Source organism: Palaemon carinicauda, chromosome 5 (assembly GCF_036898095.1).
Source record: "Palaemon carinicauda isolate YSFRI2023 chromosome 5, ASM3689809v2, whole genome shotgun sequence".
NCBI classification, from domain to species: domain Eukaryota; kingdom Metazoa; phylum Arthropoda; class Malacostraca; order Decapoda; family Palaemonidae; genus Palaemon; species Palaemon carinicauda.
Genome location: NC_090729.1, coordinates 187,386,968 through 187,458,475, shown reverse-complemented (window position 1 = coordinate 187,458,475; position 71,508 = coordinate 187,386,968). Strand labels below are relative to the sequence as shown.

The window sequence follows — 71,508 nt, the reverse complement described above, 5'->3', positions numbered from 1 at the left end:
CTTTCCCAGTTACATAAGGAGACAAATAAGGAGAATCAAAAAAGAAATCAGGTGTTGTGATGTTTATTACAAAAGCGTCATACAACGTTGACAGTACCACTCAAGGAGAAGGAGAAATGAATGATATCAGTATTTTTCGAAGTATGTTATTTTCATTAGTAAAATGCCCCCTGTGGCCGCGGGGGCATAAAACAATTAGAATAGCGCCAACGTTATCCCTGCGTGTCGTAAGAGGCGACTAAAAGGGACGGGACGAGGGGGCTGGGAACCCCCTCTCCTGTATAAAACTTCCTGTGAGACAGCAACAAAGAGATGGAGCTGGGGGGAGAGTGACTGCTCCCCGCACTCTAGTTTTGGGGTGTTTGAATGTGCGTGGATGTAGTACGATAGAGAGTAAAAGATGTGAGATTGGAAGTATGTTTAGAAGTAGAAGGATGGACGTATTGGCCTTGTGTGAGACAAAGATGAAAGGAAAGGGTGAAGTGATGTTTGGTGAAATGTCTGGTAGAGTGTCTGGGATTGAAAGGGGAAGAGCGAGAGAGGGTGTGGCTTTATTGCTGAGTGAATGGATGACAGGTAAAGTAGTGGAATGGAAGGAGATATCATCTAGGTTAATGTGGGTAAGGGTTAGGTTGGGTAGGGAATGTTGGGCGTTTGTCAGTGCGTATGGGCCAGGTAGTGAGAAAAGTGAAGAAGAGCGGAATGAGTTCTGGAGTGAATTAACTGGGTGTGTAGAAGGACTGGGTAGAAGGAATTATGTAGTTGTTATGGGTGACTTAAATGCTAGAGTGGGCGCTGGAGAGGTAGAAGGTGTCATTGGAAAGTATGGCGTACCAGGTGAAAATGAGAGTGGTGAGAGACTGGTAGATATGTGTGTTGAACAAGAGATGGTAATAAGTGCTAGCTTTTTTAAAAAGAAAGATAAAAATAAGTATACATGGGTGAGAGTGGCAAATGGAAGAGTAGTAGAAAGGGCATTAATGGATTATGTGTTGATATCTAAAAGAATGTTTGGAAGATTGAAAGACGTGCACGTGTTTAGGGGTATGGCTAATGGCATGTCTGATCATTTTTTGGTGGAAGGAAAATTAGTTGTAGCAAAAGAGTGGGGGAATAGAGTAGGTGGATGTAAAAGGGAGCTAGTGAGGGTTGAAGAGCTAATAAAACCGGGGGTAAAAAGTAAATATCAGGAAAGGTTGAAAATGGCATATGACGAGGTGAGAGTAAGAGAAACTGGTAATTTAGAGGAGGAGTGGAAGTTAGCAAAAGAAAATTTTGTTGGGATTGCAAGTGATGTATGTGGCAAGAAGGTTGTTGGAGGCAGCATGAGGAAGGGCAGTGAATGGTGGAATGAAGGAGTGAAGGTAAAAGTGGAAGAGAAAAAGAGGGCTTTTGAAGAATGGCTGCAGAGTAATAGTATAGAGAAGTATGAAAAATATAGAGAGCAAAAGGTGGAAGTAAAGCGCAAGGTACGTGAGGCAAAGAGGGCAGCTGACCTGAGGTGGGGTCAGGGACTGGGTCAGTCATATGAAGAGAATAAGAAGAAGTTTTGGAAAGAAGTGAAGAGAGTAAGGAAGGCCGGCGCAAGAATTGAAGAGACAGTGAAAGATGGAAATGGAAGGTTGTTAAAAGGAGAGGAGGCAAGGAAAAGGTGGGCGGAATATTTTGAAAGTTTGCTGAATGTTGAGGATGATAGGGAGGCAGATATAATTGCTGTTCCAGGTGTTGAGGTGCCAGTGATGGGAGATGAGAATGAGAGAGAGATTACAATAGAGGAAGTGAGGAGAGCACTAGATGAAACGAGAGTAGGAAAAGCATCTGGTATGGATGGTGTGAAAGCTGAGATGTTGAAGGAAGGGGGTGTGACTGTACTTGAATGGTTGGTGAGATTGTTTAATGTGTGTTTTGTGTTGTCAATGGTACCAGTAGATTGGGTCTGTGCATGTATTGTACCACTATATAAGGGTAAGGGAGATGTGCATGAGTGTTGTAACTCAAGAGGTATTAGTTTGTTGAGTGTAGTTGGAAAAGTGTATGGTAGAGTACTGATTAATAGGATTAAGGATAAAACAGAGAATGCAATCTTGGAAGTACAGGGTGGTTTTAGAAGAGGTAGGGGTTGTATGAATCAGATTTTTACAGTTAGGCAGATATGCGAGAAATATTTAGCAAAAGGTAAGGAGGTGTATGTTGCGTTTATGGATCTGGAGAAAGCATATGATAGAGTTGATAGGGAAGCAATGTGGAATGTGATGAGGTTATATGGAGTTGGTGGAAGGTTGTTGCAAGCAGTGAAAAGTTTCTACAAAGGTAGTAAAGCATGTGTTAGAATAGGAAATGAAGTGAGCGATTGGTTTCCGGTGAGAGTGGGGCTGAGACAGGGATGTGTGATGTCGCCGTGGTTGTTTAACTTGTATGTTGATGGAGTGGTGAGAGAGGTGAATGCTCGAGTGCTTGGACGAGGATTAAAACTGGTAGGCGAGAATGATCATGAATGGGAGGTAAATCAGTTGTTGTTTGCGGATGATACTGTACTGGTAGCAGACACAGAAGAGAAGCTTGACCGACTAGTGACAGAATTTGGAAGGGTGTGTGAGAGAAGGAAGTTGAGAGTTAATGTGGGTAAGAGTAAGGTTATGAGATGTACGAGAAGGGAAGGTGGTGCAAGGTTGAATGTCATGTTGAATGGAGAGTTACTTGAGGAGGTGGATCAGTTTAAGTACTTGGGGTCTGTTGTTGCAGCAAATGGTGGAGTGGAAGCAGATGTACGTCAGAGAGTGAATGAAGGTTGCAAAGTGTTGGGGGCAGTTAAGGGAGTAGTAAAAAATAGAGGGTTGGGCATGAATGTAAAGAGAGTTCTATATGAGAAAGTGATTGTACCAACTGTGATGTATGGATCGGAGTTGTGGGGAATGAAAGTGATGGAGAGACAGAAATTGAATGTGTTTGAGATGAAGTGTCTGAGGAGTATGGCTGGTGTATCTCGAGTAGATAGGGTTAGGAACGAAGTGGTGAGGGTGAGAACGGGTGTAAGAAATGAGTTAGCGGCTAGAGTGGATATGAATGTGTTGAGGTGGTTTGGCCATGTTGAGAGAATGGAAAATGGCTGTCTGCTAAAGAAGGTGATGAATGCAAGAGTTGATGGGAGAAGTACAAGAGGAAGGCCAAGGTTTGGGTGGATGGATGGTGTGAAGAAAGCTCTGGGTGATAGGAGGATAGATGTGAGAGAGGCAAGAGAGCGTGCTAGAAATAGGAATGAATGGCGAGCGATTGTGACGCAGTTCCGGTAGGCCCTGCTGCTTCCTCCGGTGCCTTAGATGACCGCGGAGGTAGCAGCAGTAGGGGACTCAGCAGTATGAAGCTTCATCTGTGGTGGAAATGTGGGAGGTTGGGCTGTGGCACCCTAGCAGTACCAGCTGAACTCGGCTGAGTTCCTGGTTAGGCTGGAGGAACGTAGAGAGTAGAGGTCCCCTTTTTTGTTTTGTTTCTTGTTGTTGTCGGCTACCCCCCAAAATTGGGGGAAGTGCCTTTGGTATATGTATGATTAGTAAAATAAATTTTTGAATATACTTACCCGATAATCATGTAGCTGTCAACTCCGTTGCCCGACAGAATTCTACGGACGGGATACGCCAGCGATCGCTATACAAGAGGGGGGTGTACTCACCAGCGCCACCTGTGGCCAGGTACTGCAGTACTTCTTGTTGACACCACCTCAATTTTTCCTCGGTCCACTGGTTCTCTATGGGGAGGAAGGGTGGGTCAATTAAATCATGATTATCGGGTAAGTATATTCAAAAATTTATTTTACTAATGAAAATAACATTTTTCAATATTAATCTTACCCGATAATCATGTAGCTGATTCACACCCAGGGAGGTGGGTGAAAACCAGTGTACATGTATATCAAGAAGCTAAGTATCCCGTATTTCATATTATCAGTTATTCAAAATAACAATGAAATTATAAGTACCTGGTAAGGAAGTCGACTTGAACCATTACTCTGCCTTTAATAAGTTCGTCTTCCTTACTGAGCGCAGCGTTCCTCTTAGGAGGCTGAACAACTCTAAGGTGCTGAAGTATAAAGGGCTGCAACCCATACTAAAGGACCTCTACACAACCTCTAACCTAGGCGCTTCTCAAGAACGAATTGACCACCCGCCAAATCAACTAGGATGCGGAAGGCTTCTTAGCCTACCGTAACAACCCAAAAACAACAATAAAAGCATTCAAGAGAAAGGTTAAAAAAGGTTATGGGATTAAGGGAATGTAGTGGCTAAGCCCTCACCTACTACTGCACTCGCTGCTACGAATGGTCCCAGGGTGTAGCAGTTCTCGTAAAGAGACTGGACATCTTTGAGATAAAATGATGCAAACACTGACTTGCTCCTCCAATAGGTTGCATCCATAATACTCTGCAGAGAACGGTTCTGTTTGAAGGCCATCGAAGTAGCTACAGCTCTCACTTCGTGGGTCCTTACCTTCAGCAAAGCAAGGTCTTCATCCTTCATGTGAGAATGAGCTTCTCTAATCAGAAGCCTTATGTAATACGAAACTGCGTTTTTGGACATAGGCATCGAAGGTTTCTTGATGGCACACCATAAGGCTTCTGATTGTCCTCGTATAGGTTTTGACCTTTTAAGATAATACTTTAGAGCTCTGACAGGGCAAAGAACTCTCTCTAGCTCGTTACCCACCATGTTGGAGAGGCTAGGAATTTCGAACGATCTAGGCCAAGGACGTGAAGGAAGTTCATTTTTTGCCAAAAACCCGAGCTGTAAGGAACATGTTGCTGTTTCGGATGTGAATCCTATGTTCCTGCTGAAGGCGTGAACCTCACTAACTCTTTTGGCTGTTGCAAGGCAGACGAGGAAAAGAGTTTTGAGAGTAAGATCTTTGAAAGAGGCTGACTGGAGAGGTTCAAATCTAGGAGACATCAGGAACCTTAAGACTACGTCTAGATTCCAGCCTGGAGTGGACAAGCGACGTTCTTTAGAGGTCTCGAAAGACTTAAGGATGTCCTGTAGATCCTTGTTGGAAGAAAGATCCAAGCCTCTGTGGCGGAAAACTAATGCCAACATACTTCTGTACCCTTTGATCGTAGGAGCCGAAAGAGATCTAACATTCCTAAGATGTAACAGGAAGTCAGCAACTTGGGTTACAGAGGTATTGGTAGAGGAAACTGCATTGGCTCTGCACCAGCTTCGGAAGACTTCCCACTTGGATTGATAGACTCTACGAGTGGAAATCCTCCTTGCTCTGGCAATCGCTCTGGCTGCCTCCTTCGAAAAGCCTCTAGCTCTAGAGAGTCTTTCGATAGTCTGAAGGCAGTCAGACGAAGAGCGTGGAGGCTTGGGTGTACCTTCTTTACGTGAGGTTGACGTAGAAGGTCCACTCTTAGAGGGAGAGCCCTGGGAACGTCGACCAGCCATTGCAGTACCTCTGTGAACCATTCTCTTGCAGGCCAAAGGGGAGCAACCAACGTCAGCCGTGTCCCTTCGTGGGAGACGAACTTCTGGATAACTCTGTTGATGATCTTGAACGGCGGGAATGCATAAAGATCGAGATGGGACCAATCCAGCAGAAAAGCATCCACGTGAACTGCTGCCGGGTCTGGAATTGGGGAACAGTACAATGGGAGCCTCTTGGTCATGGAGGTGGCGAACAGATCTATCGTTGGCTGACCCCACAAGGTCCAAAGTCTGTTGCACACGTCCTTGTGAAGGGTCCATTCTGTGGGGATGACCTGACCCTTCCTGCTGAGGCGATCTGCCGAGACATTCATATTGCCCTGAATGAATCTCGTTACCAGCTTGAGATTTAGACTTCTTGACCAAATGAGGAGGTCCCTTGCGATCTCGTATAGCTTCTTCGAATGAGTCCCTCCCTGCTTGGAGATGTATGCCAAGGCTGTGGTGTTGTCGGAGTTCACCTCCACCACCTTGTTTAGCAGGAGGGACTTGAAGTTCATTAAGGCCAGATGTACTGCCAACAACTCCTTGCAATTGATGTGAAGCGTTTCCTGTTCCTTGTTCCATGTCCCCGAGCATTCCTGTCCGTCCAAGGTCGCGCCCCAGCCCGAGTCTGATGCGTCCGAATAGAGATGAAGATTGGGGGTCTGAACAGCTAACGAGAGACCCTCCTTGAGAAGGATGTTGCTCTTCCACCACATGAGAGTAGTCTTCATCTCTTTGGTAACAGGAATAGAGACCGCTTCGAGCGTCAAATTCTTGTCCCAGTGAGCTGCTAGATGGAATTGAAGGGGGCGGAGGTGGAGTCTCCCTAACTCGGTGAACAGGGCTAACGATGACAGGGTCCCTGTTAGACTCATCCACTGTCTCACCGAGCATCTGTTCCTCTTCAGCATGCTCAGAATGCACTCTAGGGCTTGGTTGATTCTTGGGGCCGACGGAAAAGCCCGAAAAGCTTGACTCCGAATCTCCATTCCCAGGTAAACGATGGTTTGGGAAGGAATAAGCTGGGACTTTTCTAAGTTGACCAAAAGACCCAGTTCCTTGGTCAAGTCCAAAGTCCAATTGAGACTCTCCAGACAGCGACGACTTGTGGGGGCTCTTAACAGCCAGTCGTCTAGATAAAGGGAGGCTCTGATGTCCGCCAAGTGGAGGAATTTCGCAAGATTCCTCATCAGTCGCGTAAACACCATAGGTGCCGTGCTTAGGCCAAAACACAGGGCTTGGAATTGGTACACAACCTTTCCAAAAACGAATCTCAGAAAAGGTTGGGAGTCTGGATGAATGGGGACGTGAAAGTAAGCGTCTATCAGATCCAACGAGACCATCCAGTCCTCCTGCCTGACCGCTGCTAGGACCGACTTTGTCGTCTCCATAGTGAACGTCTGCTTGGTGACATAAGCATTGAGCGCACTGACGTCCAGCACCGGTCTCCAACCTCCTGTCTTCTTGGCCACCAGAAAGAGACGGTTGTAGAAGCCCGGGGATTGATGATCCCGGACTATCACCACTGCCTCCTTATGTAACAGAAGCGACACCTCTTGATGTAACGCTAGCCTCTTGTCCTTTTCCTTGTAGTTGGGAGAGAGGTTGATGGGAGAAGTGGTCAGAGGGGGATTGCGGCAGAATGGTATCTTGTAACCCTCCCTTAGCCACTTGACAGACTGGGCGTCTGCACCTCTTCTTTCCCAAGCTTGCCAGAAGATCTTAAGTATGGCTCCTACAGCTGTCTGGAGAGGAGGAGAGTCAGTGTTTGCCTTTCGAAGACTTGATACCTTTCTTGGACCTGCCCCTGTGACCGTCTGGGCGGGTACCTCCTCGGCTGGGGGATTTGCCACGAAAGGGCGGAATAAATCTAGTAGCAGGAGTATCAGCCACTGGGGTGCGGTAAGTTCTAGGAACTGAAGGAGCAATCTTAGCCTTCCGTGCTGAAGAGGCCACAAGATCATGCGTGTCCTTCCGAATGAGAGCCGCAGACAATTCCTTGATAAGATCCTCAGGAAACAGGAACTTAGAAAGAGGAGCAAAAAGTAACTGCAACCTTTGGCAAGAGGTGATACCAGTGGAAAGGAAGGAGCAAAGCTGTTCCCTTTTCTTGAGGACTCCCGATACAAACATAGAGGCAAGTTCGCCGGAACCATCGCGAATTGCTTTGTCCATACAGGACATGATCAGCATGGCCGAGTCTTTGTCAGATGGGGCAGTCTTCTTGCTCAAGGCCCCCAGGCACCAATCGAGAAAATTAAAAATTTCAAAGGCGCGAAAGACTCCCTTCAAGAAGTGGTCCAGGTCAGAAAAGGTCCAGCAGACCTTAGAGCGTCTCATAGCTGACCTTCGTGGAGAGTCAACCAAACTTGAGAAGTCAGCCTGGGCAGAGGCAGGGACCCCCAAGCCTGGTTCCTCTCCTGTGGCATACCAGACGCCCGCCTTAGACGTCAGCTTAGGAGGTGGAAACATAAAAGACGTCTTTCCCAGTTGCTGCTTGGACTGCAACCAATCCCCTAACATTCTCAAAGCTCTCTTTGAAGATCTAGCGAAGACGAGCTTTGTGTAGGCAGACTTAACAGGTTGCATGCCTAGAGAGAACTCGGATGGAGGAGAGCGAGGGGTAGCAGAAACAAAGTGATCCGGGTAAAGTTCTCTGAACAGAGCCAGAACCTTGCAAAAGTCGATGGAGGGTGGCAATGACTTGGGTTCCTCCACGTCAGATGAAGGATCATCCAGGTGAGCAGCTTCATCCTCAGAAACCTCATCACCTGAGGGTTGAGAAGCGAGAGGTAAAGTTAAAGTGGTCTGCTGAATGGTCGAATCCTGAAGAGCGGGTGCATGCGCACTTGCGGATTCATCCTCAAGTCTCTGTTGAAGAGGATGAGGGCTGGTAATGACAAAGTCCTGAGGCTGGGATGAAGGAGGTTCTGCGGAGGTCTGAGGAGCAAGCGTGGTGAGAGGCGACTGTAGTAAAGCATGAGGCTCATGCTGCATAGACTGCGGTTCGAGTTGAATGGGAAGAGGCTCAAGCTGAGGAGAAAGTGGCAGATGCATGCGTTGAGGTGGCTGACTCATAGCATGAGGTTCCTGCCTCAAGAGTTGCGCTTGCCTCAAGGGTTGAGGTGGCTGCGCAGAGAGAGGCTCTTGTCTCACGAGTTGAGGTTCTTGAGGTGCTTGCCTCGAGAGTTGAGGTTCTCGCCTCGAGGAAAGTGGAGGTGGCTGCTGCGAGAGTTGAGGTGGCTGCCTCAAGGATGGTAGAGGTTGTCGTACCTCAAGAGGTTGCTGCCTCGAGGATGGTTGTAATGCAAGATACTCCTGCCTCAAGGGTAGAGGAGGTTGTAAAGCATAAGGCTCCTGTCCCCATTGTTGAGGAGGTTGCTGCGAGGTAAGAGGCTCCTGCCTCAAAGAAAGTGGAGGTTGCTGCACAGCGCTGGTATCTGGCAACTCCCAACGCGGCAGCTCACGCATGGAGGTAGCTTGAGGAACCTCAACCTCATACGTCTGGCAGATAGTACTGCGCTGAGGAGGAGGAGCGCTCGCAGGAGGAGGTGTATTAACCTTCTCTGCCTGAAACTCCCGCATCAACACCGCAAGCTGCGACTGCATAGTCTGCAGCAAAGCCATCTTAGGATCAACAGAAGTTGAGGTCTGTTGAGGCATAGCTTTAACAGAAGTTGAGGTCTGTTGAGGCAGCGCCTTGCCTCTCTTAGGAGGTGTGCAGTCACCTGATGACTGCGGCGAGTCCGAGCTAGCCCAATGGCTACACCCTGGCTGTTGGACTCGCGCGGTCTGGACTTTACGCTTAAGAGGTCTTGAGGCCTGAGTCCAGCGTTTTCTCCCCGAAAAATCTTCTGCAGACGAGGATATTAAGGGCTCAATCGTCTGAGAGTGGAAGTGACGATCTCTATAAGATACGCCCGCAACCACTGAGGATACTACTGTGCGCCGAGCAAGGCCTGCCGAACCCTTTTGCCCTTCGACATTGCTTCTCCCTTGGGCTTGGGAGCTTGCAAGAGGTCCCGGACTGGGAGGACGACTGGCACGCACAGAAGTATCCTCACGCGCAACACTGACACTGACACTAGCACTAGGCACAGCACTGGCAATACCACTTCCCACTGCACTTTTCACTTTAAGTTCCTAGACGTCTGCCAAAAGGAACTTGTGGTCACTCACTACCGACTCCACTTTATCACCTAAAGCCTGAATGGCACGTAAAACATCTGACATATCAGGCTGAGCACTAATAGTAGGTTCGGGGGTAGCCACTACAGGGGGAGGAAAAGGTTGAGGATCATGGGGGGAGGAATAAAGTAAAGAGCGAGCCGAACTCCTCCTAACTCTCTCTCTCTCTAACTTAGTGGTATACTTGAGGAATCGAATAAAATCAAGTTCCGAAAGTCCGGCACATTCCTCACATCGATCTTCCAACTGACAGGATTTTCCCCTATAGTCGGAACAAACGGTGTGAGGATCAACCGAGGCCTTCGGAAGCCGCCTAATACAAGTCCTACATCGTCTTTGGGGAGGAGCTTGAGAATGGTCGGATATCTTGAATCAGAGAACAGTCAAGGGGGATTCCAAATTAAAGCTAAAGATCGTTAAACCATAAATCAAAATTAATCCAAAAGCTATCTAAGCTAAGGGAAAAGCTTCCTGTATAGCGAAAGCTGAAATCTCAGAGCAATACTTCACCAAAACCGTGAACAAAGACTCCAAAATTATAAGCGTATCCATGTAGGTCTTGCCGGAAGCACGACAGAGGAAAAATTGAGGTGGTGTCAACAAGAAGTACTGCAGTACCTGGCCACAGGTGGCGCTGGTGAGTACACCCCCCTCTTGTATAGCGATCGCTGGCGTATCCCGTCCGTAGAATTCTGTCGGGCAACGGAGTTGACAGCTACATGATTATCGGGTAAGATTAATATTGAAAAAGTTATTTGTATCCTGATACAAACAAATATGGCTGGATAATGTTAAAAAGATTACTCTAAGTTTAACAATTGTTATTGTTAAAACAGCTAGTAAAATGGAATCTATAATTAAAAAAAAATGGTGGAGGTTTTCAGCTACATAATCTTTATATAGTTTAGCTATGATGAAAATAATGAATAAATAAGACATATTTACAATAATATTACAAAGAATTTGAAGGCAAAGGATAATACAGATTCATACACATCAATGACAATTGCTAACATTTTATCTGAAAATTCTGTATGAAACGAAACTATCACACCAGAAGTAGGCAGAAATTAATCTTGCATATCTTTTAACCCTTTTACCCCCAAAGGACGTACTGGTACGTTTCACAAAACTCATCCCTTTACCCTCATGAACGTACCGGTACGTCCTTGCAAAAACATGCTATTTAAATTTTTTTTTGCATATTTTTGAAGATTTTTGAGAAAATTCAGGCATTTTCCACGAGAATGAGACCAACCTGACCTCTCTATGACAAAAATTAAGGCTGTTAGAGCAATTCTAAAAAAAATATACTGCAAAATGTGCTTGAAAAAAATAACCCCTGGGGGTTAAGGGTTGGAAATTTCCAAATACCCTGGGGGTAAAAGGGTTAAAAGAAAACGTTGACGAGGCAAAAAGATTTCACAGCGTTGTATAACAATGCAAAAATGATTGCATTACAGAGTACTATCTGCTTAAACGTAAGAACATGGCGTGCTTACATTCATGACTATCTTCAGGCAGATATTTATCATAAAAATCTAACAGGAACTCTTCCACTTTAAAGCCAAACTTTTGGTAGAGAATCAGTGCTGGATTGGCTGCAAACACATGAAGCGTGATGTCCTTCCCCATGCAAGTCTGAAAAGAAATCATAACTGTTATATATCATGTTAGCCCTTTTACCCCCAAAGGACGCACTGGTACGTTTCACAAAAGCCATCCCTTTACCACCATAGACGTACCGGTACGTCCTTGCAAAAAAATGCTATAAAAAATAATTTTTTCATATTTTTGATATTTTTTTTGAGAAAATTCAGGCATTTTCCAAGAGAATGAGACCAACCTGACCTCTCTATGACAAAAATTAAGGCTGTTAGAGTAATTTAAATAATATATACTGCAAAATGTGCTGGGGAAAAAATAACCCCTTGGGGGTTACGGGTTGGAAATTTCCAAAGAGCCTGGGGGTAAAAGGGTTAATATATGACTATGATTCCTATTTGTTAGAGCACGATTCATCATTATAAAACATGTTTACGACAGATGTTCCTTGTACTCTTTCTGCTGGAGTATAGGAAACCATGCTTAAATTACAGAAGAAAAATATCTTAGTAAGGATCTCTTCTTTCATTATACAGTAACTTGGTCCATTAAAAGAAAATACAGTACTGCATTGATAAACTAAAAAAATAGATGGCAATTTTGAAAGTACCATATTGCTTTCTGCATTTCTTAAAGCTTTAAGTACTTGCAAGCATTAGGTCAATTATAAATACATAAGTACAAAACAATTAGATTATGAGTGTTATGAAGTATTTTTGCCTGTCCTTCAAGATATCAGTTTTACACTGGCTATGAACAGCTTGCGATATACATTTGCAAATTACTTGGTCTGGAAAAAAACATATCTAATATATATACAGTACGACAGAATACACACTTCAGTCATGGGGATCGAAATTATCCTAACTTACCTGTATAAGATGGTACAAAACAAAAGTTGCAATGCCAGCTCTCTGCCACTCAGGATGAACTAAAAGGAAAGACAGGTACGCTGTATTGAAACCTGTGTCAGGTACTAATATCCCAAATCCAATGACCAGGTGACGGTAGAGCACCACGCAAGTGTGATCGGGATACTGAAGAACTTCAGACACTGTTAAAGAAAAATTCACAAAACTATAACTTTCACTGATCACATACATACCTATACCAAGGCACTTCCCCCAATTTTGGGGGGTAGCCGACATCAACAAATGAAACAAAACAAAAAAGGGGACCTCTACTCTCTACGTTCCTCCAGCCTAACAAGGGACTCAACCGAGTTCAGCTGGTACTGCTAGGGTGCCACAGCCCACCCTCCCACATTATCCACCACAGATGAAGCTTCATAATGCTGAGTCCCCTACTGCTGCTACCTCCGCAGTCATCTAGGGCATCGGAGGCAGCAGCAGGGCCTACAACTAGAGTGCGGGGAGCAGTCACTCTCCCCCCAGCTCCATCTCTTTGTTGATGTCTCACAGGATGTAGATACGGGAGAGGGGGTTCCCAGCCCCCTCGTCCCGTCCCTTTTAGTCGCCTCTTACGACACGCAGGGATAACGTTGGCGCTATTCTAATTTCTATATGCCCCCGCGGCCACAGGGGGCTGAAAAAAAAAAAAAAAAAAAAAACCCTGATGACACATAATAAAAAGAAATACTGTGCTAAGCCATAGCTAAAGATAGGCAAGATATCCACTAAGAAAAGGGGCCTTCTGTTTTACTTGTCATAACACTGTTTCTTACTCTGGCTATAGTCTAGAAATGTGAACAAACTGAATGGGTTGAAAAGACAGAATAAGTCTGTATTAATGATTTTGTAAAAAAGGGATTTTGACAAAGGAAAAATCTATTTCTGGGAAGAGACCTGTGACGCCCGGTGAAAAGGGTCCTTCTTTAAACTTTTCTAATATAAATCTTCCAAATATACTAGAGAAAGATAAAAGCATGGAATGCAGAGGTTACTACCCTCGCGCGATCACCTTGTGGGTGTCGTGTATACAACAGGGGCGTGTGAAAACCACTATTCACAGGCTGTCTTCCATTTAGATAATCCCTTCATCATAAGGACACTGTATCTTTATAATCATGGAGTCAACAAATGAACCACTAAAAATATTAAATTTTTAGTATGGATAATTATGATACTGAAGCAGATGAAGGAATATAGTATAATAATCTTATGAGCAAACAATAATCACATCTGCTGCTGATGAAAAAGAATTAATCAGTGCACGTTTTTGGTAAGAGATTGGGCTCCTACTCAAAAGTTGAAGGATCTACTGCAATCTATGTATTGCTTTGCTTATTTCAAGACACTTGATACTTGTCTATCTGCCTTCAGACACTGATAAGAAATTAGCAGAAGTTAGAATGAAGACAACCTTGATATTGCATATTTTTGGGGTTAATGTGCTATGTCGTCTACACTTTCCTGCAAAAGACTACAACAAGGAATCCAATGAAATATAGATTACCAGCGAAATACTGTCTTCCTCGCTCTAGGACCAGTGTATTAATGTGTAAATGACAGACTCAGTGTGTATAAGGGCTCTATTGAACTCCTCACAGCACCTTCAATGCTGAATTCATCTGGCAATCGATGATACGTCATTACCGAGAATCAATACTAACCTGGGGTAATGTTACTTGTGCAGTAACTTGCGTCATGGTACCATATTCGTTATTGTCGCCTAGCTGTCAAGACGTTCCTTATTCAGATCCAGGAAGGGAGAAGTCTTCATCTACTATTAAGTTTAGTAAAAGTACTTCAAACGAGATTTGATTTAGTTATCCACTACCCTTATTAATAGTGTTAATGTAATAGAGGGGTTTAATTATCGTTCAAAATCACTTTAATTGTTTGTTTTGCCTGTTCAGGCGATCGGCTCCTAACGACATTTGAAGCCATTCAATCCCAGTTCTCTTGATAGGACGAAGGTCTTTAGTTTTTGTAGCTTATCACTTCTCCAATTTTATGGTTTTTTAACTCCTTTCATTTCAATTATTAGCTTTTGTAAGTTTGATCACTTACCCTATATTTTTCAGCTCACATAGCATAGTATATATTCATGGTTACCCGCGTATAACAACTTTCAGCTTTAGCGTTCACGTCCGCTTGGGAGTGTTTACATACAATAACTGTTACAATTTTATATGTTTTAATCCTGCTTAGGCTGCTGACCCCTTTTTCAATGATGTTTACACTTGCGTAGCCTATCTTTTTTACATATGACGGACTAACATACATATTCATGTAAATTTTGGTGATTTGCTTGCAAAAAAAAAATCAGCTAATTATACCTGAGTAGGCTAAATTTGAATGTTTTATATACTGTACTGTTTACTGTAAATATAAAATTTTAGTAAAATTGTCTAACCTTAGTTAGGTTAGGCACGGGTGTGGAATCAATGGGCTCCCAAGCCTTTATATGATACAGTAATTATATATATATATATATATATATATATATATATATATATATATATATATATATATATATATATATATATAATATATATATATATATATATATATATATATATATATATATATATATATATATATATATATACAGTATATTTATATATATATATATATATATATATATATATATATATATATATATATATATATATATGTATATATATATATATATATATATATATATATATATATATATATATATATATATATATATATATAATGAATGTTATCAATAGAAGAAATGATCATTAAAACTTGAATAACCTATAATTTCTATCAGCCAGTCTTTGTAGTACTGTATTTTAATTTACAAGACATTGCTTGTGACTACAGTGTACAATCAAAATTTGATGCATGGAGGTACAGGGAGGCTGCTTGCCATCTAGAGAAGATAAAAATGGAGGAGTGTCTATATAGTGACACTTTATGTAGATTTATAAAGTTAAAGTGGGCATGGACCTCTTTGAAGAGAATAGAAGAGCCAACTTGTTGGCTAAACGACAGCAACAGGCAGAAAGAGAAAGTTAACCACAACCACATCCTACGATTCAAGTTGGACAATTCCCTCGAATATTCAGGGCGCAAATTGGTCTCACAAGCCATAAGAAGGCCCACCATCCCAACAATAATTAACCTAAAATGACCCTCTCCTCTATTCAACCTTCTATTGGAGCTAAAAACTATGATATTCGGATACGAGTACATGCCGACGACTACCCTAAGCTTAAGTGGATATGCCAAAAGCTTATGTACATTCAGTTGGCACTTTACTTCTAAAGAAACGGGGGAAAATATTTCGGCCTTACCTTTACAAGAAGAAAACCTTTAATTACAAGGCATTGGCCTCCGAGGCTAATAGTATGAATCAGAGGCAATCAGCAAAGAGACCAGCACCACATATTCATCCCAAGCCCCTTTAGTCTACACTTCAGTTCCCTCAAGAATAACAGAGGCAGTAAAATCTTCCTGCTCAGGTAGTCTCACATCTCTGCTATTTAGGGATTTTTTTCAAAGGATTACGGCAACTATCTGTTTTGACATTGTTAATATATGACATCTGTTTTGACATAACTGTTTTTAGAATGATTTATTCCTAATTTTTTCTCATCATTTATTTATTTCCTTATTTCCTTTCCTCACGGGGCTATTTTTCCATATTGGAGCCCTTGGGCTTATAGCTACTTGCTTTTCCAACTAGGGTTGTAGCTTGGCTAGTAATAATAATAATAACTGGAGGAAAATTAGGGGATAAAAGGGTGCTGCTAAACTGAGCTGAGGCAAAGGACCTCATCCATGAATGTCTTCAACTTAAAGGTCGTCTCCATCGTTTTCAAGAACGTTAGACTGTTTCTTGGTGGGGACAGAGCGTAGTCTCATAAGGTCGGGGTTGGTCATAGAACTCCAAATCCCCTCCATGACACCATTTTATCACACCAAAACCAAGACACTCAAATACTTTGTAAGGAAAATGCTGATAAAAGTAGCCATACAAAAATACCAGTCAGTCTTCCTTATACACACCAAATACGGGCTTTGCACATTGAAACACTGGTCTCAGAACATGGGAAACAATATCTCACTGGTAATCTATGTTGCATTGAATTCCCTGTTCTAGCATTTTACAGGAAAGTCCTAAGATACCACACACCATCTCACCTAAAATAGGTTTTTCCTTAATCAAAACTACTTTTATCAACCAAACCAAAATCTGCAATCCCAGTTAAAATATAGGAACAAAGTCAATTAACCCACTCACTTACAGTAAAGTCTATCTATCTATTTACCAAGGCACTTCCCCCAATTTTGGAGGTTAGCCGACATCAAACAAAGGAACAAAAGGGACCTGTCCTCTCTCTGCTCCTCCCGGCCTGACGAGGGATTACGCCAAGTTTTGGCTGATACTACTAGGGTGCCACAGCCCACCATCCCCTAGCAGCAAAATGCATTATATAGACCCACTTGTGAGTAGTTCATAAGCAATATAAACAAATGAATTACTACATTTAATACTTACAATCAATGCCAGGCCAAAAAAAATGTCGGGCCATTTGATTCATAGCTGGAATATGTTTTGGCGTTACATAGCAGTAGTCGATTGGATATCGAGGTGGTGGAGACCAGGTTTTGTCATTACGATGAGGATATCTGACAATTTCTTGCAATAATTGAAGTTTCAGAGGAACAGATTCATAATCTCGCATAATATATGGTTTTAAGTCTCTGAAATAAACATGAAAACGATTCATATTTCACTTGACTGGTTACAATAAAATAATTGTTCTTAATAAATAAATACTTCTTACATTTAACCCTTTTACCCCCGGGCTATTTGGAACTTTCCAACCCTTAACCCCCAAGGGGTTATTTTTTTTTCAAGCACATTTTGCAGTATATTTTTTTTAAATTGCTCTAACAGCCTTAATTTTCGTCATAGAGAGGTCAGGTTGGTCTCATTCTCTTGGAAAATGCCTGAAGTTTCTCAAAAAATTATCAAAAATATGCAAAAAAAAAAAAATGTAAATAGCAGTTTTTTGCAAGGACGTACCGGTACGTCTATGGGAGTAAAAAGATGAGTCTTGTGAAACATACCAGAACGTCCTTTGGGGGTAAAAGGGTTAAAACAATTAAATCTTACTTATTGATATAAATTTAATAACAATAGTGAATATGAAACATTTATTGCATAAAGACTCATTATCATTACCCTATCTTTTTTTTTTTTTGGAAATGGTGTATTTAGCTGCATCCACAACATGAACAGTATTGCTTGATTTAGCATAGGTGTAGTACTATACTGTAGTTGTTTTCATACTTGGCATATTCGAATCTATTCAATTTATAAAAGCATTCAACATAGTTCTTAAGGGTATGTTGTTATCAGACCTTTTTCAAGGTTCCTGTTTGCCTTTAACTTAGACGGTCAAATTTATTTTCAATACTTTTCATGTCAATATGACTTTGCATTAATAGTGTGGAAGAAAGCTTTTGATATGTACCCAGACTATTAAAAATTTTATGCAATATCTAAATATATCAGAAAAATCTTGATAAGTTTATGGACACCCTTATAATTTATTGTACTGTATTCTGGAGAAATCTTGAATAAGCAGCCAAATTACCTCTGGATACTATAGTTACTGTTCTTTTTTTATATCCACATATCATTAAACATAAATTCATCCATAAACCTCATCACTAAGATTATTAACCCTTTTACCCCTAAAAGGACGTACTGGTACGTTTCACAAAACCCATCCCTTTACCCCCATGGACGTACCGGTACGTCCTTGCAAAAAAATGCCATAAACATTTTTTTTTCATATTTTTGATAATTCTTTTTTAGAAAGTTCAGGCATTTTCCGAGAGATTGAGACCAACCTGACCTCTCTATGACAAAAATTAAGGCTGTTAGAGCAATTTAAAAAAAATATACTGCAAAATGTGCTGGGAAAAAAATAACCCCTTGGGGGTTAAGGGTTGGAAACTTCCAAAGAGCCTGGGGGTAAAAGGGTTATAGGACTGTAATGTGTAAGCCTTTCTCTACATGAAAAAAGGAAGGAAGACGACAATTAAGAGGTAGGATTAAAAAATGTTATTTTTATTAATAAAATAAATTTTTGGATATACTTACCCGATAATCATGTAGCTGTCAACTCCGTTGCCCGACAGAATTCTATGGAGGGATACGCCAGCTATCACAATACTAGAAGGGGGTGTACTTACCAGCGCCACCTGTGGCCAGGTACTCAATCATTTGTTGTTGACACCTCCTCAATTATTCCTCGGTCCACTGGTTCTCTCTGGGGAGGAAAGGGAGGGTCGATTAAATCATGATTATCGGGTAAGTATATTCAAAAATTTATTTTATTAATAAAAATAACATTTTTCAATATTAAACTTACCCGATAATCATGTAGCTGATTCACACCCAGGGAGGTGGGTGAAAACCAGTGTACATGATTAAAGGATAGCTAAGTATCCCAAAATTTCATATAACAGTTATCTCAAATAACAATGAAATAATAAGTACCTGGTAAGGAAGTCGAATAGAACCGTTACTCTGCCTTTTATTTAAAGTTCGTCTTCCTTACTGAGCGCAGCGTTCCTCTTGGAGGCTGAATCAACCCAAAGGTGCCAAAGTACAAGGGGTTGCAACCCTACTAAAGGACCTCTACCAAACCTTTAACCCAGGCGCTTCTCAAGAATGAATAGACCACCCGCCAAATCCAAGGATGCGGAAGGCTTCTTAGCTTACCGTAACAACCATAAAAACAACAATAAAAGTATTCAAGAGAAAGGTTAAAAAGGTTATGGGATTATGGGAATGTAGTGGCTGAGCCCTCACCTACTACTGCACTCGCTGCTACGAATGGTCCCAGGGTGTAGCAGTTCTCGTAAAGAGACTGGACATCTTTCAGATAAAATGATGCAAACACTGACTTGCTCCTCCAATATGTTGCATCCATAATGCTCTGCAGAGAACGGTTTTTATTAAAGGCCAACGAAGTAGCTACAGCTCTTACTTCGTGGGTCCTTACCTTCAGCAATGCAAGGTCTTCCTCCTTTAAGTGAGAATGTGCTTCTCTGATCAGAAGCCTTATATAGTACGAAAGCCCATTCTTGGACATGGGCCTTGAGGGTTTCTTGATGGCACACCATAAGGCTTCTGACTGTCCTCGAATAGGTTTAGACCTCTTCAGATAATATTTGAGAGCTCTGACAGGGCAAAGAACTCTCTCTAGTTCGTTACCTACCATGTTGGAGAGGCTAGGTATTTCGAACGATCTAGGCCAAGGACGTGAAGGAAGCTCGTTCTTTGCTAGGAATCCAAGCTGAAAAGAACATGTAGCTGATTCGGTTGTGAAACCAATGTTCTTGCTGAAGGCATGAACCTCACTGACTCTCTTAGCTGTTGCAAGGCAAACGAGAAAAGCAGTCTTGAGGGTAAGATCCTTGAAGGAAGCTGACTGGAGAGGTTCGAACCTAGATGTCATAAGGAACCTTAAGACTACGTCCAGATTCCAGCCTGGAGTGGAAAGACGACGTTCTTTAGACGTCTCAAAAGACTTGAGAATGTCTTGAAGGTCCTTGTTGGAAGACAGGTCCAAACCCCTGTGGCGGAGGACTGAGGCCAACATGCTCCTATACCCTTTAATCGTAGATGTTGAAAGGGATCTCTCATTCCTAAGATGAATAAGGAAGTCAGCTATTTGGATCACAGAGGTATTGGTAGAGGATATTGAATTGGCTCTACACCAGCTTCGGAAGACCTCCCACTTAGACTGGTAGACTCTACGAGTGGAAATTCTTCTAGCTCTGGCAATCGCACTGGCTGCCTCCTTCGAAAAGCCTCTAGCTCTAGCGAATCTTTCGACAGTCTGAAGGCAGTCAGTCGAAGAGCGTGGAGGTTTGGATGTAACCTGTCTACGTGTGGTTGACGTAGAAGGTCCACTCTTAGAGGTAGAGTCCTGGGGAAGTCGACTAGCCATTGACGTACCTCTGTGTACCATTCTCTTGCAGGCCAAAGGGGAGCAACCAGCGTCAGCCGTGTCCCTTCGTGCGAGACAAATTTCTGCAGAACTTTGTTTATAATCTTGAACGGAGGGAATGCGTACAGGTCGAGATGGGACCAGTTCAGAAGAAAAGCATCTACATGAACCGCTGCAGGGTCTGGAACAGGGGAACAATAAAGCGGAAGTCTCTTGGTGATGGAGGTGGCAAACAGGTCTATGGTAGGTTGACCCCACAACTTCCAAAGTCTGTTGCACACACTCCTGTGGAGGGTCCATTCCGTGGGAATGACCTGATTCCTTCTGCTGAGGCGATCCGCTGTAACATTCATATCGCCCTGGATGAACCTCGTGACCAGTGTGAGGTTTAGACCTCTTGACCAAATGAGGAGGTCCCTTGCGATCTCGTAAAGGCTCCTCGAATGGGTCCCTCCTTGCTTGGAGATGTAAGCCAAGGCTGTGGTGTTGTCTGAATTCACCTCCACCACTTTGCCTAGCAGGAGGGACTTGAAGTTCAACAGGGCAAGATGGACTGCTAACAGTTCCTTGCAGTTGATGTGGAGTAATTTTTGTTCCTTGTCCCATACTCCTGAGCATTCCCGTCCGTCCAAGGTTGCACCCCAGCCCGAGTCCGATGCATCCGAGAAGAGATGAAGAGGGGGGGTCTGGATGGCCAATGATAGACCCTCCTTGAGAAGAAGATTGTGCTTCCACCACCGGAGAGTGGTCTTCATCTCTTGGTTGATAGGGATAGAGACTGCTTCTAGAGTCGAGCCCTTGTCCCAATGAGCTGCAAGATGGAATTGGAGAGGGCGGAGGTGGAGTCTCCCTAGCTCGACAAACAGGGCCAGAGATGAGAGGGTCCCTGTGAGACTCATCCACTGTCTCACTGAGCAATTGCTCCTCTTCAGCATGCTCATGATGTACTGTAGGGCTTGGTTTATCCTGGGGGCCGATGGAAAAGCCCGAAAATCCCGACTCTGAATCTCCATTCCCAGGTACACAATGGATTGGGAGGGAATGAGTTGAGATTTCTCTATATTGACTAATAGACCTAGGTCTCTGATTAGATCTAAAGTCCAAGAGAGGTTCTCCAGACAACGACGACTCGTGGAGGCTCTCAACAGCCAGTCGTCTAGGTAGAGGGAAGCTCTGATGTTCGATAAGAGCAGGAATTTCGCTACATTCCTCATCAGATGAGTAAAGACCATAGGAGCTGTGCTTAGGCCAAAACACAGGGCTTGGAACTGATAGACAACCTTTCCAAAAACGAATCTCAGGAAAGGTTGGGAGTCTGGATGAATGGGAACGTGAAAGTATGCATCTTTCAAGTCCAACGAGACCATCCAGTCCTCCTGTCTGACCGCTGCTAAGACCGACTTGGTCGTCTCCATTGTGAACGTCCGCTTGGTGACATACTCGTTGAGAGAGCTGACGTCCAGCACCGGTCTCCAACCTCCTGTCTTTTTGGCCACAAGAAAGAGACGGTTGTAGAAGCCCGGGGATTGATGGTCCCGGACTATAACCACTGCCTTCTTCTGCACAAGTAGCGACACCTCCTGTTGCAATGCTAGCCTCTTGTCCTCTTCTTTGTAGTTGGGAGAGAGGTTGATGGGCGATGTGGTCAGAGGTGGTTTGAGGCAGAATGGAATCCTGTAACCGTACCTCAGCCAACTGACAGACTGTGCGTCTGCACCTCTCTTCTCCCAGGCTTGCCAGAAGATCTTGAGCCTGGCTCCTACTGTTGTCTGGAGAATCTGAGAGTCAGTGCTTTCCCTTAGATGTCCTGGGTCCTTTCTTAGACTTGCCCCTGTGAGAGTCTGGACGGGAGCTTCCTCGGCTGGGGGCTCTACCACGAAAGGGCGGTATGAACCTAGAGGCCGGGGTATCAGCCACTGGAGAGCGATAAGTCTTGGGGACAGAGGTGGTAACCTTAGACTTACGAGCCGAAGAAGCTACAAGATCGTGCGTGTCCTTCTGTATCAGGGCAGCCGACAAGTCATTAACTAGCTCCTCGGGAAAGAGGAACTTTGAGAGTGGAGCAAAAAGGAGCTGTGACCGCTGGCACGGTGTAATGCTGGCTGAGAGGAAGGTACACAGTTGTTCCCTCTTCTTCAACACCCCTGATACAAATAACGACGCTAGCTCACCCGATCCATCCCTGATAGCCTTATCCATGCAGGACATAATTAACATGGCAGAGTCTTTGTCCGCAGGAGATGTTTTCTTGCTGAGGGCTCCCAGGCACCAGTCGAGAAAGTTGAACATTTCGAAAGCTCTGAACAACCCTTTCAGAAGATGATCCAGGTCTGAGAAGGTCCAACAAACCTTCGAGCGTCTCATCGCAGTCCTCCTAGGCGAGTCCACCAGACTTGAGAAGTCAGCCTGGGCAGAGGCAGGAACTCCCAAGCCTGGTGCTTCCCCTGTGGCATACCAAACGCAACCTTTCGATGCGAGCTTCGTTGGAGGGAACATGAAGGAAGTCTTGCCCAGGTGTTGTTTAGACTGAAGCCACTCCCCTAAGGTCCTCAAGGCCCTCTTGGAAGATCTAGCTAGGACAAGCTTAGTATAGCTCGACTTAGCTTGTTGCACGCCTAGCGAGAACTCAGATGGAGGAGAGCGGGGAACAGCAGAGACGAAGTGGTCAGGGTAAAGCTCCCTGAGTAGAGCCAAGACCTTTCTAAAATCAACAGACAATGGAGAAAGCTTAGACTCCTCCACGTCTGATGAGGGATCAAGATGTGCCTCCTCATCATCCGACACTTCATCAGCAGAAGGTAGCGTAGCAAAAGGACCAGAATGCTGAACCGCAGAGTCAGAACGGGTAGGAACAACAACAGAGGTTTCCTCAACTTGAGGGAAAACCTGAGGTTCAGACTGTATAGGCTGAACAACAGTCGGAGCAGAAGGCAGGTGCAAGGGTGAAGGAGGTTGACTTCTAGCAAGAGTTGCACCCAAGGATTGCACCAGCTGAGCGGAGGACGGAGGCGGAGTAGTCCGTTCCTGTTCCTGAGAGATGAGTGGAGCATGAGAAGGTTGAGGCTGCGCAGAACAAGGTAAAGTTCTAGCAAGCTGAGGCTCCTGAGGCGCAAGTGCATGGTGTAGATGAGCTTGCCTAGATGAGGGTTGAACTCGGTGCAGCGCTGGTTGAGCAGACAGACTCACGGAGGGGAGAGGTTGTTGTACCCCAACCGAGAGTTGCACCACTGGTGGAGCAGCAAGGGGAGGAGGAGGAAGAGTGTAACTCTCCTGATCCCAAAGCAAGGGTTGCCTTAAAGAAGGCTGAGGTTGAACAACACTGTGAACAGCAAGCTCCGAAAGTGGTTCAACATCGTACGCCTGGCAGATGGTGCTGCGACCAGGCGGAGCAGGTGCAGGCTGGGCGAGCACAGGCGGAGCAGGTGCAGGCTGGGAGAGCACAGGTGCAGCGAGAACAGGTGGAGGGAGTGCAGGAGGTGCAACACTCTCAGCCCGACACTCACGCATCAAGTCCGAAAGCTGAACTTGCATGGACTGAAGCAGGGTCCACTTGGGGTCGGTAGAAACGATAACAGACTGAGGTAAAGTCACAGTCGGAGTCTGTAAAGGCAGAACCTTACTCCTTTTGGGCGAAGAACAGTCGATCGATGATAGAGGCGAGTCGGAGCTGAGCCAATGACTGCAACCTGGCTGAGCACTCGCTGACTGAACTCTACGTTTAAGCGGTCTCGAGACCTGAGACCAACGTTTCTTCCCTGCATGAAGATCAGCGGACAAGAAGACGGGCTCAATCGTCTGCAGGTGGGAGTGACGGTCTAAGGAAGACACGCCCGCAACCACCGAGGATAAATCTGTGCGCCTAACAAGGCCTGTCGAACCCTTAAGCCCTTCGACATTGCTTCTCCCCTGGGCATGGGAGCTTGCAAGAGGTCCCGGACTGGGAGGACGACTGGCTCGCACAGAAAAATCCTCACGCACCACACTGGCACCACTAGCACTTGGCACTGCACAGACACTAGCACTCGTCACAGCACTGGCACTATTTCCACCCACTGCACTCTTGACCTTTAGTTCTTTAACCTCGGCCATCAGAGACTTATGGTCACTTACCACTGATTCTACTTTATCTCCTAAAGCCTGAATAGCACGCAAAACAGTTGACATATCAGGCGGAGGACACACAGTAGGTTCGGGGGTAGCCACTACAGGGGTAGGAAAAGGTAGGGGATCATGAGGTGAGGAAAACATAGAAGAGTGAGAAGAACTTCTCCTAGCTCTAGTTCTCTCTAACTTGGATGAATATTTTAAAAGACGTACAAAATCCAATTCCGAAAGTCCGGCGCACTCCTCACACCGATTTTCTAATAGACAGGGCCTGTCCCTACAGTCAGAACAAGCGGTGTGAGGATCTACCGAGACCTTCGGAATACGCCTATTGCAAGACCTACATCGTCTATGGGAGGGAGCTTGCGAAACGTCAGACATCTTGTTTCAAAGAGTAAGTCAAAGGGTGATCCAAAAACAAGCAAAAATTCATAAACCGTTAATCAGAGTTGATATAAAAGCTAACTAGCTAATATAAAAAGGATTCCAGTATGCGACAGCCGTTAATCTAAGAGAATACTTCACCAATATCCATGAAAAAACTCGAAGACCATGAGCGTATCCCAGAATGTCTAGCCGGAAGCACGACAGAGGAATAATTGAGGAGGTGTCAACAACAAATGATTGAGTACCTGGCCACAGGTGGCGCTGGTAAGTACACCCCCTTCTAGTATTGTGATAGCTGGCGTATCCCTCCATAGAATTCTGTCGGGCAACGGAGTTGACAGCTACATGATTATCGGGTAAGTTTAATATTGAAAAACAAAAATTAATTCTGGGGGCACTCCTTATTGCAGATAAAGAAAGGACAACAGATAGCATTATGGGACTCAGGATTTTATGGTAAATTACCCAGTCCTTATAGTTTACTGGCTTTATAAATGGAAGTGACTATATCGACTATCATTAATCAACGGGACTAAACAGTGGAACAGTGTACTACAGTGCAAATCTGTTTAATGATGTTCAAAAGGTCACTGTAGAAGACATTAAAACAATCCATGAATTGGATAAGGAAGACTGTTGATATATACCAATAAAAACTGTTGAAAACAATCTGCTCCTAGAATTATCCGAAATACATCCACCCCTTACTATCTTCAAATAAAAATACTGTACTGTACTTGGAAAAATAAATATAAATCTATAGTAATCAAATATAACTGTTAACCTAGAGAGACGATATCATTACCTGAGAGTATAGGGGCTGCGAATGAGGGCCGGCGGTTCGTCAGATGACCCAACAAGTTTTGTTATGAAGCTTGAATTCTTTTCTTCCAAACCACGATTTTCTTTAGAAGATATCTGAAATAAAATAGAGTAGGTGAAAACGTCAAACTTTTAAAGTAATCTTATGCTTTACAGGTGAAAACCAATGATGTCACGAATGCCTGGCTAATGCTAGTCTTGGTAAGGTCATTGAAAATGCTTCTCAAATTCAGGTCCTAACATCACAAATTTTTAAGTAATTTGTATTTTTCCTAACATACTTACCTCGAACTACTTTCTTAGGAGGTACCTGGAATCTCCTCTCAACCGACCAGAGTTTTGTGTAGTTTACCCTACTTCCGTTTTCTGTGAGGACATCCTCAGGCGGAAGGATACATGCCCTGAGGCTAGTCCCGAGCCAGGTCGCGTAAAACATTTGAATTACTTTACTCTTGTTACCTGTGTCAGTGCATGCTCATGAGTGAGGCAGCATGAAAGGTAGTATATGTTCAATCCAACTTGAAAGCTCCACTACTTCTAACAAATGTAGCAATGTACAATTAAGGGTTGTGGTAACTAAGTGAAAATATCTCTGGCTCACAATCAGAAGGTTAGGGATTTGAGCCTTCCCCTTTAGCTTGATAGCTTACAGGGGTGTCAGCAACCTTACCATCATTCTGAGCTAGAGATGTGGGTGTCTACAGGGTTATCTGCTAAATCCTCAGCACCCATTGCCTGGCACTCCCTGGTCCTGGCTGAGTGGATATGGGGCCTTGGGCCATGATGACTTGCGTTCATGGTTACTCTCTTGGACATAGGTTATAGTTATTGTGAGATATCCTCCGAGGTTTTAACTGGGAGCAAAATGATTTAATAGGAATTTTTTTGTATATTATTCGCAATACCTTTGTATATACAGTACAGTAAAGTATTACATGGTTAAAAGGCAAAGAGGTTCTACCATGCAGTCACTCCATTTCTATAGTGATAAATGCATTTCTGTCTAGAAGACTCCTTAAAAAATCCTCAGTAACAATTAATCACAACCATTCACTTATAAAAACTGAAGCCCATTATTAACCTAGATTGTCAAGTTCTTTTTAATCTGTCATTCTTACATGGCTTCTTCTAGGTTGATAATTGGTTATTTATAATAAAGTAAAAAGAGAAAATTCATTCTATCACTTTTTCTGTGGTATTTTTAGCAGTATTTATACCTTAGAAATGGTGCTTTGAGGAGCATTTCACTGGGCGACACAGGTCCCTCGCCCAGAAATAGATTTTTCCTTCGTCAAAATCCCTTTATCTAATTGTATATTCTAGACAGAGTATGTTCTAACGTGTAAAAAAATAAATGGACATAGGCAGGGAATATAATAAGAATGACAGATAATAGATGAACATTAAGAATAACAGAAAGGGTCCCTAGAGATTGCAAAAAAAAAAAGGGGGAAGGAAGAGAAGACGATAGATTGACAAACTAAAAAGATTTGCGGGTAGAGACTCGTATAGAGACCAAAAACAGATGAGAGTGGAAGGCCATGTCTGAAGCCTATGTCTTGTAGTGGACTAGTTACAGCTGATGATGATGATGATGATCTAGACATATTAATAAAGATATCTTCTATTTAGATATAATCTGGATCAATATTAAAATGATATTTATATTTTTCAGAGATAAGAGTAAACACAGCAATAGAGAAGTAAATAATTTCATTATAACTAAACCGGAGTTTAAGAAGCATTCATTGTAGAAAAAATTTCTACTCTCCTGATTATGAAAAGCATAATTAATGTAAATATTATACATCATAAACTTTCCTAGTATACTGCTCTGTTTATTGCAACTATCTTGAATAATACGTCCCGTAATTGTCTACCTTTCTCAAATATCTTCTTGTGCATTACCCAATTATAATATAAGTTCTCAGAAGTTAACATAAAAGAAAATTAACAATATCGGTTTATGGTTCGAACCAATAAAAGCTGTATGAGGTAAACATTTGTTAATGCTGCCATTTATCAGGCTCAAAATTAAAGTCTGATAGTCTTGATATCTTTAACAGGTTAAACTTTAAACAAATGCATAGTGATTATCTTCATGAATAACTTAGGGAATGTTTTAGATCTATTAAGCTAGTATATGCGACCAGTCAAAAATGACGGCACACACACTCCCTCTCCCCAGGGTATGACAATACCTTCTTCCCGATACCAGAGAGACAGGGAGAGACCGAGTAGTCATATGTTTGGCAATGCTGCTTAGCGTTATAGAAAAGAAATACATATATATATATATTTAACAATATATATAGCCGGACACTTACTCTTTATTATACAATACAGGGGGGATACGTTTTAACTTTAGATAATGCCTTTTAGGTACCAATTTGCACGATAAAAATAACTGAGTATAAAAAGAACGATAAAATGTATTAAGATGTGACAATATTTTTTCGTCATTTAACCAAATGCCATCAGAAAGTCCATATACTCCGAAATTGGAATGCTAATAGAGCCATAAATTTCTTGATAGCAACCATGTTAACCCTTTTACCCCCAATGGACGTACTGGTACGTCTCACAAAACTCATCCCTATACCCCCATGAACGTACTGGTACGTCCTTGCAAAAAACTGCTATTCACATTTTCTTTTGCATATTTTTGATAACTTTATGAGAAACTTCAGGCATTTTCCAAAACAATGAGACCAACCTGACCTTTCTTTGACAAAAATTAAGGCTGTTAGAACAATTTAAAAAAAATATACTGCAAAATGTGCTTGAAAAAAAAAACGCCTGGGGGTTAAGGGTTAGAAAATTCCAAATAGCCTGGGGGTAAAAGGGTTAAGAAACAATGTTATCCAAAACTTCTTATAATGAAAAAGTACTATTCAAAGGACACCCTTTTACAATTCTACTAAATAATTTTAAACAGTTTGGGGAGCTGCAGTTAGACCATTGATTTACTGACAATGGTGTATCATTTGTCCAAAACAGAAGGATGACCTGGAGGGTGTTCGTGTGGGTGGCGGTGGCGTGGTGCAAGTGTGGTTTCTGGGGTCTTTGTTACGGCCCTTCCCTTTGATGAAGGAGTTATCTAATTGGAAGACAGCCTCTGAATAGTGGTTTTCACACGCCCCCGATGTAGACACGACACTCACGAGGTGCTCGCGCGAGGGTAGTAACCTCTGCGTAACCATGCTTTTATTTTTCTCTGGTATATTTGGAAGATTTATATCAGAAAAGGTAGATAGAAGGACTTTTCACCGGCCGTCACAGGTCGACACAGAAAATGAAAAATCATTCTTACCTGAAATCGATCTAGAACTCTGACACTGGCATCTTGCTCCTGGGGTATCCTCGATTTGCGTTTTTCGGAACGTGTCTGAAGTCTGCCGTGTAATTTGTAAAATCTACATTCAGCATCCAGATCAAACTGAGGTACCCCATGCTCATGCTTAGACTTTCTGAAAATAAAATTAATTGTCTTACTATATACTAAAAAAGTGTTGAATTTTGATAATGAGACAATTATATATATATATATATATATATATATATATATATATATATATATATATATATATATATATATATATATATATATATATATATATATATATATATATATATATGCAGAAGAACCACAGGGAAAATGAAAATACAGAATATACACTTGAGTCCTGTGAAAAAATACTATATTGGTCAAACTGGTAAAGCCCTAGAAAAGAGAATTGAACAACATAAGAAAAGTGTCAGGTATGCTCAAGATAATAATGCACTCTTTGCCCACGTTAGAGATAAAAATCACCCTATTAATTGGTCATGTGCAAAGAAATTGGTTCATTCAAATAACTTAGTAGAAAGAAACATCATAGAGTCCAGTTTCATAAAAGAAACCTTTGAAAACAACTTGAATATTGGTCATGGAATGTATAAACTCGACGCCTTTATATGTAAAGAGATTTGTAAACTATATAAAAAAACATTAACCACTTAATGTAGAAATGAATGTATTGTGAATAATTAACGCCGGTGTGAAATTAATATTTAGACCTAAGCTACCATTCATTAAAGGAAACAATTATTTTATATAGTATGCATAAGTATATTGGCACTATATAGTGTTATGCTAGATATAAGTATTGATATATACATGATTATATGTTTATGATATTAATGTATATATGCATAAGTATGTATGTGTATACAGTATATGTATATATGTATATATGTATGTGTATATATATGTATATATGTGTGTGTATGTATATGTATGTGTATGTGTAAGTATTTATGTATATGTATATGTATTTGTATCTGTATGTATGTATGTATATATATGTATATGTGTGTATGTGTATATATATATGTGTGTATGTGTATATATATGTATATGTGTGTGTGTATATATATATATATATATATATATATATATATATATATATATATATATATATATATATATGTATATATGTATATATGTATATGTATATATATATGTATATGTATTTGTATTTTTGTGTATGTTTTGCTTATGTATTTATATAAAAAAGGCTACCGCATTGACATATAAATAACTGTAATGTAAGTAAAATAAGAAGAAAACAAGAATATACCCACCCCTAGAAATGACCCTTTTTAGCAGGTGTCTAACGAGCTTGCGGACTCCTCCTACTCACACCTGAGTCAAGCCCAGGTAGCGGGTAAGGGAGTGTCATTGTTCTCTAAATCTCTATATGTAAGTTCGTACTTTTGCTTTCCCTATAAATTGTAAGAAACCTCTCTCAATAAATCAGTCCTCTGAGGAAGTACCACGAAACTAGTCAGGACTCAAGTGTATATTCTGTATTTTCATTTTCCCTGTGGTTCTTCTGCATCTGAGCATCACGTTTTCCTGTGATTTTTACGCATATATATATATATATATATATATATATATATATATATATATATATATATATATATATATATATATATATATATATATATCATCAACATTTCCTACGCCTATTGATACAAAGGGCCTTGGTTATATTTTGTTAGTCGTCATAGTCATCATAAATCCCCTTCATTTCAAGTAAAATTTGTTAGAGCCAGCATACGAAGAAAAATATTGCTATTACAACAAACCCTATTACATATTTGTGTCTTGAGTTAAATACACCCATTACTGTATTAGGAAAATTCATAAAACACAAAATGAACATGAAAAGATATAAATGAGGCCAAAGAAATCTAGTGGCATGGAATGATCGACTAATGTCACTACATTCTAAATTGAAATTGTCTTTATAAGTGCCTCCTAATTCAGCCAGTTGAAGGATGCCAATCAAAACACATTAAAATTATGGTAATATATAATAAATGAACATTATTACTGTCCATAGTTACTCGACAATGGACAGTTTTTTTTTACTATGAGCTAAAAGTTTTAATTCTTTTACTGTACAGTATTACACTAAGTTTAACACTGCTTATAATAACTTGTTACATAAATGTTTAATTACCCACAGATATGAAACGTTAAACAAATAACCTGATGGAGTAGACTAACAGAACAACTAAAAAAAAGAATACAATTGCCAAAAATTAATGGTTTACGCAATATATCATTATCATTTTTGGGCTCAGCCATTTCGTCCTGATGGAAGATTCCTTAAGGTAGCTTTCTAAGGGATATTTTGCTACAGTGATACTCCCAGAGAATTAACCATAGGTCTCCAGAATTCTAACTCCTGGCGAGAGAATCCTTAATATATTTTAAGAATATCGCATAATATCAGGGGACGTATTTTTGGATACAACACATAGCAATCTTAACCCGAATAGATTTTATTCTTTGAGGAAGAAGAGTGGCGAATGAAGGGGAGCCGTTATCAAGGTACCCAGTGGACCCCCCTCCCTGTACTGCTACGCCCCAGCATTCCTTTGATCTGTAGCATTTAAGCCAAGCGCTCTCCCACGTTTTTCTCGGTGTTGTTACGGTTTATCGGAATATTATCATGCAATCTCCAGCATCTTCATCCTCTGGAAAATTGAGTATTTATTCTTTCCTGTGTATAATTTTTAACTCCCTTCTCACAGTTGAATTGGCATAATTTAAGTGTGTTAAGTGGAGCACAGCCAACCCCGAAGGTGGCCATTTTGTGACTGCTGTCGCAAGTCATAATGCAATTAATTAGTTAGCAGTGCAACACTCCTGGTATTTAGCTTTAAAGAAACTTTTTAGCTAGTTAGGCAAAATTATACTAGCGAAGATTGCAAATATATATATATATATATATATATATATATATATATATATATATATATATATATATATATATATATATATATATATACATATATATATATATATATAATATTTCCTCTTCCAAAATATGTATAACGTTTCTTTCGTATAGCCTAACCCGTTTGGTATACGTTACTAATGTTAATCCCATTGTTTAACCTCTAGTATTATTTCTTTTAATTCGGTCAGGGATATATATATCCCCTAGAATTATTGATAATTCGATACGCTTCTCTTTTAGAGAAAAGAGGATAAACCCTTCTTCCCCCTGAGCGCCGCCATCCCAAGCGGCAATCCTATCTTCCGTCATTGCCAACGAGTAGTTAACTCCAGATTGACTTGGATAGTTTTTAACCGTCGATCTTCTTTGCCACCAACTATCCCGGCTTTGAAGTATGACAGTAACTCAGGGTGTATTGTCTTGCAGCCGACAATGTCATCGACAGGGGAATCGTGATTCCTCTGCCGGCCATGACGTTGTCGGCAAAGGAAGCTATGCTTCCCTAGTTTACAACATGAAGTAGACGGCATAATTGCCGCCGCCTTTCTCCCTTGTAGACGATAAGACATGTCTTATAGACGACAATGTTGCCGACAGGGGAATACTTTACCTCTGCCGACCACGACGGCGTCAGCATAGGAAGCCATGCTACCTTAGTTTACAGCCGAAAGTAGGCAGCCTGCCTGCCGCCGCCTTTCTCCCCTGCAAACTATAAGACCCTTTTCCCTCCCCCTTCCCTCTGTCCTTTAGTGTCGGCCTGGCCGTCACAACATTCTTTTGGCCGGTATTCTACAATCATCCCGGCTTGTTGGGTTGACTATTTGCCAGCCGGGACCCTACCAGCGGTGGTTAGGTTGTCGCCTCGGCCAATTCCCCTCTATGTCCTTCCTTCACTGGAAGCAAATGCCCCGGGGGGAAGACTTAGCCGGCCCTGACGGCTGCCGGTGGAAAACCCAATACTGTATTCTGATGAATTCTTCAATCCTCTCTTGGACTGCCATCCACAGACCTCGCAACCGGCAGTACAGCTAGCGGCAGAAGTTGTGGCTGGATAGAAGCTAGAATCAGATGCATTCCTCCCCTTCCATTAGAATTCTCATTCTGGCAAGGAGACAGTAGGCGGCAGTAGCCCTCCTACACTTCCATTTATTGTGCTAAACCATAATAATAGGAAGCCCTCCTTTCCATTCTTTCTCTCTCTCTATTACTTAGTGCCGCCAGGCACTAGCCTAGCCCCGGTAGTGTACGGGTAAAACTACAGTATACTACAATACAGTAGCCAGTAAAGCTACAGTATATAACAATACAGTAGTTGGAAAACTACAGTATATAACAAGACAGTAGTAAAAGTATTTCTAACATACTCTGTGTATCCTTTCGCAGCCTATTGTTGGGACCGCATAACATGCTGAGGTTGAAGCATTCCCTCAAACACCCTGATGAATCCTTTGATTATCAGGACACTCATGAAACACTGTTCAGTATTAATATTTTACAGGTGGAGGAGTTAGTATGAATATTTACTAGCTCCGGCACTATGTACGAGAGTTATTCCACTCTGTATTTTTCTTTTTAAGGAATTTAAATATTAATATTGACGGAGGTCTCAGCAACTGCGTGTGAGAGGAAACACAGATATGGGTCTTTCCTATTTAATTTCTAGCTTACTATCCTAAGCTATTAAATATAATAGTATGCATTACTATTTTTTATATATGCATTATATCAATGATATAAACAACCGAGTACTCATTTCACCCCTTTTTCTCCCTTACAGGAGGAGCCAATGGTGAAGTGTACAGTTGTGTTCTGCAGCCACAAGAGTAAGAATTTTGTGGGCCTACAAAGTACAGGTCTCGTGCCCCCTGCTGCATCGTATCTGGATCCCTGAGGTACTGGGACCCGAAGGGTCGCTCCAATCGCTTGACCTTGCTGAGTATGAGGCTTTCAGAAGAACTCTCCGGGACCTTGCCTACCTAACAAATCTCTGAAGAGCCTACTGTTCCTTAAGGCTCAATCGAATACGTTTTTGCCTCAGGTACAGGTCCAGCCTCCCTTTATCCAACGGACAGTGGACGCGGATATCAACGAGGCACTGCAAGGCTTTGACATCCACCAAGACCGGATGTCGGAGGTGTCCATTGACACCGAACAGGACCTACTGCAAGAAGGCCCTGAATAAGAAGTGGTTCAACCAACCACGGAGGAAGAAGGATCCGTTTCGACGGTGACTGAGGTCCCTCAGCTCACTGTGTCGGCATATCAACCTATGCCGTCAACCTCTGCAGCCCCAACTCACCAAGTGGCTTAAATAGGTTGGCAGGAGCGAAGCGCTCCTAGAGTTGATCCAGCAGATGTTGACACTGTTCCAGAGGAAACAAGAGGAGAATAAGCAAGATCTCAAAGAGATGAAGAGAGAGGTACAGGAAGGGAAACGCCCTGGCGATTCCAGGGGCTCTGCTAAGCCCCTTAAAATATCTGACCTCCCTCACTGCTCCGAAACCAACCCCTGGAGGTAGATGGAACACATCCCCATGTTGAATGGGAAGCTTTATAACTCCGAGAAGTTGGGGTCCAATCCCCTTGAAGAGCTTCCATTCTGGCCCAACTTTCAGCATACCCAGATTGCTATGTGAGACTGCGAGATGAACCTACATCCCGCGAGGAGACTATACCGAAGGAAGTCATTGTCCTCAAACATGACAAGGCACAAGCCATCCTTATCAAGATCAAGAAAGGAGCCGGGTATATCAACTCCAAAGTTTCAGCATTGGGCAAGAAGCACCCAACCTTCATTGCTCCTTCCTCCAGAGCCTTCCCCCTTTTGGGAAAAGCCCTAGACTGTGTCATGAGAGCAGTCGAAGAGGGCAAACCCTGACCGATCCTAGAGAAATGCAAACCATTATCTGTAGCTATGCCCACTTGCGAGGAGAAGTTGAAAGAGGTACATCTAACCTTCTCAGTCTCGAAGTTGCATCCGGAGATAGCAGTCCAGAAGTTTAATGAGAACCTTCCAAAGTTACCAAACCATCTTTTGAGAAGGGAACAGGAGACGAAAGATAATCTTGCCGCCTCCCTGTCTCATCAGAACTGCTTGGAAATGTGTGTAGGCCTTAATTAACGCCCCACCCTTGTGATGGATTTGTATGCTTTTCTCAGGTCAAAAAAGGACCTGTAGAGAGCATGTGTTTGCCGCAACAACGGTGAAACAGGAACCCAGAAAACTGATTTCATCATGTAACTGGGGCGAAGACCCTTTCCCACAGGAAGTGGTCCAAGAAGTCATTGCCAAAGCCACCACGGAGAATAGGAACCTTCTCCAAAAGTGGGGCATGTCCTCAAAGAGGAAATCTTCATTACAACTGCACAATTTCCGACTGTGACCATAACCACGGTGCCTCAGATGGTAGCCCAGCCACAAACCAACTTCCAGATGGTCCCTCAACAGCTGGTAGCCAGTCACCTGTGTTTAATCCAGGCTTTGAAGGGCACTCGACCACCTTTCGGCCCTACAAAGGTAAGGGCCCAAAAAGAGGATCCTCCGGACACCCCCCAAGGGTGGAGGAGGATGCGGTCAAAGAAACAAGTCCTCAGGAACCTCTAAACAATGATCGATTCCAGGTAGGAGGCGGACTTTTTCACTTTCGGGATCGTTGGACCTTCGATCCCTGGTCCACAGCCAAATTACGAATGGACTTGGTTGGAAATGGAACAAAAATCCACCCCACTTTTCCAAAATTCTTCCAACACTCCACCCCCTTATTGGAAGAATATACCTCAGAACTCTTGAATAAGAAGGTAATGAGAAAAGCGAAGTCCATCAAAATTCCAAGGAAGGCTGTTTTGTGTTCCCAAGAAAGACTCGGACAAACCCAGAGTCATTCTAGACTTGTCTCCACTCAACAAGTTCATTGAGAACAACAAGTTCCAGATGGCTACATTGCAACACATAAGGACCCTTGTACCAAAAGGAGTGTACAAAGTCTCAATAGACCTGGCAGATGCTTATTGGCACCTACCAGTCAGTCGCCTCCTCTCCTCCTACGTAGGATTCAGGCTACAGAGGACAAAATATGTCTTCACAGCCATGCCCTTTGGACTAAAACATGGCCCCAAAGGTATTCACAAAGCTAGCGGACACGATCGTCCAGCAACTACGCTCCGAAGGAGTACAAGTAGTAGCATACCTGGACGATTGGTTGGCGCGGGCAGCATCCAAGACTACTTGTCTGCAAGCGGCCGGAAAGGTGATCCAGTCCTGGAACACCGGGGCTTCCAGATCAATTGCTAGAAGACTCGCCTTTCTCCAGTTCACAAGTTTCAATGGTTAGGAATCCATGGGAACTTGCAGCCACACCACCTCTCCATTCTATTAAAGAAGAGGAGAGAAACAACGGTATCTGTCAAGAGACTAATCCAACACAAGAGGATTTTAAGACACCAACAGGAAAGAGTACTGGGTTCTCTCCACTTCGCAGTAGTGACAGACCCGGTGCTAGAAGCACAGCTAAGGGATGCGTCAGGAATCTGGAGAAGATACGCATCAAACGCTCGAAGAGATCAACAAGGTTGACACCAACCCAATTGCGCACGCTATTAAGGACGTGGTCAACGAATAGGAGCCTAGCACAAACAATTCTCTTGCAACCACCACAAACATCAGTGGTGATACACACGGACGCCTCCCTCGAAGAATGGGGAGGCCATTCGCATGAAATGAAAGTGCAAGAACTTTCAAAAACTTTCACATCAACATCTTGGAGGATATGGCAGTCTTCCTGACGTTGAAGAGACTATCCCCTTGCAGAGCAGTCCACATCAGACTGGTCCTCGACAACGAGGTGATAGTAATATGTCTAAATCGACAAGGCTCGAGTTCACCTCACATCAATCACGTGATGTTAGCCATCTTCTGCCTGGCAAGGAAGAGAAGATGGCATTTATCAGCAGTTCACCTTCAAGGGTTCCGCAATGTGATAGTGGATGCTCTATCCAGGCGAAAGCCGATAGAGACAGAATGGTCCCTAGACGCAGACTCATTTTCCTTTATTTTCGATAAAAGTTCCAGAACTGCAGATCGACCTCTTCGCAACGAGCGACAACAAGAAACTACCTCGTTATGTAGCCCCTTACGAGAACCTTAAGCAGAAGCGATAGACGCCATGTCTCTCGACTGGAACGGATGGAATCGGATTTACCTGTTTCCATCAACCAATCTCCTGCTAAAAGTCCTCGACAAACTAAGATTCTTCAGAGGAACAGCTGCTGTAGTGGCCCCCAAATGGCCAAAAACAATTGGTTCCCTCTAGTTATAGAATTGAAACTGAAGCTGTTTCCTCTGCCGAACCCAGTTTTATCCAAACTGGTGCAGAAGTCGACTGTTTACATTTCAACCTCGAGAACCAACAACCTGCATCTCATGATTTCTTCACCCTAACAGCGAACAAAAAGTTTGGGATCTCGAAGAATGAGGCTGACTTCATTGTAGAGTACAAGTCAAGTTCAACCAGGAGACAATGTGAATTGTCTTGGAAAAAATGGGTATCCCTTGTGAAAACAAGGGGACCAACAGAAACTTCAACAGACTTCTGTCTCTCTTTCTTCATTTACAAACTTGAACAAGGCCTCACTTCCACTAAGATAACCACGTGTAAGTCGGCCATGACTAGACCTGTTCTATACGCCTTTGAGGTGGACCTCACAAGCGAAACCTTCTATAAGGTGCCAAAGCATGCACTAGACCCAAGCTGGTAATCCCTCCAAAGCCCATTACATGGTCATTGGTCAAAGTCTGGCACTATGCTTCGAACCTAAACAATGAGGATTGTACTCTAAAGAAACTAACACAGAAAGTCAATTTTCTGTTCGCAATAGCCTCAGAGGCTAAAGATAGTGAAATATTGGCCCTATCAGGGATGTAGGCCATATTCAGTTCCTAACCAGGAGAACTGAACCCCTTTCCTGATCCTGCCTTTCTGGCTGAAAACGAGCTACCCACAAAGAGGTGGGGTCCTTGGAAAATCTGCCCACTGAAGGAAGATGTCTCTCTATGCCCAGTAGAGTCTCTTAAGGTCTATCTTCACAGAGCTTCAGACTTCAAGGAAGGACAGCTCTTCCGAGGCAAAACCTCAGGATCAAAATCTATCCATAAAATAACTAAGAGCAATGCTCACCTAATTATTCGCAGAGCGGATCCTGACAGCTCACCCGCAGGTCACGATCCAAAGAAAATTGCTTCTTCACGGAACCTCTTCCAACACAGGGGCTTTGGTAGACTCCGCTCATACACTCGGTGGACATCAACCAGATCTTTTACGGACACTATACGAAGCAAGTACATGAAATAAAACATGTTGTGGTGGCGGCGGGTAGTGTTAAAAAACCCGTCGTCTAGCGGTGCGATGAACAGTGAACTGCTTTGAGACTTTCCAGTGCATCGGATGTATGGGTACATTTACCCTCAAGTGCAAATCACAACGATGATTAACACGCTGTTCCATATAGTTGCATATCTGACCGATAACACCAGTGCCCAGTGAACGATGCGTCACGGTGTTCATGCATTTCCAAAATCTGTAAAAATCAGTCAGATTTGGTTTCACATCTCCATTGAGTGACATCATTTCGATGAAATTACATATTTTTTTGAAAAGAGAAAATATGGACTCTGATGTGTTTTCAATGCCAGATCAGATTCATACCTGATTGTAACTACATTTGATAATCTAGTGGCAAGGTAAAATGCTAAACGTATTTGTGTCTTATTGCTGCTATCTCGGTTACAGACGAATACAGCATACTAGAGTTTTAATTGAACCCTAGAAGGGCCCAACTTGAAATCAGAGTACAAATTTCCAAGGTATGAGAAGGGTAATCTCTAAGAATTACCGTCCGTCCCTATGGAGATACAAACTTTGAATCCTTATAGTCGAAGTCGACACTTTTCCAAGCTTAGTGGATATGACAGATAACGGTAATGTCATATATAAAGGTCTAGGAGACCATATAACGAACTCATTCAAAGTAAAGGCGCTTATATAAAGCCACAGATATAGTACTTTCAAGTTAATTCTCTGGTAAGCTTCCATCAGGACGACATGGCTGAGCCCAAAAAACAGATTTTAAGCAAAGCGAAAAATCTATTTTTGGGTGAGATAGCCATGTCGTCCTGAAGGAGCCACCCTTCTTTCTTAAAATGACCAAACCCGAAACTACTCTATCTGCAGCTATTCCTGCTTAAATGCAAAAAGGAATGATGGGACGTAGCAGTACAGGGAGGGGGTCCACCGGGTTCCTTGATAACGGCTCCCCTTCGTTCGCCACTCTTCCCCCTCAAAGAGTAAAATCTATTCGGGGTAAGATGGCTATGTGTCGTATAAAAAAATACGTCCCGATATTACGCGATATCCTTAAAGATATATTAAGGATACTTGCGCCAGGAGTTAGAATTCTGGAGACCTATGGTTAATTCTCTGCGAGTATCACTGTAGCAAAATATCCCTTAGAAAACTACCTTAAAGAACCTTCCATCAGGACGACATGGCTATCTCACCCAAAAATAGATTTTTCGCTTTGCTCAATATCCGTTTATTATTACTAGCTAGGCTACAACCCTAGTTGGAAAAGCCAGATGCTATAAGTCCAAGGCAAACTTAGTAAATTACTGGGTAATTTTATCTGTTCAAGAAAATCCTTAATCTAGTAAGGAAATATCTTCAAGATGCAGTTTTATAATTTTGTACAGTACAGTTCTTCAAAATAGTAAATAACTTCAGCTCAAAACAACCTTTAAGATTTACAGCTGAAGATAAAAAAAAAGGGTGCGGAACATTCTTAGAACTTGAAACAATAAACAATAAAACCAAAATAAGGTTAAAAAAACATAAAAACACTTGCCTTACTATTAGCTTACGAAGCAATCTGTGCAGTTTTGCTGGAAGGGGTCCAGCTAGTTGGAGTCGTTTCAGTTCCCTCAATAATTTCTTCTCTTCATAACCACTCAGAGGATGTATGCTGATAAATGGAGGATAAAAGATTTCAAAAGTTTTATACTTTACAATACTGCCTTTTTTTATTGTGAAATTTTATAGAAGGGATTAAAAGTTTTCCATAAAAAAAGATATCCAGTGTAACGGAACACTTTACAAAGAATATTGGATAGCGAGATTTATGAATCTTAATCATACGTCCACCAGATATTTATTGGCGGATATAAATAGTGGGTGGAGCTTCATCAACCCTTCGGTAAACAATACGTTGCCTTAAACCCTTCCCAATGTATAAAAACTGCTTTGCTTGGTTAGGAAAAAAAAAAAGTAGTGGTATAGGTTGCTACACTTTCTTACTATGTGGTAAAAACTATGCACCTTTACATAGCAGTGCTGAAGGGGTTAAACATTAATAGTCACCAAAAAGAACTACTTGTGATATAGGGCGTAGTTTGGGCATAGGTAGTGGGTTCTTGTTCCTTCATGACTGAGGTAATTAGATGAAAATGGTGAGTCAGTTTATGTGAATAACTCAATTTATGATCAATGGAATTTTACTGAAGTGTGAAGATTATATCATTTATATGAAGATGATTATATATCAATATCATTGTGGTATGAATGTAATCAATCTCCCTAACTTATTTAAATCTTCAGGGCTAACATGAGAGAGAGAGAGAGAGAGAGAGAGAGAGAGAGAGAGAGAGAGAGAGAGAGAGAGAGAGAGAGAGAGAGAAAGAGAGAGAATGTTCATGCCAACCTAACGTATTTCCATAAACAGTAGCCTAATCCAATGGAATCACTAAAAACGTAACTTACTTTTCCCCGACAGTCCATTTCAAAACACTACTGTTACTTTCCTCTTCCTTTGATTCAATTTCCGGGTTCTTCGTGAACAGAGATGTCTTGGAAAGCGTGGGTACACTCTCAGCAATTTCCTCAGACCCGATATCAATGAATTCCATATCTGCATCTTCCTGCAAGCTGTTATTTTCAATTTCCTTTTTCACAGGGATCTGGAAACATTAAACAAATCTTAAGAGATAAAAATGACAAATTTGGTAGTAGGTAATTTGTATTTATCCCTCAGAAGGATATTGGGAGTTAAATGGCAGGACAGGATTAGAAATGAAACTATAAGTGAGATTACTCGAGTGCCGTATGTGGATGAGATCATGATGAGAGGTAGATGGAGATGGTTTAGGCATGGTCTTTGCACTCCCCAAGAGAGATTAGTTCACCAACCGTTCAGCTGGGCTACACAAGGAACTAGAAGAGTTGGAAGACCAAGCCTACATGGCGGAGGACTATGAAGTGTGAAGTAGATGATGAGTGGAAAAGTATTGAATTAAAAGCTCAAGATAGAGAGCCCTTTGCATAAATAGGCGTGGGAGGAGATGATGATGATGATCCTAACTATACAAACCTGAATTCTTTACACATATTTATATTTGTGTCCAGAACAAAATAATATTCCTTTACGTTAAATGATATTGCTGGTAAAAAATCTCATGAATAATAAATAGCAATTAGATATAGAATGTCATATATAAAATCTAAAAATAATTTTTTTGCAAATAATAAAATTTCCTCTACATAACTGTACTAATGAAAAATAGAAAACTACTTTAGTAAGTTTTCAATATAAACGTAAAATAATGTTATGCAGAAAGTAAATAGTTATGATGGCTAGAAATATGACGAAGTAGAACATTTATCTTATTTAAGAGACATGCTGGATTGGTAGAACATAACTGATATCAGCCTTGATAAAGAAAAAATAGAATGTGGCATCACTGTAAATAATAGTACCTAATTCATAAATAGAACAAAAATTTATGATGCATATATCTGTATGTTCTTTATTGCGAGTCCTAAATAAAAGATAATTGATTTTTAGAATTTTGACAACAAAATGCTAAATTTCTTTGATGCTGGAAAGGGCTTGAAAGATCTCATCACAAATCATGGAGGAGCTGGGAGATGTGGTGGTGGGAAGCTGACAAATACACACACTTCTCAAGGATAGAGGGAATTTGTGTACATGATGTAAACAATATGAAAAACTAATGAAGTGAAGCTATAAAATAGGGAAACAGTGGGAAGTGAACCAGTGGAAACACTTATATAATGGGGGAGGGACATAGAACCCACCGACCACAATGCAAAAGATAGATACTGTATTAGAAAATCAAAAATTTTAAGTAATTTGTATTTTTCCTAACAATACTTACCTCGAACTACTTTTTTAGGAGTATCTGGGATCTCCTTAATCACCAACCAAGAATTTTGCGAAGTTCCCCCTCTCTCCGTTACCTTGTCGGGGCGCTCCGAGGTGGACGGATACTCGCCCTGGGACGACCCTGGGTCAGCGCGTGAGGCCGCGCTTATTAGCTCGTCAGTAAGCATATGTTCAAGTCCTCCTCGAACTCCTGTAAGATACTCAGAGTAGGATGGGAGGGCCATAACCCGAAAGTAGTTCGAGGTAAGTACTGTTAGGAAAAATACAAATTACTTAAAATTTGTGATTTGTTCCAACACAGAGTACTTACCTCGAACTACTTTCTTAGGACACTTATACTTTAGGAGGAGGGAGTGGCTTACAGTTCGGAATATTCAAGACTTCCTGGGGCACACGACCTAGATAGGAGGCTAGGTCTGGATTGCCCAGGGAGAGGTAGTAGAGTAAGGGAAGCACGCAAAAGTCTACATTATGTAAACTCACCTCTAATTATAATCCAGACATGATGTGCCTCAGCGTCCCACTCTCACATGGAAGGAGGATGGGGAATAAAGGATGGGATATAGGGAAAAAGGGGTAGCAAGGAAGGGGGATAGTAAGGAGGAACCTGCGTCGCTTACGATTACTTCCCAAGAGCTACCAGGGGCCCAAACTACTAAACTTGCTGCATAGCTGAAATGACTGGTCCGATGGAGAAGGCATCCAGGGACTTCCTTGTACAGTCCTTGAGGTAATGGGCTGTAAAGGTGGACTGCCTAGCCCAAGTGCCTGCCCGTAAGATCTGACCTATCGCCATGTTAGTGTCAAAGGCCAAGTATGTACTAAGGCCCCTAATATCATGGGGTTTCGGGGTACCAGGAACCGTAGAGCCCTCACTCTCATAAGAACTTTTTATAACCTGTCGCAGCCAGAAGGATATAGTGTTCTTGGAAACTGCCTTCTTGACTGGACCTGTGGAAACAAACATACTCTTAACAGCTGGTCTGAGTTTGGACGGGATCTGTCAAGAGACTTCTGGAATCCAAACGGATATCAAGACGCGAACAGGAGAGAGTGCTGGGCTCTCTACAGTTTGCTTCAGTGACAGACCCAGTGCTAAGTGCACAGCTAAAGGATGCAACAGGAGTCTTGAGAAGATACGCATCAAACGCTCGAAGAGATCTGAGAAGACCATTACCGACTCAATTGCGATCGCTTCTCAAGCCGTGGTCCAAAGCCAAGCACCTGAAGAAATCGATACTTCTTCAGCCACCTCCACCTTCAGTCATCATCCACACAGACGCTTCAAAGGGCACTCTCACCAAAGGAAAGTCCAAGGAGCTTGGTCCAATCTATTCAGGACCTTTCATATCAACATTCTGGAAGCCATGGCAGTAATTCTTACACTGAAGAAATTATCTCCTTGCCACTCGACCCATACAAGACTGGTCCTAGACAGCGAGGTGATAGTGAGATGCCTGAATTGCCAAGGTTCAAGAAAACCTCAAATCAACCAAGTGATGTTGGCTATCTTCCATTTGGCGGTAAAGAAGAGATGGCACTTATCAGCAGTTCACCTTCAAGGGTTCCGCAACGTGACGGAAGACGCTCTATCCAGGTTCACTCCGATAGAGTCAGAATGGTCCCTAGACGCAGGATCGTTCTCCTTCATCTTATGTCAAGTCCCGGAACTGCAGATAGACCTCTTTGCGACGAGCGACAACAAGAAGATATTTATTTATTTATTCTTTATTGACAAAACTTTATATACATTGTAGTACAATAATTATATTTAGTTTACACAAAACAGTGGGTTTTATTCTGTAACAATTATACATTTTCCCCATTACATTATAAAATATTTTGTCCAGAAAAATCATATTTTCTTCCATAAAGAAATATAAGGCTATAAATCAACCATCACAACAAACCCCTCATACATCAACACCAAAACAAAAAAAATATTTAATTATAAATCTTTAACACTTCAAATATATACTGACACAGGTCAATTACGTGGTTTTCTTCTCCAAACAGTGCGTCTATGTTCGTATAATTAAGATTACTAAATTTCTGCCTCTTCGATCGTGACATTGTACATTCAATTAGGACATGCATTTCATTCTGTACTGTCTGTGAATCACAATTACACACTCGCAATTCCCTTGGAGTTCTACTCCACCTTCCCGTCTCTATTCTTAGGTCGTGGGACATTAAACGTAATCTAGTAAAGGCAATTCGTATATAGTCTGGTACATAAACATTTTCACTGTACACTCTATGCCTTTGCAAGGATCTATTTAAAATTTCTCTGTACGTATAATATTTTGTTGCTGTTTCAGGTTTATTCCGGATTTCATTTTTCATTTGGTCAAGGCTTGACCTGATGATGTTATCAACTAGACAAGAATTCAAAAATCTGTAACCGGGTGTATTTTCACTTCTGCAAATTTCATAAATATAGTGGAACGGTTCTTCCATATCAATGTTCGCCATTTTTTTTTCTAAAAAACGTTTCCTTCTTACTTGAACTTCACGATTAAAAGACTCAAGGCCACTCTCCACTAAGCACAATGTCATAGGCGTATTATTTCTGACCCCCAATAAGCATCTAACAGCCTGATTGTATATCCTCTCCATACATATTACGTTGTTTGTAAGCCAACTCTCTGCACTATAAAGTAGTGAGGCTCCTAACGCTGCTTTGAACACTTTGACTTTATATGCATATGGCATAGTTGTATTGTTATAACAAAATATTGAGAACTTGTTAATGGTCTTTGCATTTTCAATTTCATGTTGTTTGAGCACTGATTGCATTTTGCCATCACCCGTAAACCATGCACCAAGATACAAATATTTTTCACAATGGTCTATCTTAACATTATTTATGACTAGAGACTCTTTATCTCTTGCATTTCCATTTACTACAAAAAACTTGGTCTTTTTTTCGTTAACAATCATCCCATATAAGTTACAGTAATCCAACATAATCCCAATTTTCTCAAAACACTTTTCTCTTGATGTACTTAAAATAACTGTGTCATCCATCAATAATAGCGTATGCATTGTCCCTAAAAACCCATCTCTGCCAATTCCCTCTTTTATCATTTTAACCATTTTGTCTAGGTAGATAGTAAATAATAAACAGCTTGTTGGAGCACCCTGACGTATTCCAACAGTAGATATAATCACAGCTGATTTCAAGACACTTTTAGTACAAGCATAGATCTTATGAATGGCCATTAACATAGTCTTACCACAACCTTTCTCTTTTAGGCACTCAATTAACTTATCTCTTGGAACACGGTCGTATGCTTTACTAAAATCTACAAATACAACATACAGCTTCTTTTTCTTAAAAATTGCGTAGTCCATCATAAGCCTCAAAGATAATATTTGTTCGATACACCCTCTACCCTTTTGGGCTCCAGCCTGACATTTATCTATACCAGCCCACAGATTTAAACGTCTCACCAACAGTGCATCATAAAATTTTGCGAAAGTGTTCATTATACTTATGCCCCTGTAATTCCCACAGTCCATTCTATTACCTGATTTGAAGAGTGTAACTAACCTGTCATGACACCAAGCAAAAGGGTAAATAAAATTACAAAATAAAAAGTTACAAATGGTAAGGAAAAAGCTCAGCCAAGTCATTGGCAAAAGTGACAATATACCAGGGCACACACCAACATAGCTTTTCCCCTTATTCATTTTTTGCACTGTCATATCTATCTCTTGATAAGTGAATGGGTCGTCTAATATAGGAATGTTAGGTGACGAAGATATATCGAGTGGTTGGATATTGTTTGCAAGATTAGGATCAGGATTAAAGAGCCTTTCGAAATGTAATTTGAAATGAACGTCATCCGGTTGAGTACTGTCATCATTATTCATTACATTCCCTTTCCAGTTAATTGACTTCCAAATAATTTTTGGATCATCCTTTTCAAATATCCTTTTCCACCTTGGGTGATTCTGATCCCATTCATTTTGATCCTGCTCTCTCCCATTTGGTAATTTACATTCTTTAGCCACCCTATTGATTATTATAGTGGCTGATTCCAATCCAGTACAAACTGAATTTACATTAATTTCATCCAAACTGGGAGGTATTGCCTCCTCTATTGCTCGTTTAAATCTATTTAGATCTACTTGCTTGCAAGCAAGTCCTCTCGTTATGCAACTGTGATCTCGATAATTTGAGTCAAAGTAAGATCTGCCCAAATCTCTTGCACGCTCAGTTAATAATGGAAGGGTTACATTCTTCGTACTAGTGAGATTAAGCCTCACCATCATCGGGGCATGGTCAGATATTAAAAAGTTTTGATTTATTTCAACAGACTTCAAGTGGTTAAGTGATTTTTGTGAAATAATGCACAAGTCAATTTCTGATACCCAGTCTGACCCCCTTCTGAAAGTTAAGCCGCCTCCAAAAGTGTGTTCTCCATAAACAAGGTGGTTACCAATTACCATATTACTGCTCTGACACATATTCAACAAATTCCTACCATTACCATTAATATTCAAATCAATCACCCCACTGTATATATATGGTTCAAAGTTCTCGTTACAAAGAAGGGGAATACCTACACGGGAATTAAAATCTCCCATTGCTACTACATTTTCATACTCATTCATAACAGCTCCAAGGTTACCAAAACATGTTGGTACAAAATAAGGCGAATCACTTGGTGGTATATAAACACCTCCAAACATAAACCCAGGATAGCATGATAATTCAACCCAAATTTGACCTTCTATATTCATATTCACAAATTTAATGACACTCAATAATGAATATTTTACTAACATTGCCACTCCACCTCTTCTACCACAATACATAGACGGATTTTGGTATGTATAAAAGCCAGGTACATTTATTTTAGCGGTTGTTTTTATCTCCAATAGCCAAACAATATGATAATTAAGAACAAAAGATAAAACATCTTGATTATTCATCTTATCCTTGACTCCTGCAACATTCCAACAACACATATTTAGTTCATAGGGGCAACCACTGTTTTGTGACCTTCCTAAAAATACGAAGGTGCATACCTATCAATCACAAGACCGTCCCGCAACAAGACACGTCGTTGCTTGTCATAGAATATGCTTGCTCCCTGATTTTCTGCCCTCTCTCTTTCTTCTCTCTCACGCTTCCTTAACCTTCCTAGTTCCTTTCTCACTGCTGGGTGGACATCTTTTTTCACGTAAATAGACGAAAAAGGTTCAGGTTTTTCCTTCAAGTTTTTGGCCTTATCCAAGATGTTGTCCTTCTGTCTCTGGTCGTCGACAACTACCAGGATTGGTCTCTTCCTCCTATCATTCACCTGACCAAGCCTTTTAATTTCCCAATTCGTTGGGTCTAAAGCTTCATCGCATCCTACTTCATCCAGAATCCTCCTCAATTTTGACTGATCATCCCTTCCTATATTGTCTTCTACTTCTGATACTCCAGTAATGATGATTTTTCTTCGACGTTCTCTTGCATCCAGTGATTCCAGGAACATCTGCTGCTGACTTATAATACTAAAAGCTTGTTTTAAGTCAGATGACAATTCTGTCACCTCCTTTCTTATTTGCTTCATTTGCTCTACTTCTCTTGTCAGATTCCTTATTTCCTGCAGTAATATTGCGTTTGAAGGTTCTTCATTAGTGTGTGCATTAAGGACTGTCCTCAGTGCCTCCTTCAGTTGGGTGTTCGTCAGCCTATTAATTTGGGTTTGGGACAAGTTCCTAACATCTTCAATAGTTTCCAAGTTAGTCATTTGGTTAAGTATGCCCTCAAATTGCCACTCAAATCATAAAAAACGTTATATAAACAAAATCTGTTGTCATGGCAACCAAGGAAAAAAAACTTCGTGGGGCCAGACATCGTTACGTGGCTCCATACGAGGATCCTCTAGCGGAAGTAGTGGATGCAATGTCCCTCGATTGGAACAGATGGTCCAGGATTTACCTGTTCCCTCCAACCAACCTTCTACTGAAAGTCCTCCACACACTGAGATCATTCAGGGGAACAGCCGCGATAGTGGTTCACAAGTGGCCAAACAGCGTCTGGTTTCCTCTAGCGTTAGAACAACGGCTGAAGTTTGTGCCGTTGCCGGATCCAGTTCTGAGTCAGCAAGTGCAGAAGTCGACTGTTTTCGCTTCATCACTGAAAACCCGAAACCTTCATCTCATGATTTTCTCTCCTTAGCGGTGAAGAAAAGATTCGAGATCTCGAGAGACAGTATAAACTTCTTAGAAGAATACAAATCCAATCTACCAGTAGACAATATGAGTCATCATGGAAGAAATTGGTGTCCTTTATCAAGGCGAAGAATCCAAAAGAAATCTCGACGGATTTCTGTTTATCTTTCTATATTCACCTTCATGAACAAGGTTTAGTAGCCAACACGATATCTACGTGTAAGTCTGCCATAACAAGACCCTTATTGTATGCCTTTCATGGTCTTTGAAAAAGGTTCTCCACTTCGCTTCAATGTTAAACAACGAAGATTGCGCATTGAAAGATTTGACCCAAAAAGTTATATTTCTATTTGCACTAGCCTCGCGGGCCAGAGTTAGCGAAATAGTGGCCCTCTCGAGAGATGAGGGTCATATTCAGTTCGTAGAAGGGGGAGAACGGAATCTTTTTCCTGACCCAACGTTTCTTGCCAAAAATGAGCTACCCACCAAAAGGTGGGGTCCCTGGAGAATCTGCCTTCTGAAGGAAGATGTCTCTCTATGTCCAGTAGAGTGCCTAAAGGTCTATCTTCGTAGAACTTCAGAGTTTAAGGGAGAAATTTCTGGTTCAAATTTGTCACTGAGACAATTAAGGGCGAAGATCACCTACTTTATTTGCAGAGCAGATCTGGACAGTACACCCGCAGGTCATGATCCAAGAAAAATTGCCTCATCCCTGAACTTTTTTAATAATATGGACTTCGAACACCTTCCCTCGTACAATGGCTGGAAGTCATCCAGAGTATTTTTTAAGCCTTACGCGAAGCAGGTAGAGGAAATGAAGAGGTCTGTGGTGGCAGCAGGTAGTGTTCTTAAACCTGTTGCTTACTTCTGCGAGGAACAGTGAAATTAATTGGGACGATTAATTTAAGGGTGTGTGTGTGGTCCCTGGACGGTACAACATGCTAAGTGAAAGACCACTAAGGTGTCCTTACGGACTGTTCCATAAACAAAGGTGAAATAAGCATAATGCATAACACGTGTGCCATGCGTTTTTACGCAAGTGTGAATAGACAGCAATGACAGAAATTAATGAAAATTATTAACATTTTCGTTTTCAATTGGCATTAATATGTTTCCTTTTCAGATGAAACAAGTATTTCCTGTATTACTGTTATCTTTATGCTTCAATTTATTTCATCCACATTTTATATCTCTCTTTAATATTGATTGATATATCAATTTATTGTTTGTCAATAAACTAGTTCTAAATAAACTTTGCGTCTTATTCGCCCCAGGTTCATTTTTATGAATGATATATTGAGCATTACACCTCATCCTTTGGATATGGTTTGATAATTAAAGAAAATCTTGAAAGATTGTTCCTTCGTGTAGACAAACACTCATTGATTTTGGCCAGTCCTTATATAGGACAGGCCAGTATACTTTGAATGTGATGATAACTGATATATAATCTTTGTTCCTATATGGATACAAACCTTTTGTCGGTACATAAGTCAAATTCTGGATACCGGGGGGAGGTGTCAGAATTCAGAATTACATACGCACATAGGTGAGATTTCAATACAAACTTTACTTTATAAGGTATAGGTCGACACCAATATACTGGTTTGTCTGCTGAGCATCCATAGGTAATATGTATTCCTCGAGACTTTTCCAGAGTCTAGCATGACTCTTCCCTGTAGGAGCCAGGAAGCTCTAACATTGTTAATAAAGAATGATGTATGACAGTAACATCATAGGTCTCTAGGTCTAAATCGACCAAGGAAATTCTGTCTTGAGGACAGGGCACATAATAAAAATCCACAGATACAGTAATGCTCTGGTAAACTTCCATCAGGAAGACATGGGCTGAGCCCAAAAAACGGATTTTGAGCAAAGCGAAAAATCTATTTTTGGGTGAGATAGCCATGTCGTCCTGATGGACCCGCCCTTCCTTTTCATAAAAAGGGCTACAGGACCCCTCCCAAAGGTACAGTATATGTAGCACCTCACTTATCGCTACAAGGAATAAACATGGCGCCATTGATGACGTCATATACAGACTCGAAACGGGGAGGAGAGGTACCTTAATAATGGCTCCCCTTTAGTTTCTTGCCACTTTTCCCTCTCGAAGTGCTAACGCTATTCGGGGTGAAGATAGCTATGTGGGGTGTCAAGAATACGTCCTCTGATATTATGCGATATCCCTATAAGAATAAATTAGGGATATTCGCTCCAGGAGTTAGAATTCTGGGTACCTTAAGGTAAAATTCTCTGGGAATATCACTGTAGTTAAATATACCCTAGGAAGCTACTCTAAAGTAACTTCCATTAGGAAGACATGGCCTGAGCCCAAAAAAACCTTATTTAACATCTAGTCCTGTTGAGGAAAAATATAAGCTTTAAATTCTAATGATGAATAAAACATACCGGTAATAGCACTTATTCTTACATACATACATACATATACCCAGGCACTTCCCCCAATTTTGGGGGGTAGCCGACACCAACAATGAAACAAAACAAAAAAGGGGACCTCTACTCTCTACATTTCTTACAAATAAATCAAATAATGAGTATCAATGAAAAAATGAATCAAGCATAAGCAAAGTGAGAAAATCTTAAGAATTTCACTAACATTTTCAGGATACGACTCCTCTGTTTCTTCTTCACTATCAAAAAGACTCAAAGGAGGAACGTTATGAGGCTTCAAAATATCTTTCTCCATAAACCAGGATCCCTGGGATGAATCATCTTGACTACTGCTCTCAGGAAACGGTTCCTCTTTTACAACAATCTGTAAAAATATTGTATTAAATAATTGATAACACAAAAATCACTTGATCTTAACCCTTTTACCCCCAAAGGACGTACTGGTACGTTTCACAAAACTCATCCCTTTACCCCCATGGACGTACCGGTACATCCTTGCAAAAAAATGCTATAAAAATTTTTTTTTCATATTTTTTATAATTTTTTGAGAAAATTCAGGCATTTTCCAAGAGAATGAGACCAACCTGACCTCTCTATGACAAAAATTAAGGCTGTTAGAGCAATTTAAAAAAAATATACTGCAAAATGTGCTGGGGAAAAAATAACCCCTTAGGGGTTAAGGGTTGGAAATTTCCAAAGAGCCTGGGGGTAAAAGGGTTAAGTACACATTTTTTATATTACAGGCCCTACAAACTAAGGATATTGAATAGGCCCAAACTTTTTTTTTAAATGAACAAGACATTTAGCAGTTATAAAGGATGCTTGTTTTAGATGCCAATATTTATAAAAGAGGAGCTACTGCACATTACACCTTTTCTTGATTATAGTTTGTTGCCCAGCAAGGTTCTAGAGTTATCTATGATTAGGGAGGTGAACATGCATTATAAAGCATTGGTCAATGTCATGAATCACTGATCTGTTTTGCATTTTCCAGAATATCTATGAGCTTATATGTTCTTATTTTAAATCTTGCATGGGACAAATGAAAAATAATTAATGGGGTTGTCATGAAACAATCTGAAGTAACATAACCCTTTTACCCCCAAAGGACATACTGGTACGTTTCACAAAACACATCCCTTTACCCCCATGGACGTACCGGTACGTCCCTGCAAAAAACTGCCATTTATAATTTTCTTTTTATTTTTTTGATATTTTTTTGAGAAAATTCAGGCATTTTCCAAGAGAATGAGACCAACCTGACCTCTCTATGATGAAAATTAAGGCTGTTAGAGCAATTTGAAAAATATATACTGCAAAATGTGCTTGAATAAAAAATAACCCCTGGGGGTTAAGGGTTGGAAATTTCCAAATAGCCTGGGGGTAAAAGGGATAACATACAGTATACCCAAGGTGACCTAAGCCGATTAAAGCTGTGTTTGAGAGTTTACTTCCACCTATTATACTCAATTTTTCTTATCCTTAACCTGTTAAGTGTCCCACACTGGATGACCCCGCTGCTATGGTACCGTCATCCCATTCCAACATCAAAAGTATTCTAATGACTTTTCTTTATCTTCAATCAAAAATGATGATGAGGATTGATGGTGACTGACCAGTTTCTCCACACATCACTGGACGGATCTCTTATGAAGTCATCCCAACGGATTGAGTTTCTCCAGCGACATGATATGTCTTAGCAGCTGTTGCTAATGGCGAGCTAGCATGATTGCTGTGAGAGAAAATGCTGCACTACTCTTCTGAGCCTGCCAATTTAGTCAGTTGATGGAAAGATTTTAGCCGATGTCATATCGATCAATATACCCAGATACTCCATCTATTCTCATATGAGAACTGACTTCTCTTGATTTATCATAATCTCCAGATCATGCCAAAAAGCTAGCAGCAAGTCTCAGAACTGGAGTAGTTGTTCCTGGGAAGAAGACAAAAACAGCGTCATCAAGTTATCGAAGTAGACAGATGCCATTGGCATGAGCCAAAGCTGATACCAGTGAACAATTGCCCGTGGTAGCTAGTCCAAAACATATCTTTGATAGGAACACCTCCCCGTCAAGGCTTAAGCGGAGTTATTTTCTGGAGGCCCAATGCATTGGGATCTGAAAGTAAGCATCCTTCAGATCCAAAGCAAGCATGAAGTCGTTCCTCCTCATTGCAGTCTGCATATGGGAGAGATCGGTGATCGCTCTCCGACCCCCTCTTGATTTCTACACTACGAACAGATGACTGAAGAATCCTGGAGACCCATCTTGTACTACCTGCAATGCATCCTTTTCCAGCATACTGTCAATGGATTCCGAGTGAGGAGGGTGAGAGCTGGTGAAAAGTGATGGTATCCAGATTGAAGAACCTTTAATGTCCACTCTTCAGCTCTGTGCTATTGCCACTTTGATTACTGGCTCGACAGGCATCCCCCAACTCGTGGCAGCCTCATTGGAGGACTGCAATTTCTAGCATCTTTTGAAAGGAAGGAGCATAGTCAGTTCTACTACGAGTAGAAATCTTTGAAGGGGAGGCCCTACTGCAGTTCTTGGAGCCGGAAACTTCTCAAGCGCCACTTCAAGGAAGTCTTCGTTTGAGTCCTAGGAGTCGTCTTTGGGGTGGCTGTATTCTTAATTGTGATCACCTCACCAAAAAGGGAGTTTTGGCTGGTTCCCCTCCATAGTTTTAGTGTCTACCACTGCTCGTGAGGGGAAGAACTCGGAGCCTTGATGAACAGAAGATTTCCAACGGTCTAAAGTTTCTCTTTGGCCTTTCTGCCTTGCAAACTGAGATACCACTGCATCCCTGGATTTCAAGACCCAGTAGGCCCACTGATTAGCAAACTGATATGCGAGGAGTGACCACCTTTGCTCCCAAAAGCACAAGATCCGTAAGGTTCTTATTATTCTCCGGTGAAGTCATATCCTGAGAGGTGAAGAAGGCCACTGCCCTGGACCATTGGTCCAATCAGGAGGCTAAACATGGGCTGGCTATTGCTGTAGATTTTATGGAAGTGGATTCTGCTGCTGAAAAACTGTTCCTCCTGTATCTACTTTTTCCACTTGGGTTCCTGCGTCAATGTTGTTATTGCAACGTTTATTGGCAAGGGTAATAGGCTGGCAGGCTCGGAGTCATGAAACTTTCTCTGATAAGTTATTGATGGAGGCAGGATTTCATTCGAGCTACTTGAATACTGTGAATTCCTTGGTCCAGTTATCTGGGAGTCTAAGCTCTCAGAGCTAAAGAAGTCTCACCTCAATCTAACTGTATCCCCAGGAGCCTAGCCTGTTTCCAATCAGACCTTAAAACTGAAGCTGGACAATGTTGAGGTGATGGGCATGGCTTCCCTACTATTCCTGGAGGTCTCTTTTGCAAAAGCGTAAACCTTGGGTGACAGGGAAGAGCCCTGTACCTTTGAAGAGCTCACGGAAAGGCGCCGAGAATAACTGTGATTGATGAGTCCCTAGTCTCTTTCTGCCTAAGGGAAGTATTCTGTTGACTAATGTAAATCTAATAATATAATTCTTGTACTCCATAATTTTGTTAATCACCTATCCCATCATGATAAAAATTACCTTTAACATTCTAAAGATGACGCTTTACTTAAAATTATTGAAACAAACACAAAAGCTTGGACTATTTTCCTAAACCAATAAAGGGTTCAATACAAAATCACTATTTGCATTTCATGTTCTAACACTGAAGCAGAATAAGTACACTACAGTAACTAATGCAAAAAAATTAAAAGATAAATTGAATAAAAGCAATAAACACCATTATTAAAAATGCAAATAGAGTAAAGATGTAGAGGAGATTACAAAGCATCTAGAAATATAAATCTTCAAGCGGCAGGGAATTGCTAACCTAAATAAAACATAAGACTTCTTTCTTATATTAACCCTTTTACCCCCAATGGAAGTACTGGTACGTCCTTGCAAAAAACTGATATTCATATTTTTTTTTGCATATTTTTGATAACTTTATGAGAAACTCCAGGCATTTTCTAAAAGAATGAGACCAACCTGACCTCTCTATGAAGAAAAATAAGGCTGTTAGACCAATTTAAAAAATATATATTGCAAAATGTGCTTGAAAAAAAAACGCCTTGGGGTTAAGGGCTGGAAAGTTCCAAATAGCTTGGGGGTAAAAGGGTTAAATAAATGTGTAACTAGCAACATTACCCCAGATATTCAGGCGAAATAAAATAAAAGACTGTACACTTTATAATCACATTTGAAGTTTCTTTCAGGTTTGATATTATCAAATACTTAGGTAGAAACTTACATCAGAAAACAAACCAGTCACTTCTCGACAGACCAACTGTTTATAATCAGGGAGTCTTAGCTGAGGAGTTAAATAAATTCATTATCAGATTTCCTTAAAATTATCATAAAACCAGCAGTACAGTACCTCTGAAATTTCTTCTTTAATTTGTTTTAATGTTAAACCTTTAGATTTTTCTGTCGTATAAACCTGGATGAGCTGAGCTGGTGGCAATATCATACTAAGCTTGTACCATCCACCATCATGCAGAGTTTCATATCCACTAACAAAATATTGACCATAATGGGACAGTTGACCACTAAGCGAAGCTTGCAGAGTCTTCTTCTTCTTTTTATGGCTGCGGATGTAAGAGAGATTATTTTAGTAAGTACACGAAATAATTGATATATTTCCGAAGTCTCCAATTATTAGTAATTTTAAAAGGATATCATAATTTTACCACTGTTAACCCTTTTACCCCCAAAGGACGTACTGGTACGTTTCACAAAACCCATCCCTTTACCCCCATGGACGTACCGGTACGTCCTTGCGAAAAAATGCTATACAAAATTTTTTTTTCATATTTTTTATATTTTTTTGAAAAAATTCAGGCATTTTCCAAGAGAATGAGACCAACCTGACCTCTCTATGACAAAAATTAAGGCTGTTAGAGCAATTTTAAAAAAATATACTGCAAAATGTGCTGGGAAAAAAATAACCCCTTTGGGGGTTAAGGGTTGGAAATTTCCAAAGAGCCCAGGGGTAAAAGGGTTAAAAGACTTAAGTACAGTGCAGTACTTATAAAACATTACTACATACTAATTTGTGTGAAAACTGGCTGGTAAAGGCACCAATCACTTATTGGGATACTACCACTAGAGGAAAAAGAGCACTTCTAGGGCAAGCCAGACAATCTGATGTATAACCCAATACTGTGGGCAGGCATGGCAGTGCCCCTTTGCCCATTCATTGTTTACACAATAGCAAAGAAGAAAAACTTAATACAGATTTGAAAATGAAGATTAAATCAGAAAATAGAAGCAATACAGTACTGAATTCTACCAAAGGCAAGAACTGTAAATGTAGAACACAAAGTTTACGAAGACTGGAGGCTTGATAACATACATAAATGGAGAAGCTAAAACAAGAAGTGATTTTATTATGATGAAATGAAGAGTATGGATGGCGTCAAAACTATAGATTGCATTGTGATACATGATAAGATTTGCTTTAATGCTATGGGGTTACTCAATTATAAATATAAACAAATCATTAAAAATTACCGTTAAAGGCATATAAAAGATCAGAGAGAGAATAGAGAAGCTAAAAAACATTATTAAGAATTTTTTTTAGCATAAACAGTATAGTTTAAAAAGTGGTCAGCAAAAGCCACTGAAATACAAAAGGCAGCAGAAATATAAGAGGTGACAGAGGAGGAATCATAAAGAAATAAAGACAGAGTATACAAAGGATAACTGAAGGGAAGAGGGTGTTTAAGCTATGGCAGAAGACAGGTACAAATAACAAATTTGGAAGTTATTTGCAGTTTTCCTAACAATAAAAACCTGTAGCTATTTAATAGGGAATATCTTTTGGGGAAGCTGAGAGACTAGCCATTAAGACTTCAATGCGAAGTGGCCTCCACTCTCCCACTAACTATAGTCAATTTCTTTTAGCGATGCAGATTTGCACCGACTAGCAGCGGTGCCCTTTCAGCTCGGAAAAGTTTCCTGATCGCTGATTGGTTGGACGAGATAATTCTAACCAATCAGCGATCAGGAAAATTTTCCGAGCTAAAAGGGCACCGCCGCGAGTCGGTGCAAATATGCATCGCTAAACGAAATGGACTATAGTGGTTGGGTGGTTGCCACCCCACATATAAGTCTCTAGTCTTCCAGCTTCGACGACGAAAGATAATCCCTATTATACAGCGTAAGGTTTATTTAGCGACGGAACCAACAAAGGATAGATATTATTATTATTATTACTATCCAAGCTACAACCCTAGTTGGAAAAGCAAGATGCTATAAGCCCAGGGGTTCCAACAGGGAAAAATAGCCCAGTGAGGAAAGGAAATAAGGAAATAAATAAATGATATATACAAAGAAAGGGGAGATTAGGAACCAGGCTGTGCACAGGCAATGTAGAGGTGTTAACACTTTTACCCCCAGGCTATTTGGAAATTTTCAACCCTTATCCCACAGGGGGTTATTTTTTTCCCAGCACATTTTGCAGTATATTTTTTTTTAAATTGCTCTAACAGCCTTAATTTTTGTCATAGAGAGGTCGGGTTGGTCTCATTCTCTTGGAAAATGCCTGAATTTTCTCAAAAAATTATCAAAAATATGAAAAAAAAAAATTTTATAGCATTTTTTTGCAAGGACGTACCGGTACGTCCATGGGGGTAAAGGGATGGCTTTTGTGAAACGTACCAGTACGTCCTTTGGGGGTAAAAGGGTTAATAGGGATTATCTTTCGGGGAAGCAGGGAGACTAGCTATTAAGACTTTAATGCGAAGTCGCCTCCACTCTCCGACTAACAAGTGGTTGGGTGGTTACCACCCCACATTGAAGTCTTTAGTCTTCCAGCTTCGACGAAAGATAATCCCTATTATATAGCGTAAGGTTTGTTTAGCGACGGAACCAACAAAGGATAGATATATACACAGAAAGGGGAGATTAGGAACCAGGCTGTGCACAGGCAATGTAGAGGTGTTAACCCTTTTACCCCCAAAGGACGTACTGGTATGTTTCACAAAACCCATCCCCTTACCCCCATGGACGTACCGGTACGTCCTTGCAAAAAAATGCTATAAAAATTTTTTTTTTCATATTTTTGATAATTTTTTGAAAAAATTCAGGCATTTTCCAAGAGAATGAGACCAACCTGATCTCTCTATGACAAAAAATAAGGCTGTTAGAGCAATTTAAAAAAAATATACTGCAAAATGTGCTGGGAAAAAAATAACCCCCTGGGGGTTAAAGGTTGGAAATTTCCAAAGAGCCTGGGGGTAAAAGGGTTAAACAGATATGCAGTAATTAAGCAACCTTATTCTTTTATGGAAATGGCTAACTTCTTTCAAAATATTTATGATCTCACCTCTCTGGACCAAATATCTCTTTCCAGTGTTGATTAATGAATTGATAGATGTGCACTTTCCAGTGAAAGAAACCGCTTCTGGAAGTATGAGCTTGCGTCATATGAAGATTGTATAAAACTAACAGCAGCAATTGTGGTCTGAAAATATATATATAATATTCAACTAATGTATTAGTGGATGTTATCGTCATAATTACACCCACAGAGCAATTGCAATTAAATCATAAATTATCTTAGTTTGAACAATGAATTAAAATTTTCACTGAATTGTTCTAAGGGTTCAATTAATTATCAATAACCCTACATTTTGTAATATCATTACCATAGGACAAATGGCTTTTAGCAAACCATAGTTCTTCCCAATGAGCATTTCAGTCATGGATATTTTTTTTTTTTTTTTTTTTTTTTTTTGAAATCCAATAAAGCAGCATTTCGTGTTTTCCATTATCTAGCTTAGAAATTAAAACACCATGGAGAGTGTACCGTTGTTTTCTACCTTTCCATGATCACTCTCCCTAAATATAATTATGTTCAAAGCCTAGGGTTTGTGAATGTTACAAATGTGATTATAATCAGTTGCCACACTATCATACTCCTCTAAAAAATTCTCTCTTTCTATGTTTCTATATTGGTACTTCAATGAACTTTTATGAAAGTCCTGGTGTGTACATAGGATTTAAATACAAGAACCCTGCAAAAGAGAAAGCTTGAGAGTGATTTCTACACCCGATAAGTAAAGTATTAGCTAATGGTCCTCAGCATTCATACCTAACCATGGCCCCGAATCCTGGGTAATATCTAAATTACTAAGCTGTAAATCTGAATCAAGTTGTCATTCAGTGGCTACTCCAATGTGAGTTCTGTATGGTAGATGTTCAAGATGAATACAATTCCTGTATAGATTATCTGAATTGACATGCATACCCTACACAAATCTAGTTGTTTCTGCATGGCAAGATTAAAATATCTACACTGCCTTGAAGATTCTTTGCATTTTTTCTTAAGATTCTGAAAAAAAAAGTCAAATCTAGCTATAGTTTATTGTCAATCATTCTCCAGCTGTAAAAAAACTATCCAGTTACCTACTTTCAAAATGATGACTATAATATTTACACTATAGAAGCTTCTGACAGAGGACTTGAACGAATAGGCTTTTGAGAGCTTGGGTAAACTTTCCTTTAGTCAAAAGGGTCATGATAACATAATTACTGTTAAACATCATCATGGCCACTAGAAATTCCAAGTACTATGGCAAAAGTGACATCTAAATTCCTGGGGAGCAAGGAACTCACTGGATACCTATTATTAATTTAGTTGATTAGAGTCACTAGAGAATGCCTGTAGTTGTGTAAACCTCCTCAGAGAAGGGAGTTTGCCTGCACACCTCGTTACACTTAGTGCCAGGTGGACTCTCCTCTCATGAAGAAGTAGTCTTGCATGTAAGGGTTTGTTGGCCCAGTATGCAAAGAACACAAAATACTAGCCAGGATCACAAAGGAGGTTGGCTAGTAATGACCAGTAAACTAGTTGTTTGTCCAGGCTTGCCAGCTATAATCAACAAGCACTAGCAAACGCTGGCAAACAGTGGCGAGGAGACTTGACTTTTACTTGTAAGGATGTATACAAGTAATGTGAGTAAGTACATGCTCCTTTCAGCAGCGCACACTCGATGCAAAAGTAAGCTGAAGCTATGCGTGAGGGTGAGTAGGGTCACAAAAACTTACAATGGGTACTAAGGCAAGCAATCTGGGCTGCTCGCAGATGTTCGTCAGACAGAATAGCTCGTACACCCACCTCGCTAAGGGTCAGTGGATGGGTGCGCAACATTGTGTATGACTTCTCTGTGTGAATAAGGTCTTTGTGAAGTACTCATGCTCATCCTAAACCCCACATAGGGTTGGCAAACAGCCTAAGTTCTCCTTCTGGAAAGGGATGAACAGGCTGTGCTGAACTTGAAGAACAGCAAAGCTTGAAACCATGAGACACTCCACGAGCTTTATTGTGTCGGTTGTCGGTAATAACCACAAAGAGTTATAGCCTACGAGACTCGTCGATGGGAGAAGCGGCAACCGCAAGCGGTCTGTAGGCATCACTGTCTGCAGCAGAGACCCCGAAAGAACACTGCTCACAAGACTCGTTTTGTACCTTGAGGGTACGACAGTGAGAAGCAGAAACTGCAAGCAGTCACTTAACTCCTTTATCACCAATCTCCAAAAAGCTTTTCTGCAAAGAGCTAGAGCGGGGCATGGACGAATCCAACTCCTGCCGGCGGTATCCCCTGGGGACGGGAAAGGTGACCAACAACTGTGGCCGTGTCAGCACCTCTCCCTGCAAGCGGGAAGCTGCTGAACAGTGGCCGGTAGAGGGTAACTCTTCCTCGGAAGGGGAAGTTGTTCAACACCTGGAGGCAGACCTCCAGAAAGCGAACTCTTCTTCTCGTCAACAAGCTGAGCTCAAGTTGAAGGTCAGCATCTAGAACTACCTGGGAAATGTAGCCGAAACTAGTTTTTGGGCTCACCCTGAAGGGATCTTCCCGACTGAAAACCCGAAGGGAACTAGTCTACCCCTGCTCTTGTTCCTATGCCAGAGCTGCAGAAATGAAGAAGATTACAAGCAGAGAGTGCTGCAGCTAACTGTAGCACCTTCGAAAACCATTCATTAATGGCAAGATCCAAGAGCCCTTAGGAAGGTAGGAGTATGGAAGAAATCCCCGGGTAGTGGCCGCCGTTGCTTCACTAAGGGAAGAGCCGGAGTCCACATCTTAGGGAAGTCTGGAGTCACACAGAAAAGAAAGAGGATTATTAAGCTCTTTAGAATAGTTACTTTTAATTGTAAGCTGGTTAAAAGGTTTTGACGGGAGAGCAAGACTACGTCTTTACTCTACAGAGCTGAAATAAAAAGTGACGTTCAGGTACTAGTGTGGTTGTGAGCAGCAGGGATGGTTGGTCTACCACCATTCCCACTTCCGCCAACTAGTGAAGGGTTGTCACATCTCGTAAACAAATTTAACGGCTACCTTGAGCTATCACCAAAATATATCTCGGCTGTAAAGAGCGTAAGGGTTTGTATGTAGTGCCGGTGCAAAGTATATTTTGCTATCATATAACTACTCAATACAGTACTCTGTTAATGTGCTTACAATATACTTCATAATACAATTAGTAGATAAGGTACATACGTGTTTAACTGAGCACGGACGGTATTGTCTTGTCCGCTTGGTTGACAACCAGAACAGGTAAAGTTGAAGAAATTGTCTCCGAGCAGTCTACCGATAGGTATGCCAGATTTTACACAGGTAATGTGTACAGTGTTTCGACAGAATTCACAACGTAACATATCTTCGGGACCAGATTCTGCCCAGGACTTGCAGTACAGACATGGTCCTCTGCTCAAGTTTGGCGCAAACTGAAAACAATATCAATGAAAAGGTTATACTGTAATTAAGGAAAAATAAAAAAAAATAAAACAATTAAAAGCCATTCACAAAGCAGATGTTAACATTTTAAAAATACTTTTAATGCTTCCAACATATGAACTCTTATTTTACAGTTATTTCGGCCAACTAATTATTCACAATTTATAATAAGAATGTCTGAGCTACTAGTATTAGTTACTGAGAAAAGGCAAGCTAACCAGATGGGGGAAATAGACTGAGAATTTATTTATCTTATCTAGGCATTCTACTAATTCCAAGAGGCATCCAACATATGAGCCCTATGAGTTGGCCTTATAATGAAAATGAGTCATCGACGAACATCAACAAGTAACAACTGTCTTGCGGAATAAGTAACAACTGCATTGCAGAATGATAGTTGCATTAGAGTGAATGAATAAACAAATGCAGTAAAAATTACGTAGTGTAAAAGACAGTTCGGAGAATTTTTACACACATCCGACCATTGTGAAAGGAGTTACATAATTGAAGGAATGGTGGACTTCCATTCTCAGGAAAGGTCCGGTGTTTACACTTTACCAAAATTGAAAAAGACCAAGTAAAATGACTTGATAAAAAAATTAGTCGAACTATAGTAAATGACTCAATAAATGCAGTATGAACAGCTGTTTGTGAAGTTGAGGAATTGATTGTCTTGCAAAAATCTATAAAAAACTCCAAAGAGTTAAAGGCAGTGTACTGATTATCATTATTTACACTGATATATTACTAAGCAACACAGTACTCACATTGGACATTCTGAATAAAACTAAGATATTTCTCTGTCAAAATACCAACAACTCGAAACCTGAAAAGAAAATAGTTTTAAAGTAAATAAAACTGAAATGATAAAATCATCTTATTTTTTATCAACTTGAATATAAGCTACAAACTAGTACTGGAACATTATCTATTACAGAAGTGATGTCACAATGATCACAATTACTTCTTACAGCCAGAAATCAAGACACTAAAACAGAAAATGGTGATAGTAAGTTTAAATTCAATCAAAATGACTTAAAATTCTATGAACTAACTTAGCTATTCCCTAAATATAAAACCCATACATTATATTACCCTAGAATTGCTTAAAACATTTGCAGTAGTTTGTAAATCCATGAATACAAACTCTAGTTATTTATATGGGTCTTCCTTAGGAGGGAGGAAGTTCCTATATGACAAGATTATGGTGTCAGTCTGAACCTTAACCCACTATATAACATAACGACTATCATAACCGGCTCGTATGAGAGGCGAGGTCATGGTGTCAGCCTCAAAAAGGGTCGTAAATGTTGGAGTCAAAACCTGACAAGTTTGAGATTGGTGTCAGAACAATTTGAAATATATCACATATATATATATGTAATGTCACAGTGGTATTATTCCCTTCAGAAGTGGTCATCAATGTAGGTACTCCCAAGGAGGGGAGGCTCCGAAGAGAGGAATGACCCCACTTGTGCATTCCTGTTTCGAACCATAACAGGCTTAGGTTTTACTGCACTTGTTTGGGAGAAAGGAAGTATGAGTCGTTTGCGCATCTACGGACGCAGAGAAAGATTCACACTCGCTCTAGATTTTTGCACTTTCACCCCTATTAGGAGTCTTGAAGTGTTGGTGCTTTACCAAGAGAAACATCAATAATTTCCTTTCAAAGTAAAACTTACCATTTGGGTCCTACGGCGTTACTGGTAAGCTCGACTCACTACGGGCTCTTACTGGGGAATATATATAACTACTCAAATGTTAAAGGAGATACCTTCTGTCCATTCGACGAACGGTGCGAGGACCGTGTTAGCGTGTCATTAGGGTGTAATTGATATAGATCAACATAAAAAGTCTGCATCATGGATGAAATATCTCCTTGTTCACTCATAACTGAAATAGAGTTGTTCCCCCAAAGCTTAGCAAACTCATTTTACCCGTAGGTAAGGGGAATAGGAAGCATACAAGGGTTCCTACATTAGGTTAGGAGGGAGTTGGTACACAAACCAACACAGTCCCTTGTATGTTCCCCGAAGGCGAAAACACTTACATCACAGTAACTAGTATGTTTAACAATGCCTAAATCTTCATAACTTAACTTAGGAACACTTATATATATCATGCAGTAATATGAGCACTAGGCTGTCAAGCCTAGGGGCTAGGCTAGCGATCTAGTATGGGGTCGGTCAACGACCGTGACTAACGAGCGCTAAAACACGATATAATAACTTCCTAGCTATGAAGACTAAATAACTACTGTAATAATATTAATTAGTTATAGGACCGGAGAAGGCTGTTCTGGCTAACTAAATAAAGCATGCAACATGAACAGCGACGCCGTCATGGCGCGTCCGGTATCGGCACAGCTCCGCCACAAAACACAATATTTTACGAAAAATAGAAGTTACTTTACGGCCAGAGCTTATTTGAACAATACTAGGACCTGGTACAGTACTCAAATATAGAGTTAACACTTCGATATGGGAATGGGCTGAGTAACTGAGAAGCCGTTCCAAAGTTACTCTCATCCGTGGCTACTTTTGGTACTCGAGACGTAAACAAACGGGCGCCATTGCTAAATGACGTAACGTCCGTCTTCATCCTGAGCTCAGCTCCTACCAATCTCCGCGATACAGTAGGTCAGGGAGGGGCCTGAAAGGCTGAACTAGAATTGACGGGAGGGTCCATCAGAACGACATGGCTATCTCACCCAAAAATAGATTTTTCGCTTCGCTCAAAATCCGTTTTTTGGGCTCAAGCCATGTCGTCCTGATGGAAGTGTACCAGAGAATTAATGTATCGTGGATTTTTTCCACTTTAATCCAAGTGCTAAGGTCTTCGAGCAATATTTTAGTAAATGTCCTTACCAGAGATTCTATGATGAACTGGCTTCCTGCCCCCCTGGCAGGGAAGTCCACCACGGCATCTCTGGAAATTATGATAATGAAGGGTCGCAAAGGGAAAATTCAGGGGTCGTAAAAGAAGGTTTCTGTTTCTTGCCCTCTTATGAGGGAGTAGCAGAGGAGGAACGATCTCTTTTACTTTTCTTCTTCAGATGGCTACTGAATTTCTTCCATTGGGAAGATGACCAATCCCTACACATCTCACAAGGAGATGATATGGAACACTTCTTACCTTGTCATGTAGGGCATAAAGGATTGGGGTTTACCTCCACCTGACTCATGAAGGTACCACAAGTACTACCTTCAAGCCCAGGGCAGGTTCTCATACATACTTGAGAAGCACTCATGTTCAAAAGAACTTTAAAGGAAAAGCATAAAAGCACAGTGGTCAAGCAGATGTCCGTTCGGCTGAGCAACCAAGAGTGAAGTGAGGATTGAGCCAACCCAGCACAAGTGGGAACATATGACAATCAAACAAATGTAGCCAGACCAAAAGGATTTCCTTAACTTTGGTCAGAGCAAAACAGCAATAGAGCGTAACCCACTTACATGATGAGGGTTTGCATTCGTGAAGGAACAAACTCCATTTAAGAAAAAAAATTTATAAACCTAACCTATTTGCAATAGAAGATCTAGCCTAGGCTAAACAACGTTAGACATGAAAAACTATATCTTGGGTCACTAAATAGAGGCAAAAATGAATGTAGAATTGTATTTTTTGAATAATTAGGTATAAGAATATTATACAGTATTATCAATCATTATCTCTCCAAACTCGAGTATTCCTAAAAATTTGGAGGCTCCACCTCTAAATTCCCCTTGCCAGTTACAGTCCCACCGTTTTATTTTAATTAATGTAGAGTGCACCAGATTATCCAACTTCTTCGAAAGATAATATTCAGTATGCTATCAGTGTGACATTTAACTCACCAAAGAATATGAGTCAAATATTCCCAGCTACTACGTGATAATTCCCAAGAACAATCCTTTTATATTTCACTGAATAATGCTATACAATCTTAAAACTTTTTAACCCTTTTACCCCCAAAGGACGTACTGGTACGTTTCACAAAAGCCATCCCTTCACCCCCATGGACGTACCGGTACGTCCTTGCAAAAAAATGCTATAATTTTTTTTTTTTTTTCATATTTTTTATAATTTTTTGAGAAAATCCAGACATTTTCCAAGAGAATGAGACCAACCTGACCTCTCTATGACAAAAAATAAGGCTGTTAGAGCAATTTAAAAAAAACATACTGCAAAATGTGCTGGGGAAAAAAATAACCCCCTGGGGGTTAAGGGTTGGAAATTTCCAAATAGCCTGGGGGTAAAAGGGTTAAACAAACTTTTACATCTTTAAAAATAACATACTGTAGATTCATCTGCATAGATTTACTAACACTCTTACAACATTCATTGAAATGGATTTAAATCTACACGTAAAACCCTCACTTTGCAAAAATCCAGAGATGTTAATGTGAAAATGAATAGCCATAAATCTTATTACCCGATTTTCTAGTCATTTCATACAATGTATTTTATATTTCTTAATTGGTCCATTTTTTAATTGTAACTCAACCAAAACAACTGGTTTTCTATTTCTTCTCTCCATTTGTCATAGAGGGGGGAACACACACATACAAATTAAAAAAAATCTGGTGGTTTTCGCTCGATACAGGACGACTCGCTACCCTTACCAAGTCATTGCTATTCATAAGTGGTTGACTCACTATCCAATGGCAAACCTCAAAACAGTAATGAATTAGTAAAAGGGAAGATTTGCCAGAGCTGAACGAGTTACCATGTATAGTATAGCATCCAATTTAAGAATTCCTACTAAAGCTAAACACTGAATAAACACAGATTGGAAAACCTGGTGGTTTGCGTTCTTTACAAGATGACTCGCTACCCTTACCAAGTCACTACTATTCAAATGTCGTTGACTCACTATCCAATGGCAAACCTCAAAACAGTAATGAATTAGTAAAAGGGAAGATTTGCCAGAGCTGAACGAGTTACCATGTATAGTATAGCATCCAATTTAAGAATTCCAACTAAAGCTAAACACTGAATAAACACAGATTGGAAAACCTGGTGGTTTGCGTTCTTTACAAGATGACTCGCTACCCTTACCAAGTCACTACTATTCAAATGTCGTTGACTCACTATCCAACAGCAAACCTCAAAACAGTATTGAATTGGTAAAAGGGAAGATTTGCCAAAGCTGAACGAGTTAGCATGTATAGTATAGCATCCAATTTACGAATTCCTACTAAAGCTAAACACTGAATAAACACAGATTGGAAAACCTGGTGGTTTGCGTTCTTTACAAGATGACTCGCTACCCTTACCAAGTCATTGCTATTCATAAGTGGTTGACTCACTATCCAATAGCAAACCTCAAAACAGTAATGAATTGGTAAAAGGGAACATTTGCCAAAGCTGAACGAGTTAGCATGTATAGTATAGCATAAACACTGAATAAACACAGATTGGAAAACCTGGTGGTTTGCGTTCTTTACAAGATGACTCGCTACCCTTACCAAGTCACTGCTATTCAAATGTGGTTGACTCACTATCCAACAGCAAACCTCAAAACAGTAATGAATTGGTAAAAGGGAAGACTTGCCAAAGCTGAACAAGTTAGCATGTATTGTATAGCATAAACACTGAATGGAAAACCTGGTGGTTTGCGTTCCTTACAAGATGATTCGCTACCCTTACCAAGTCACTGCTATTCAAATGGGGTTGACTCACTACCCAATAGCAAACCTCTAGGGGAAGATTTTCCAAGGCTGAAAGAAGTAACATGTATAGTGTAGCAACCAATTTAAGAATTCTTACTAAACCGACTTGCTTTCTAGTAAACATCATATCCTTGCAATCGCCACTAACCTAATCTAGGATGCTGTGCTCTTGCTTATCATTACTCCAAGCCAGGATTTAACTATGCATAGCCAAAACCTCATTTACCTCACCAAAACTATAACATCAAGTTCTTAATCATCACACCCTGCTACTTAGCTAACTGGGAAGGTTTTGTAATTTGGTGGCCAAGTGTCACCTTGGGCTTCAAAATAGGGAAATTCAATAGAATGTTAGTAAATCGGTTATGTCCAAAACTAAGGTGGCCACGTAATCTACGTCAGCGTGTCAGTAAAGTATATGGAGGGTACAGACCACTCAGTTACCTGTACTGCACTTGGAGTTGTTACAGTAGATGGTGCGTCCACTGTTCTACAAACTACCCCTAGTGGGTAGTGGGGTGTATGTATGATAGCGGCCATCTGTGTGTATGATGACGGCTGACTTAAATTATGGCAGTGTATGGGGGTTCGCAGTGCCCGTTAGTTAAGTAGGTAAGGGCTCGGCCTGTAGGTTAGGTTAGGGGGGAGTGATTTTAGGTTAGTTTGTGTCCATATTTTATGCTCGCTGGAGGAACTGGGCGCTGATATACAAAGGCTCCCAACTAGGGTTGTAGCTTAGCTAGTAATAATTATAATCATAATAGTAATATGTTAGGATATGCTATAACCCTAGTTGGGAACCTTTGTATATCAGCGCCCAGTTCCTCCAGCGAGCATAAAATATGGACACAAACTAACCTAAAATCACTCCCCCCATAACCTAACCTACATAAATAACAGGCACTGCGACCCCCATACACTGCCGTATTCTAAGTCAGCCGTCATCATACACACAGGTGGCCGCTATCATACATACACCCCACGGAGCCTTTGTATAACAGCGGCCAGTTCATCATGCATTCATTAAAAATGGACATCGACTAACCTTAAGTTTCCCCCCATAACCTACACGACGTGCCCTTACCTACTTATCTCTGCGACCCCCCATACATTGCCGTATTCTAAGTTAGACATAATAATATACAGGTGGCCGCTATCATACATACACCCCCACCCCACTAGTTAAAAAAGCCAACAGGCTCCGACAGGGTAAAATAGCCCAGTGAGGAAAGGAAATAAGGAAATAAACTATATGAGAAGTAATGAACAATTAGAAATGAAATATTTCAGAACAGTACCAACATTAAAATAATCTTTCATATATCAAGTATAAAATGGGACTTATTAGCCTGTTCAACATAAAATCATTTGCTGCAAATTTAAACTTCTGAAGTTCTATCGGTTCAAAACTTCTTCCCTAAACTGACAATGGGCATAATTATCCATGTTAAATTGATCTCCTTCACAAATGCCAAGTTTATTTTATTTAATTTCCATTATACGACTTAGTAATAACGATATAAAACTAGGAAATACGTGAACTGCAGTATATTTCTAGCGGTTTCTACCGGTACCTTACGAAGGAAATTCAAGTGGGCTAAATTTCCATAATTAAATGTCTTACCATTACTGCAACATTAAACTTGATTCAAGAGAGCCAGATATACATTTTACAATTGATAAATTGTATAGGAACTTAATAAGTTATGAGATAATAGCCACTACGTTTCAAACACTAGTAGTACGTTAGTAAGTTACAACTTTCATCGTAGTATAAAATGTAAACAAACAGAGTTGCCAGATACAGATTATTTCGACTGGATTATCGTACATGAGCCTTAAAATTGTCGTTTTTTCAACCAAAATTATCATACACAGTTTCAATATAATTATCAAGGAGTTACTTGATTGACTTATTTCAAAATATTTTAGTATAGTTGTTTAATTAAACACATATGTATATACCTAAGGTATGTATCGTACATCGTAATGGACCTAAAATAACCGTACATGTAGGATAATTATCGTATGAATGGCAACCCTGCAAGTAGACGTGAATGAGGAAGCGTTTATTGCCATTACAATATTCGTTAATACAGATTTGTTTCACTAAATAGTTTATCTAAATAAATTATATGTAATAAATATTTAAATAAATAATAATAAATATTGCTAATGAAATCTGTACCGCAAATACCTAGAAACGACAACATATATACACACACTATATTAAAAGGATGAGAACGCACCTTATAAACACTCATAGATTTGCAGTCACTAGTTTATACAAATAAATTATAAATAATAAATATTTAAATAAATACTATTAACTATTTCAAATAAAATCTGTATCGTAAATACATAGAAACGACAACATATATATACACACTATATTAAAAGGGTAAGAACGCATCCTTTAAACAATAATAGATTTGCAGTTAAAGTAGATAGGCGAAGAGTAACCTCTATAACGGAACGCCATATTGGTTATACGTTTATTCTTCAGATACGCATATTGAATTTTGAATATCATATCTTCATTTCCTCTATATCTGATAGGATATTTTTCAAGCAAGAGGACTACGTAAAATATTCCATGCTCCTCAGTTACGTGTGTTGAGAGTGGTAGCAAAACCTTCCGTTTTTTCTTCATGGTCATAGCTTACTTGTTTACTTGTTTTGGGTTTAAATCCAACCCTCCACTGAAGTCGAGTGAACTACTTCTCAGGCGGGTCCATATTAATCATCTAACGAAATATTTTCATCATAACTTATACAATTCTTTGATTGTAGCATCTTCCAAATCATATGATCTTGTGAAAAGTAATGTCTTTAGTTTCTTCTTAAATTCATAGGCTCCCTTTAGGTCCTTCATTTCAGTTGGCAGTTTATTATAATGTCTAGGCGCACAGTAGCTAAAAGCCCTTTCACCAAATTTACTATTTGTTCTTGGTTCAGATAGCCTATGTTTGTCACTCATGTGTCTTGTGTTAACATTTGTTTCTAGTTCTAGTTTATTCAGGCATTCTTTTAGATATGACATTTCCCTTTACATTGTCCAGATGAAAACTATCACTTTACATATGTCTTTTTTACTACCTATCTGATTAAAGTTCTTAATATCTCTCGTTCTTGAAATTTGTAAAAAATTGTATAATTTTATTGTCTGCGCGTGTCACTTCCAGTATAACTTTCAAGGTTTTTCATTGCAAGGATTTATACCACCTGTAAATGATGTCAGATCTCTAACATCTTAATACGATATTTCGGAAAGTCTTATAAGTAATCAGCCTTTTTGACATTTGTTTATCCTTCCCGTCAAATGATAATTTTTCATTCGTTTTAAAATCCACTTTACCAGAAAGCTACTAAAATAGAATGAGGAAGTAAATGAGAAGTGTACTCTTTAATAGATGTAGAATAGACTGAGGTTCTTGAGGCTGGGATAGTGTGACCATATAAAAAAATGGAAGAAGATAAGTAATGGACATGGAGGGAACAGGTAATGATGCAACTGAAATGCCCATAGATTCCATAGACTAGATGTCAATCCAGAAATTTATGGCGCATCATACTGCACAAAGCAAAATAAGAAGTCAAGAGAATGCATTTAGAGTCAAATCACACTACTTACTTACCTGTTTACAAAGCAAAATAAGAAGTCAAGAGAACGCATTTAGAGTCAAATCACACTACTTACTTGTTTACTTGTTTTGGGTTTAAATCCAACCCTCCACTGAAGTCGAGTGAACTACTTCTCAGGCGGGTCCATATTAATCATCTAACGAAACATTTTCATTATAACTTATACAATTCTTTGATTGTAGTATCTTCCAAATCATATGATCTTGTGAAAAGTAATGTCTTTAGTTTCTTCTTAAATTAAATTGCTCCCTTTAGGTCCTTCATTTCAGTTGGCAGTTTATTATAATGTCTAGGCGCACAGTAGCTAAAAGCCCTTTCACCAAATTTACTATTTGTTCTTGGTTCAGATAGCCTATGTTTGTCACTCATGTGTCTTGTGTTACATTTGTTTCTAGTTCTAGTTTATTCAGGCATTCTTTTAGATATGACATTTCCTTTTACATAGTCCATATGAAACTATCACTTTACATATGTCTTTTTTACTACCTATCTGATTAAAGTTCTTAATATCTCTCGTTCTTGAAATTTGTAAAAATTTGCATCATTTTTATATCTTCCAGTATAACTTTCAAGAGTTTCATTGCAAGGATTTATACCACCTGTAAATGATATCAGATCTGTAACATCTTAACACGATATTTCAGAAAGCCTTATAAGTAATCAGCCTTTTTGAAATTTGTTTAATCCTTCCCGTCAAATGATAATTTTTCATTCATTTTAAAATCCACTTTACCAGAAAGCTATTAAAATAGAATGAGGAAGTAATTGGGAAGTATACTCTTTAATAGATGTAGAATAGACTGAGGTTCTTGAGACTGGGATAGTGTGACCATATAAAAAA

At 40.5% G+C, this 71,508-nt stretch overlaps 1 protein-coding gene across 1 annotated transcript; it reads right to left on the bottom strand.

Moving 5' to 3' along the window:
* Positions 1–10,905: 10,905 nt before the first annotated feature.
* Atac2 (Ada2a-containing complex component 2) lies at positions 10,906–68,781 on the bottom strand. Its single transcript, XM_068374450.1, has 13 exons — positions 68,647–68,781; positions 62,139–62,197; positions 61,135–61,361; positions 57,957–58,094; positions 55,005–55,215; positions 50,800–50,958; positions 40,583–40,779; positions 39,668–39,788; positions 28,790–28,942; positions 25,460–25,572; positions 16,689–16,894; positions 12,122–12,303; positions 10,906–11,285 (listed from the first exon to the last, which is right to left on the bottom strand). The coding sequence occupies exons 2-13, from the start codon at positions 62,145–62,147 to the stop codon at positions 11,112–11,114; spliced, it is 1,890 nt and encodes a 629-aa protein (XP_068230551.1). The 5' UTR covers positions 62,148–62,197; positions 68,647–68,781; the 3' UTR covers positions 10,906–11,111.
* Between the last annotated feature and the right edge of the window lie 2,727 nt (positions 68,782–71,508).

What these genes read in the sequence shown, in the direction of transcription:
- Atac2 (XM_068374450.1), bottom strand. An exon ending in GTCCGTGCTCAGTTAAACAC is followed by an intron (nt 58,095 to 61,134) that starts GTATGTACCTTA and finishes ATATATTTTCAG; the next exon opens with ACCACAATTGCTGCTGTTAG. An exon ending in GAGTTCTAGATCGATTTCAG is followed by an intron (nt 25,573 to 28,789) that starts GTAAGAATGATT and finishes ATTTTATTTCAG; the next exon opens with ATATCTTCTAAAGAAAATCG.